We start from the raw sequence: 72089 nt of genomic DNA, 5'->3' as shown, positions 1-72089 counted from the left end.
AATAAGTCCAAATCACATATCTGAGCTATACTTAACATCTAAACCCATAAAGTCATTGACTTGGTGACTTTGAATGCCCCAAACAAACCCAAACTTCAAAGATGGCATTCTACTTCCATAAAATTGACCCTAACTCAAGCATGAACCCATTAAGACCATCAAGATGGCAACTTTCTGCCTTCCCATATTTTCATCAAACTTCATCTTCTTGAAAATGGGTCAAACACCCCAAAAATGGACTCCATAAGCTCAAAATGCCACCGTGGATGATATATAACGATTTCTAGGGTTTAGAGGGGTGGAGGCTGAAGATATTAGGGTTAGGTTATGAGATGAGGAGTTTAAATAGGGTCCAAGACCCTAAAATAGGGTTCAGGTCTAATTAGCACACGCCCAGCGTTCATATGGTACGCCCAGTGTACTCCTAAGAACATTTGTGACCATCCTGGTCAAGACGCCCAGCGTACTGCCTTCTTCACTAGTACGCTTAGCGTACTCGGCTAACCCTGAAACTACTAAACTTCTGAAGGCCATAACTTCTTCGTTGTAAATCCGTTTTTGAGGATGCTTATATCCACGGAAAGGTAACAAGAAGCCATACACTTATATAAACTCATATCTTCCTAAATACCTTCCAAAAAACTCCATTTTCCACAAAAACCCAAACTGCCATTTTACCGAAATACCCTTATGCTCCAAAACACGAACCGAACACCCGGATCACTTCTAATACATCACCCGCACCGAAAAGGGTCTAGATCTTACGTTCCCAAGAGCCATAATCCTTATAATAACCGACCTTCAAGCCACTACCTCATACTAGGAGTCAATTCGGAACAGAGCGTTACATTAGTCCACTCCCTTCTAAAGGAGTCCATCAGCCCAACTCTACAACTATATTTGATTTGCAAAACCAATCCCTATTCTTTCAAACAATTCCTTTAATCCCAAAGTTAATATCAAATTAATTTCTGATTAAATGCGAATTAAATAATATGATTTCCAATTATTATATTATTCTTGTAATATATTAATAAATCATTTATTAATCTCTTTATCCAAAAGTAATCCTATCAAGTTGTTATGGTGAAGGCAACCCAAAAGGACCATGCTACTATCAAATCAAGTACATAACAATTATAGTTATGGGCTTAGACACCTAATTCTACAGTCTCTCACTTAGATAAGTCTAATAACTAAAATTGCAAGTATGACTTCATAATTTGATTAGCAATCGTAGCTTTCAAAAGCTGCTATCGAACTCTGACCAAGTCACTAATGCGTCGTTTAGATAAGGGATCATATAATATATTCTAAAAGATATCATGTGGACAAAGACATGGAACAAAATCATTCTCAATGTCCAACATTTTGTTTCCCGATTTTAGATTTCTTTGACAAAAAACTTAATTGAACACATCAATTCAGTCCTGACCATGCCCGACATATAAGTCAACACAAAATCATTGAGGGGAACAAGATATTGATTTTAACCCTTTGGATAAAAGGAACAGATAAAATTTGACTTATATATTCTTGTACAATTTAATCATCAAATCGTACATAACAATACTGTAACGCCCGTATATCCGAGCTAGTCAATTTAGAGACAATAAGTGTCGAAAATGACTTTTAGGAAAAAGATTATTTATAATAAATAGTCTTAACCAAGTTTCAGAATATGTCTCAAGGTTTCCGTACATATAAAGAACGCTGAAATCCGAGTTATAACGAAGAAATTATGGCTCGTCGAAGTTTTACAACAAAACCGGCACGGCACCGGGAAGCGTAAATAGTGAATTTACGATAGAGTGAGATTTAGCCTTAGAAATCTAAATGAAAGTCGTAGAATATGATAAAATACGAGCATCGATAAAAAGAACACCCAAATCTGACTTCGTATGACGAAGTTATGATTTTTCTAAGATTCGACTTAGCAATGCACGGCCCGAAACTCGAATTTTAATTCGAGCGGTTTTTGGCTTACGTGACCTAAATAAGAGTTGAAGATCTCATTAATAGGAACTCAACGGTAAAAATATAGACGAAAACAGAGTCCGTATGAAGGAGTTATGAATTCTTCGCGGTCATTTAACAGTCTAAACGCCTTCTACTGTTAAATTTAACATCGGTCGAGAATTAGCCGACGGTGTCTAAACGAAAGTTGTAGATCTTGATTTTACCTACGCGTGGAAAAAAAGAACGTTGAAAGCAGAGCTCGTATGCAAAAGTTACGGAGTTTAGAAGTCGGCAAGGTGCTGCTGCAAAAGGGGTGATGTGGCTGAATATGGGCCATGGCTTTCTCCCCAAGAAAAGCCATCAGATGATGACACGTGGCACTGACTCAACCAGTCAGTGAACCGACTCGGTGAGTCCGTCAGAAATTCACCCTATAAATAAGAGTGTCGTGTTTCTCCATTTCCTCACACCTTCAAACCCTTCTTTCTCTCTCTACACACACTCTCTCTCTCTCTCTCTAAGCTCCCTAACCCCCCTAAAAGCCTAGGTAAACCCCCTAGCACCCGAAGGAAGCCCCGAGGATCCCGGAGTCCAGAGAAAAGAGCCTTTCGGCTCAGGAACGCTGCTCCAGTGAAGGCTGGTTTTTGCGAAAAACTCGCTGTAAGTGAGCTACGCCTACGCTATTTTTAATATAGCTTCTAATTAATTATAGTAATGTTATTAGGTCCTTAAAATAATTATTTGGGCTATTATTATGAGTTATATTGAGTGTTATTTAACGCTTAAATAATAATAATAGCTAGACTATTAATTAGTTGCGGTTGACGTTAAACTAAACCCGAGTGGTATTGATACTAGGTTTTATCGATGGAAAATTGTTTTGAGAGTATCGAAGCGTTGTCCGAGTGCTGAGTCACCACCTTTCAAGTGAGTGCTACTTTCATCTTACACATAGATATGAAGTATTTTATATAAATTACATGATATGTGTGCATATTATTTGAGTACTTGTTGTCTATGCTGGATGAACGTTTTTATACATGTTTTAAATGTTTTAAATTGTATACGTATTTTATATCTTCGAATATGTTGGGTATGACATGGGTAGATGAATGATGAGAGATATAGATGATTTGAGTATACATTGGCAGCTATAGACTTAGTGCCTATGTGACAAACACCGGTAGCTATGGACTTAGTACCTGTTAGATGCTGGTAGCTATGGATTTAGTACCTAATAGGAATTGGTAGCTATGGAATTAGTACCTATTAGATAAACGCTGGTAGCTATGGATTTAGTACCTGTTAGGAATTGGTAGCTATGGACTTAGTACCTATTAGATAAACACTGGTAGCTATGGATTTAGTACCTGATGAATAAACTATAGCAGCTATGGAATTAGTTCTTTACGAACGAGAATTGGCAGCTATGGATTTAGTGCCAGTCCTATAACCCTGGAAATAAGGGACTTCGGAATAAACGAATGCAGGATAGATGACTGTTAGGATAAATTCTTAAGAATAAAGAAGATAATGGTGATGGGTAATTGGGTTGATTGTTTGATTGTTTAAACATAATAATTATATTATTGTGGGTTGAAAACCCTATGTACTCACTAGGTTTCCCAACCTAACCCACTCAGTTTATTTATATCACAGTTGTCGATATGAAGTGACATTACACTGACATATTAAAGAGATGTAGATCACTAGTGTAAATAAACGTAAGTTCCGTTTATACTTATGTTCCTGTATTGGCAATGACATCCCAAACGTTTTAAAATGAATAAAATACGTTTCTTCGAAAATGTTTTGATAACGTATTTATCGTATTTTTCTGGGAACAAATTCCACAACATTTTTATGAAAATAAGTACTCTGATTTTTATAAAGCATAAACAAAATCGGTCTTTTCTGGCCATGAAAATGGGGATGTCACAGTTGGTATTAGAGTGTTAGTTTAAGCGAACTAGGAATATGGATTTATTTCTAGACTTAAACTTAGAATGCTAAGCGATGATTGCGAGGTGTGAACACTAGATTATTTTAGGGATTGTGCCTAAAATGCTTTTATGTGCTAAATGCTTGTGCCCAATATGCTGTTATTTGTTCGGATCTATGGTCTATTGTCGACCGGATCTGGAAACCTTATGTGTTTAGGATTCTAAGCGTTTAACTACGATATTAGAAGTAGCATATAAAAATTTCGGGGTGATAAGGATGATTTATATGTCAATCCTAAATAAAGATCTAGATTCACCTTATTCGGTGTATAGATCAAGATGGCAAGAACCCATAGCGGAAACGTGAATGCAAATAGGAATCAAGATCAGCCCCCAGTGATTGAGCAAATACATGTTGTAGTAGCCGCTCCTGAGCCAATCTCGATGGCCGGAGTTCAAGCGTTGATCCAAATGATGTTGGATCATCAAATGGAGGAAACAAGGCGTTTACTTCAACAAACTCTATAGGAACTTACGATGCCTATTGAACAGCCCAAGCTAAATGACGGGCAGTCTGAGGAAGGGAACGACAGCAGGACCGTTGGTTAAGCTGATCCACTGATGATTAGGAGGAACAATCAAGATGAAGGACTTGAGAGGAATGGATGCAAGTCCAAAGATTTTCTAACTTGCAAGCCATCGACTTTCACTGGGAAGGAAGATCCGATCAGATTCATGGATTGGATCTGAGAAATGGATTTAGCCTTCATGACATGTGGTTGCAAAGGCAAGCTACAAACCACGTTTGCAGTACGTCAATTCAGAGGAGGCATTGTTCGTTGGTGGAACACCCTAGGGAAGACTTTAAGCCCCAATGAGCCCCTACAACTAACATGGGCAGAGTTTTTGGTGCAATTCAAAAGAAAGTACTGCTCAGCCCAAAACCTGCTCGAGCTAGAGAACCAATTCCTAACTTTGAAGAAAGGAAGCATGTCCATCGATGAATACACCAACAACTTCACGGAAAAAATGGAGTTTGCTTTTTGTCTTATCCCAGACGAGCTGACAAAAGTTGACAAGTATGCAAAGGGACTTCCCTGGGAGTATGCGGTGCCAGTACGTCAAGCACCTACTCTAGAGGTAGCTATCTGGGCTGCCAAGTCTGTTGAAGATATGATCAAGGGAAGAGCTGCCAACAAAATGGAGGTTGGCGAGAAGATAAAGTTTGAAGGATCTTCAAAGTCCAACAAGGAAAGCAAATTCTCAAAGCTAGGAAGAGGAGAAGGAGGTGAAGCGAGATGGTGTGATAAATGCAAGAAGAAGCATTGTGGGAAGTGCAATGAAGAAGTGACTTATTAAAAGTGTGGAAGGACTGGTCACTATTCAAAAGATTGTACACATAATGACAAAGTATGCTATGGATGTGGAGGCAAGGGGAACCTATCCAGAGACTTCCCGAGGAAAAATAAAGCAGCAAGACCAGAAACGCCACCAAGGCCATGGGCATTCCACACGATCCTCGACGAAGTGGAAAACAACGTGAGGAACCAAGGATAAGGAATATATACCCGAAGATCGAGTTACGAGGTAGCCTAAGAGATAAAACAACATGATGTAGCCTCTTAGAGGCATAGTCTAGGGTGAAGTTGAACACCTATGTAATAGTTTCAAGAAATAATAAAATCTTCGTTTTGTTATCTGGTGTGTTAAACTGTTATGTGATTTTCTTGAATGGTGACTTGGAAAACTGCGATACAATAATTGGGACGAGTATGAGTAGGTGTGAAAGGTAGTAGATGCATATACTACCGGAAGTACAAGAATCATGCTTGGATCAGGGAAAGTCACAAGGTTACCAAGAAACTAGTAATTGATTTCGTTTTATTCAAGTATGGCGTTACCATTGTTTCGGTAATGACTAAGAAAAATTGTTGTTATCCCGACCCTAGTGGTCATATCACATTAAGTCTGACTACGATGAGTAGGTTATGTGGTTCAGAGAACCAAGTTTGATGTACCATCTGACATAAACCAAACAATTGAAATCAAAGAGATCAATAGAAGTATCGCGCTCGTTGTTAAAGAAGTTGGTAGCTAGAAATGCTACATGTTGAAGTGTGATTATATCACATTAAAACATGAAGGAAGGCATAGTCTGTTTTAGAATTTAACTCTAAGAGACCTGAGTCTAAACGTGCATCACATGATGATAGGTCATAACTTGGAGTCTAACCTGAGGTAGAGAGCAGGTGCAGGATTAAGTACTGCTTACAATCAATAAGTCTAAAAGATACACTTGAAGGAATATAGAAGTTATAATTATTACCTAGGATGAAGAGATGACGTATTGAGTCATTATGTGAGCCTTGTTTTGTTGATGATTCTGGGACGTAATCATCCTAAGGGGGAGATAATTGTAACGCCCGTAGATCTGGGCTAGTCAATTTAGAGACAATAAGTGTTGAAAATGACTTTTTGGAAAAAGATTATTTATAATAAATAGTCTTAACCAAATTTTAGAATATGTCACAAGGTTTCTGTGCATAAAAAGAACTCCGAAATCCGAGTTATAACGAAGAAGTTATGGCTCGTCGAAGTTTTACGACAAAACTGGCACGGCACCGGGAACCGTAAATAGTGAATTTACGATAGAGCGAGACCTAGCCTTAGCAATCTAAACAAAAGTCGTAGAATATGTTAAACTAAGAGCATCGATAAAAAGAATGCACAAATCTGACTTAGTATGATGAAGTTATGATTTTTCTAAGATTCGGCTTACCAGTGCACGGCCCGAAACTCAAATTTTAGTTCGAGCGGTTTTTGGCTTATGCGACCTAAATAAGAGTTGAAGATCTCATTAATGGAGTCCGTATGAAGAAGTTACGAATTCTTCGCGGTCATTTAACAGTCTAAACGCCTCCTACTGTTAAATTTAAGATCACTCGAGACTTAGTTGTCAGTGTCTAAACGAAAGTTGTAGTTCTTGATTTTACCTACGCGTGGAAAAAAAAGAACGTTGAAAACAGAGCTCGTATGCGAAAGTTACGAAGTTTAGAAGTCGGCAAGGTGCTGCTGCAAAAGGGGTGATGTGGCTGAATATGGGCCATGGCTTTCTCCCCAAGACAAGCCATCAGATGATGACACGTGGCACTGACTCAACCATTCAGTGAACCGACTCGGTGAGTCCGTCAGGAATTCACCCTATAAATAAGAGTGTCGTGTTTCTCCATTTCCTCACACCTTCAAACCCTTCTTTCTCTTTCTACTCTCTCTCTCTCTCTCTCTCTCTCTCTCTCTCTCTCTCTAAGCTCCCTAACCCCCCCCCCCCCTAAAAGCCTAGGTAAACCCCCTAGCACCCGAAGGAAGCCCCGAGGATCCTGGAGTCCAGAGAAAAGAGCCATTCGGCTCAGGAACACTGCTCCAGCGAAGCCCGGTTTTTGCGAAAAACTCGTTGTAAGTGAGCTACGCCTACGCTATTTTTAATATAGCTTCTAATTAATTATAGTAATGTTATTAGGTCCTTAAAATAATTATTTGGGCTATTATTATGAGTTATATTGAGTGTTATTTAACGCTTAAATAATAATAATAGCTAGACTATTAATTAGTTGCGGTTGACGTTAAACTAAACCCGAGTGGTATTGATACTAGGTTTTATCGATGGAAAATTGTTTTGAGAGTATCGAAGCGTTATCCGAGTGCTGAGTCACCACCTTTCAAGTGAGTGCTACTTTCATCTTACACATAGATATGAAGTATTTTATATAAATTACATGATATGTGTGCATATTATTTGAGTACTTGTTGTCTATGCTGGATGAACGTTTTTATACATGTTTTAAATGTTTTAAATTGTATACGTATTTTATATCTTCGAATATGTTGGGTATGACATGGGTAGATGAATGATGAGAGATATAGATGATTTGAGTATACATTGGCAGCTATAGACTTAGTGCCTATGTGACAAACACCGGTAGCTATGGACTTAGTACCTGTTAGATGCTGGTAGCTATGGATTTAGTACCTAATAGGAATTGGTAGCTATGGAATTAGTACCTATTAGATAAACGCTAGTAGCTATGGATTTAGTACCTGTTAGGAATTGGTAGCTATGGACTTAGTACCTATTAGATAAACACTGGTAGCTATGGATTTAGTACCCGATGAATAAACTATAGCAGCTATGGAATTAGTGCTTTACGAATGAGCATTAGTAGCTATGGATTTAGTGCCAGTCCTATAATCCTGGAAATAAGGGACTTCGGAATAAACGAATGCAAGATAGATGACTCTTAGGATAAATCCTTAAGAGTAAAGAAGATAATGGGGATGGGTAATTGGGTTGATTGTTTGATTGTTTGAACATAATAATTATATTATTGTGGGTTGAAAACCCTATGTACTCACCAGGTTTCCCAACCTAACCCACTCAGTTTATTTGTATCACAGGTGTCAATATGAAGTGACATTACACTGAGAGATTAAAGAGATGTAGATCACTAGTCTAAATAAATGTAAGTTCCGTTTATACTTATGTTCCTGTATTGAAAATGACATCACAAACGTTTTAAAATAAATAAAATACGTTTCTTCGAAAATGTTTTGATAACGTATTTATCGTATTTTTCTGGGAACAAATTCCGCAACATTTTTATGAAAAGAAGTACTCTGATTTTTATAAAGCATAAACAAAATTGGTCTTTTCTGGCCATGAAAATGGGGATGTCACAAATACATTTTACAACATCAAGTTACTGATGCGTTGACGCATTATCAATGCACAACCAACTCGTAAGCAACAACTCGTCTATCTCGGTTTAAAGAATATACGATATTATCGTCTCACAATTACCCGTGATAAATTCCATGAAGTCATCCAAATGAGCATGGGTTTAGTCTCATACTCAAATCCTATTTCGGTAGTACTTATGAACACTGCAACAAACTTTTGCTATGTCTAAAAACTTAGACAATCTACAAGCCAATTCGTGACAGTCTTAATTCACTACTTGCTTCCAAAGTATGATCGACTGTGGATATTTTGAACAATCTAATTATCCAGGAAGTAAAACATGCAAAAGTGAAACACAAAATAAACAACATACAAAAGATAGTAAACTTTACTCATAAATAAATCTTCCATTACTTAATCATCAAATACCAAATACATTTATAATGTTACAAGTTTCTAAAAATCTATATAATCACTAAAACTAGTATCGTCCTTCAGACCGATGTTCCTTGCATGTTGAGCGTGCTTAATCCTACTCAGACTCTTTGTGATGGGATCTACAGGATTCTCTTCTGACGATACCCTCTTGACGATGAGGAGTCCTTCTTCTACCCGATGTCTGATGAAGTGGTATTTTCTGTCGATATATCTGGATCTGCCATGATCCCTTGGTTCCTTGGTTAAGGCAACCGCTCCTTCATTATCGCAAAAAATATCCACGGGGTCCTTTATGGATTGTACAACTCCAAGGTCTCCAATCAAGTTCTTTAACCATATAGCCTCCTTTGACACTTCGCTCACAGCTATATACTCTGACTCGCACGTTGAATCAGCTACGGTCTCCTGCTTGGAACTTTTCCAAGTAACTGCTCATTCATTAAGGGTAAACATCTAGCCTAACAGAGAACAAAAGAAGTCTCAGTCGGTCTAAAAGTTGGCATCACTATACCCTGTCACTCTCAAGTCATCACTGCCAGCAAGTACTAGGACCCAGTCGTTAGTCCTTCACAGATACTTAAAAATGTTCTTAACTGCTATCCAGTGAGCTCTACCTGGGTTCCCTTGATATTGACTTACCATGATCAATGTAAAAGCCACATCAGGGTGACTACATGTCATAGCGTACATGATCGAGCCAATGACGGAATCATATGATACTCGACTCATCTCCGCTATCTCTGCATCAGTACTCGGACTCTGAGCCTTACTCGGTTTGGTATTACGCTGGATAGGTAACTCCCCTTTCTTGGAATTCTCCATGCTAAAACGTTTTATCACTTTATCCAAGTAAGTACTTTGACTAAGTCCAATTAGTCATCTACTCCTATTTCTCAAAATCCTTATCCCTATAATATAAGCAGCTTCTACTAGATCCTTCATAGTGAAACACTTTCCAAGCCAGGACTTAACCACCTGCAAGGTTGGAATGTCATTTCCTATGAGTAGTAGTCATCAACATACAATACTAGAAAGCTAACTATACTCCCACTAGCTTTAACATATACACATGACTCATCCTCACTCCTAGAGAAACCAAACTCTTTGAATTTCTCATCAAATCAAAGATTCCATCTGCAAGAAGTTTGCTTCGATCCATAGATAGATTTCTCAAGATTTCACACTCTACTGGGGTATTTAGCATCCACAAAACCTTCTGGCTGACACATGTAAACATCTTCAGCCAGCTTCCCATTAAAGAAAGCGGTTTCATCTGCCAGATTTCATAATCATGAAACACACCAATGGCTAACATAACCCTAATAGACTTGATTTTGGCCACTGGTGAAAAGGTCGCATCATAGTCAACCCTCGGATTTAAGTAAAGCCCTTCGCAACCAGTCGTGCCTTGAACATGTGCAACTTTCCATCCATATCGGTCTTCTTCTTGAAGATCCTTTTGCACCAAACTGTCTTTCGACCTGGAAAATTGTCAACCAAGTTCCAAACTTAATTATAATACATGGACTGGATCTTGTTGTCCATTCCCTCTTTCCATTTGGCTGACTCAGGGCCCGCCATAGCTTCCTTATAGTTATTAGGTTCATCCAAATATATAGTGTACTATCACTGATTAATGTATCACCCTCTGCAGTTATATGGAGACCATATAATACAGGTGGAACACTAACTCTACTAAAATGTATAAGGGCTAATGACCCATCAACTGGTTCAACATGAATCTCTTCCTCAGGTTGAGCGTTAGTGTTAGAGGTTCCTTCATCGCTTGATTCTTGAATCTCTTCAAGATCAATTGTCCTCCCATTATCCTCTTGGCGTATGAGTTCCCTCTTGCAGAAAACTCCTCACCTTGCTAAGAAGACCACGTTAACACTAGGTCTATATTTTTGTGGGTAACCGATGAAGATACATCACTCACTTCGAGGTTTAAGCTTATCATAAGTATCTTGTCTTACGAAAGCTTTACAACCCGAAACCTTGATGTGTACCAATGAGGGAACCTTCCCTATCCACATCTCGTGAGGTGTTTTGGCAACCTTCTTAGTTGGGACTAGATTAAGGATATGGGTGGCAATCTCTAAGGCATACCCCCAGAATGAGATTGGTAGCGAAGCTCAACTCGTCATGGAACGAACCATGTCCAACAAGATCCGATTATGCCTCTCAGCCACACCATTAACTTGTGGTGCAGTGTCAATTGTGAAACAATTCCACATTCCTTAAGATAGTCGTGGAACTCGATACTAAGATACTCACCACCTCTATCAGATCTGACCATCTTGATCTTCCTACCTAATTTATTCTCCACTTCTTTCTTAAACTATTCGAACTTTTCAAAGGTCTCTGACTTATGCTTGATTAAGTAGATATATCCATATTTTATATAATCATTAGTAAAAGTCACATAGAACCAATTTGCATCCCTTGTGGTGGATCTGAAAGGCCCACAAACATCTATGTGTATGAGATCCCACAATCCCTCGCCTCTTTCACAAGTACCAGTGAAAGGTGATTTAGTCATATTTCCAAGCAAACAAGACTCGCATGTATCATTTGACTTAAAGTCAAATGACTAAAACACTCCATTCTTTTGGAGTTGGGCAATACGCTTCTTGTTAACATATCCAAGACGACAATGCCACAAGAATGCCTTGTCTAAACCATTAGACGAATCAATATGCAACACATTATTTCCTAAGTTATCTACAACCATCACAGTTTCATATATACCATTACAAGGCAATGCTTCAAAATAAAAATAAAAAAATTATAATAAGCATTTACAGAACCAATTTCATTATTAGATGAATATCCAAAGCCTTTTCTGTACAAACCATGAAAAGAAATAATATTCCTCATCAGTTCTGACGAGTACCAAAAATCATTCAAATCTAAACCTAACCCACTACTAAGCACTAAAGAGTAAACTCTGATCTTGGTAACAGGAGATGACTTCTTAATACCCATTATCAAGTTCATCTTCCCATGCTCCACATCCCTACTTCTTCTTAGTCACTGCAAGTCAGAAAAAATGTGAAAACCACATCCTGTATCAAGGACCCAAGAACTAGCATGTGATGAGTTTTTAGACAAAATTGTATAAATACCTGCAAAGGAGGGTTTTATCTTCCCATCCTTGATGTCTTGCAAATACTTCGGGCAACTTCGTTTTCAATGCCCCTTTTCATGGCAGTAGAAGCATGTTGCTTCTTCTGGATCAGAGGAGGGATGGGAAGAACAAGTTTTACCATTGGATCCACTAAAAGAAGATCCATCATGAGACTTTCCCTTCCAGTTCTTTGAGCGAGTTTTCCTCTTTTCTTCCTTTCCATGTCTAATAGCCAGGACTAGGGTAGCAATAGGATTAAATTCAACACCTTTTCCTTTTAATCCACTTTCAGTAGTTCTTAACAAACCTTAAGGTTTTCTCAAGGTGACTTCCTCTTTGCTCAGATGATAAGTCATCTTGAACTGATCATAGCAAGGAGGCAAAGAGTGCAAGACAATGTCTATAGCCAGCTCTTCATCAAAGTTGACATTCAACTTGAGCAAACAATCCACATACCTCTGAACCCTTTGCAGGTGGGTCGTGATGCACTCATCATCCTTTATCTTGGTTGTTATGAATGAGGTGACTATTTCCTATCTCTATTGATGTGCTCTTTGATTTTACTTTTCCATCAAGTCCGTCGTAAGGCCAAAAGTCCTCATAGAATCGTTGCATCTCAAGAGTTATAGTGGCCACCATATTGCATGACACTTTGGTTGCTTCCTTGCATTTGGCCCTCTACTCAGCTATTTCTTCAAAAGTAGCAGTGGCTTCATCTATCTCGACCAGCTCTTTGTCGAGAATATGTTCCTTATCCTCGTATTATAAGGTCATTCTGACGTTTCTGATCCAATCATTGAAATTGAATCCATCAAAAATGACCCTCCCATAAATGTTCAGGAGCGAGAGTGGGTTTGAGGAGTTGTTATTGTTGGAGTTTAATCCAGAAGCGTTGTTTGGGCCAGACATCTAAAAAAGAAGAAAGGCAAGTTTTTGATTAGATAGGAAATCCTTAATATAACACCCAAATGAAATATTAAAGCTAGGATCCAACACAATAATTCATAATTCATAAAAGGGATGTCATAATCCAGTTGTAAATTATTTGAAGGCATGTAAATGATGATTTATCAATTCCACCATGAAAAACGAAATTTCAATAAATTAGGTTTTATTAAATGAAATTCCTAGATCTTTTTGAGATTCATTGAACTATTCAATGACATATTTAATCTCGATTATGTCATTCAAGTTTTTGACTGGGATACCGAGGATCACAAACAAGGTGTTAATAACCATACAAATTTGCTTGGTACTCTCAATGACATTTACCACCTAATCAATGTGTCAGTTAACCACAGAAGCTCCATTGATCAATGATAATTTATGAGCTACCCATTTCCACCCTTTGTTAGTCCATGTTAGTATGCCAGTTAACTACACATGCTCCACTAACGACTTGGAAAAGTTCAATGTGCAATTTCATGGATTAGCATCAAAATCACATTTTCCTAAAGTAACTAAGATTGAGAATTTATAAAAACAAGTAGTTACTTTATATAGATCAATATACTTATTATTGAGAGTTTAATGTCATATCCTACCGGTTCCATTAACGACCCTCCACCAATCAAGGAAGCGGTAGGTGAGAGTGAACACCCATTCAACCACCATTTTATAGGTAGTTTCCTTATACCCCCCCCCCCCCCCTTTCCTCTCTTATAGATCAGTTTTGTGAATGAGGCCTACCAACGATAAGACTGGCTCATCTTATATATATATATATATATATATATATATATATATATATATATATATATATAAATTAAACTTTCAATATTATAACAGTATAAGGATGTATTTTTAAACTTTTAAAACACTAGCGTTTTAGAATTTAATATTTCAAAATTAAACTTTTAATTAAATTTTTAATTCGAAAACTTAAAGCGTGCAATTTGAAACTTTTCAAGATTACTAGATCAAATTTCAAATAACTAAATTAATCAAATAATTTTGTCATTGTCTTAAAATTTGACCAAATTCATCTTATTTAATAAGGAAATCAAATTACCATTCAGAAAATTCAATTTCAGGTGATAAAAACGAATTTTGGTAATTATCCTAATCCAAACATGATCTGAAAATCGAAATCAGCTAACTAACGATTCAATTCGTCAATTTCATCATAGAACTCTTCGAGTTTATCATACAGACAGATCACTATTGCATCAAATATAACTGAAAAACATCCTAAGCTTTGCTATCATTGATGGGTTTAGAGCATATCTACATTCCTATGTGATCATGCAACTCTAACTGCTTTGGATCTAAGTTTTTTACTAGTTATACATTCAAATAGAAATTCCAAAGCAACAACCCTAATACTAGCATACAATTTTGAAATCTATATAAAAACTAGGGTTAGAAGATTACCTTGCTTGCTATCTACTACAAACAAGAATTCCTTGGATGATCTTGACTCTTGAAAGCTTAGTGCTTCAAGTGTTGCATCTCTAATGGAGTCACACACACCAATAGAAAAGGATGAATGAGAGAGGAGGTAAAACACTACGAAAATAGGCTAGGGTTTTCCAAGAAGGCATAGGGCCGCAAATCATATGCTAGGGGATCATTATATAGCTGAGGTTGTTGGGGATTTCAGGTGGAAACCTTAATTTCCTTTCTTAAGCCTTAAACAGTCCATGGACCTCCACAATAGAAGCCTTGGGCGAAATTCTATAGGGCCTCCTATAGATTTCGTCGACTCCCTTCTAAAGGAGTCCATCAGCCCAACTCTACAACTATGATTGATTTGCAAAACTAGTCCCCATTCTTTCAATCATATCCTTTAATCCCAAAATTACTATCAAATTAATTTTTGGTTAAATACTAATTAAATAATATGATTTCTAATTAATATATTATTCTTATAATATATTAATAAATCATTTATTAACCTCTTTCTCCAAAAGTCATCTTGTCAAGTTGGTATTGTGAAGGCAACCCAAAAGGACCATGCTACTATCAAATCAAGTATATACCAATTATAGTTATGGGCTTAAACACCTATTCCAATAGTCTCTCACTTGGATAAGTCTAATAACTAAAATTGCAAGTATGACTTCATAATCTGATTATCAATCGTAGCTTTCAAAAGCTGATGTCGAACTCTGGCCTAGTCATTGATGCATCCTTTAGATAAGGGATCATATAATCCATTCTACAAGATATCACGTGGACAAAGAAATGAAACAGAATCATTCTCAATGTCCAATAGTTTGTTTCCTGATTTCAGATTTGTTTCACAACAAACTTAATTGAACACATCAATTCAGTCCTAACCGAGCCCAACACATAAGTCAACACAAAATCATCGAGGGGCCGAAGATATCGCTTTTACCCCTTTGGATAAAAGGAACACACAAACTTTGACTTATATGCTTATACTATTTACTCATCAAATCGTACACAACAATTCGTTTTATAACATCAAGTTACTGATGTGTTTATGCATTATCAATGCACAATCTTGGTTTAAAGATTATACAATATTATCGTCTCACAATTAGTCGTGATAAATTCTGTGATGTAATTCAAATGAGTGTGGGTTTAATCTAATACTCAGATCCTATTTCAGGAGTACTCATGAACGTTGTTAAAAAACTTTTGCTATGTCTAAGCACTTAGATAATATACAAGCCAATTCATGATAATCTTAATTCACTACTTACTTCCAAAGTATGATCGATTGTGCATAATTTGAACAATCCAATTATTCAGGAAGTAAAACATGAAAAAGCTAGCATATTGATGGTTAAGTATCAACCATGCATGAGTATATGTCCTTTTGGTGAAAGTAGGATGCCAAATCTAAGGTTTGATTCTATTTGAGTCATACAAAGGCACCAAATTAGTGACTTTATGGATTAAGATGTTCCTTATGGTCTGGATCTGAAATATGGACGTTTAGTCTTATGCATTAAGTGCTCAATGGGAAAAATGGCTTAATGGGGACGTACGATGTGTGTACCCATTTGAATCCCCAATCATGATAGCAAGCTAGTACACTAGGCGTACTTGTGGTACACTTAGCATACTCAAGCTGGACTTGGGCTTTTGACTTTTGGGCCGCTAAAAAGCCCGACCTAACCTAGCACCTGCAGCCCCATGGCTGCAGAGGCTACAGTTGCAGTCGTCTGTGCAATGGTTGCGTAGCGATCATCAAAGAACTCCATCATCGCAGTCTTGATAGACCCGAACATCTCCAGAATCTAACCCCAAACAATAGCAAGCACCTCCTCACGGATGATCTCCCTAACACGGTCCTCGGTCAATGTTGGCCCATCCTGACTGCTAGCCCCATGTCCTGACCTGAATCCGGTCTCGAATCGTCTCGTAACCACCATACCAAAAATACACAAAGAAGATATCAGATAATCCACATGCATAACGGGGAACCAACTCCCAACGAAGCCCTAGGGGTTGCGAATTCCTTACTACTCATATGGGTCATGTGCTTTTAGTAGTATAGGCACATACTACCTTCCACACCTACTCGTGTTTATCTCAAGGATCATCACAACATCCTAACAGTACTCATAAGCATAAACAAACGTGCAGCTCTCACTCCTATAGGAAACTAAACATCTCACGACTAGTCGGCTGACCTCACACAACTCAGCCATGAAACTTCCACCAATCATGCAACATTCTTGTATGCTAGTCATACATAACACTGGACCCTATAGACATTCGAATATTTGATCCTACCCTAAGCCCTTCATCAAACAAGAATAGGAAATAAGACCAAACCAAATATTCTCAAGCTATAAGATCTTAGTTATATATAACCGTGATGCATACACTAAGCAACTATAGTAATGACGTCAATTTGATAAAGAAAAGATCATAGGCTATCAGGCATCATATAATCAAGAAATTTTATTATGCAATCCCTAAAGATCCCTAGCCTATCGCTAACATGTTGTTCTAACATATCATACTATCAATTAATAACGTGGTATTTTGGGGTCTACTTACTAGCTCCGACTGATCGTACACATCGCATCCTCCTTTAGTATTTTTGAAAATCTTTTCCTTAGTTGGAGACTGGGTTCACATGAGTGTTCCTCCAATTCACTCAAACCAAGGATCTGATACCAATTTGTAACACTCATAAAAATTCGTGAAAAAATTAAACTTTTAAAACATTCCAAAATCATCATTGTTTACAAACTGTTTTCAAAATAAGATTCATATCATAGAAATCCCAAAATCGTGAAACAAAACATGAGGAGGAGCACGATCATGCCTTCGCCTTTCCGCGATCCTCGGAGTTACCCAAAACATAATCCAACAACTGTAAACCCAAAGCTTAGTGAGTTTCACCAAAATACCACTACACATATAATAAACGCAACATGAACAAATGAACCTTCAACCTAAATGGTCTGCCTCGTATGGCCTGCAACCTATTTGGACTGATCACGAGCCTTCAGCATGACTGGACCACCTCACAAGGCCTATAGCCTATCCGGACCGCTCGTTAGGCCTTCGGCCTAACTGGACCGCCTCGTAGGGCCTTCAGTCTATCCGGAACGCCTTGGGTATGTTGGCCTTTAGCACAAAGCAGGACCGCCTCAACCCGACCACACAACATGCACGTCGACATATACATAACTTATAAACATATAATCAATTAACAGGCAAGCACAGATCATACAGATTGATAAGGATAGAATCATCCTATCTACCAAGATATCGATCTAACATATTACTATCGCAACAAGCATACGAGAAACTAGGATAACAATCTAATAAGGTCGACATTGGTGCCTTTGACCAATAAGTACAGTGAGGAAGACTCACCTCTCAAGTAATGTTGAACCGGTAAAATCTAACTCCAAAACTTAGCTTCGGACTCAACAGCTTACAACCACCATATAACCATTCTATTAAAACCTCCAAATACCCCAAAATGTCCTCAAAGTCAAACTTGGTCAACCATGGCCAAAGTCAAGTCAACGGTCAAGGTCAACAGTCCATGTTGACCCAACTCATCGAGTGCATATGCCAACTCGTCAAGTTTCCTCAGTACTCAGAGAAGCGTGAAAAGTCTGAGCCAACTCACAGAGTCCTACAGGCGACTCGTCAAGTCCCTACAGTTTTCCTGAAAGCGAGAAAACTACGATCCAACTCGTTGAGTTGCCAGAACAACCTGTCGAGTTTTACCAGCTTAACTCATTCAACCCTTTTCATCACTTTTAACGCCCAAAATGTAGGTCTGGTACCCAATAGCTGGAAAACTATGTAAAGTTACTAACTTTACGTCCATGCATGACACCAAGAGGATAAACTACTAAAAATGACTTAACATAGGACTTAGAACATGAATGAAGCCTAGATCTAGGAAAAGCTTGAGACTTTAAGCCCAAAGAGGCCACAAAATGTGTAACGATCCAAATTCTTTCCGTTAGTGAAGTTAGTCTTATGTTGTGTAGGATTATAGGTTTAGGATAAAAGAGAATGAACAAAAGAATATTAATTAGGATTTTTAAAGATTTAATTGAGAATTATAGGATTTTTAAATAATAGTTAAAATGGATAAAACCATTTAATTAATATGTCATTTATTTGGAATAGAATAGAATAAAATAAAATATAGAATAATCAAATTGGGGATTTTAAAAACAAGTAATAACAAAGTCTAGGGGCTGAAGTTGTATGTTAGAGACTTTATTAGAAAGGAATTTAGAATTCAGGGTACAAGGTGCACGAGATCAGAAGCTTAGGGACCAAAGTTATAAAATGTGTTTAATAAACGATCGCGCCTTCTCTTCTATCATTCGTTCTATTACCTCGACGGCTCATGTGCCATCCCTCCACCCTAATAACCTGCCACCTTTCTCCTTGAAGGTGGGCTGCCTATGCGACGCAAGAGAGAGATGTAGGAGAGATCGTGAGAGAGAGAGAGAGAGAGAGAGAGACCGGTACAGCTAGGGTTCAAGTCTGTAATGGTTTTGTGACCTTGGATCGAAGTAGTAAACAAAGACTACTAAGTTTTCATCCTCCTACTCCATATGTAATCGAGTCCCAACAAGCTTTTGTGAATACCTTGCTGCCGTTTTGAACATACACCCTACGCATAGCCTCCATCCTGTTGCTTTTGTTTCATGAACTTGCTGCTGATTCACTCTATGTTATCAAACGATAGATCATAAATGAAGGTAGCCATGAAACCTTGTATCTTCAAATTAAGTTGTCGCTGGTTAGCCATGGAAAAACCCCATAAATTATTCTAATTTTCAGGTCACACTTTATGCTTTTGTTTTTCTGTTCAACCCCGAAGCAGGCCTGATCAAACCTTAATCCTTCGATTTCTCATGGTGTCATAACAGCCATAATTACCTTTCTTAGATGAACAATATTGCAGATTAAACAGACATGAATGCTTTCTTCATGTACAACAATTTTAGTGCTGAAGTATATCTTTTAATAAATAATAATATCAGTAAAGTTCAGTAAATAATTATGATTACCAAGAGTATGGCTTATGTTAAGCTAGTTAAAACCCATTTTGAATGCTTGAAGTCATGCTCACGTATGGGCCATGAAATTTGGCTTTTGGTATTTATTCCAATTACTCTAATCACCACATGTATCAAGTTAATGGACGAGGTATGTATAAAGGCAGATTTAAGGTAACTGACTAATGTACAAAGCATTTCGAGACCATGCTTAATTTATATATTGAAAATATATCCTAAACAAATATATAATCATATTTCTGTTCTTTACGTAAATGTATGTAAAGAATGCTAAGAAAACCAAGAAAAAGGCAAAATATAATAAATTAATATTTATTAAAATTATGATTTTGAACTTGGGATCCACTTAATAATATATTGATATATGTGCTAATAGGTGAGGCTTTGATAACTTCAAGTAAGTTCAAGACTTGGAATAGAAGGAAGATTTCACCAATGCTAAAGGTGAGTTCATAGTTTTAGTAGATGGCGATTTGATTCATTTTAGGATGACCATGTCATCACTTGTGTTTGTTGATGATATGATATTTGTGATGCTGATATATGCTTTGTGCTAATGTCATGTTATGACCTAATTGTTATGTTGCTTACAATTTGATGAACTTGATGTATATAGTATGCTAGCCTAAGTTGCTTGAAATATGATGTATGGTTGTGTTTTTATGTGTTGGTTATGAGTACATTGCATGTTTAATACACACTTATATGGTATCCATTACATGCTTTACTTAATGTATAAATGACATTGCGGGGGGTAATAGTGACGTGGGTAGAACCTTGCAAGTCTAATAGGTTGAAAGAGCTTAAGCGTTATTGGTTGTTAATTGCACGAACTTTCTAGATAGTCGTGTGACACGTGGTTTGTGTACACCTTGGTGTACGGGAACTGGAGTGGCGTTGGCTTTATAGTGTGGCCGGATCAAACATCATGCAGGAATTGGGAGGTGTATCAGTAGAATTGACACCGCTTGTACCGATCATGAACGACACCGCAGGGTACTTGTACTTTGCAAAGTCAGAGTAGCGAAAGTAGAGTCACGTGGTTGATGTTTCGGGTGGAAGTCATGAGCCACTTAGAGCATTTGGCTGACCATGTACACAAGTAGTGAACGGGATGTTTCTCTTAGGTTAGGTAGCACTAAGGGACACTTTTCTATCAATCAGTTGGATAGATATAATAAGAGGTTGAATAAATAACAAAAGGTTGGTTGCATATTAAAAGGTTGAATACATAACAAAATGTTGGTTGTATATTAAAAGGTTGAATATGTAACAAGAGGTTGATTATTAATAATAGGTTGAGCAATTAAAAGTTACCTATATATGAAATGTGATTGTTTACATGCTACTCGGTTGTTTATATGGTATTTAGTTGATCATATATGTTATGTGGTAGAATTGTGGTTGAACACTTATGCATGTATGCAGTGGAATATATCATTGGTTAACAAATTTTATGTGGTTGTTTGCTATCTTTTACTTGTCTATCATTTTTATGCTTCATGTAAAATGACTGATTGACCAATTTGGGGTTTGTATATTTTATCTGCAACTTTATAAACTCACTCAGCAGGGGTTGACACTTGTATCTTTTCTTTTTTGTGCCTTATGATCGGTGCAGGCATTTTAGAAGATTGGCCTTGGTGAGAAGGGTTCTTATAGGTACTAGATTTGTACTAACGATACCACTCTTGGACACGTTTTTTATTATTTACTTTAAAATACTTCTGTTTACATTTTAAATGGTTTGGAATTATGTTTGAATTTTTTAAGTAACTTTGTGGTTTTGAAAATGTTTTGAATTAAAACTAAGTCTTCCGCTAACGTATTCTATTAAATAAATGTTCTAAAAAGAAAAAAAATTATGGTGAAAATCTTGAGGTTACAAAATGCCCAGATCTGAAGTGGCAACTACCAGAAATGATCAAACTCAAGAATGACTCCAAAATGGACCCAAAATGACAATAAATTCCAAGGAGGAGATCTAAGCAATAAATGGTCAAGATTTCGACTTTATACCTCAAAATGGTTGCAACAATAGAGAAGATCCCGAATCTGCAACTTTCCTCTCAATTAAGCTTCTTCAAACTCCTTACAAAAAAACACCAAGAAACACTCCTCAAGCTCACACACACACAAAAAAAATGAGAGAAAATGCACGAACTAGGGTTTCCTGGACAGAGGGGGCGGATAAGAAGGCCATGCAAAGGCCATAAGGCCTTTAAATAAGATGCAACACCTTAAAAATTAGGGTTTCATAATCAGCCGCTAACTCATCGAGTTTTTCTTAACAACTTGTCGAGTTGGTAAGCTTCCAACACGTCAAGTTAAGACCTTCAACTTGACGATTTCAAAAAGAAAAATCACCTTTTAAGCCATAAATCTCATACCTGGGAATCGAGATGTTACACAACTAATCCATTTCATATTAGTCTTATTTCATAATTGCTCCCACGATCATGACCGACTATGAACCTTTAGAATAATAAGATTATTCATGGATTAGACATGTTAATATAGAACACAACAAGTATTAATGTAATGATCATATCCCAGTATATCAAAACATTATTTAATTGTTGTTACAATATTCTAATATTCAAATACTAAATTCAAATCAAAATTCCATTACTAGAATAATAAAACTCTTATTGTTGAAGTGTGACCACTCATACTTAGCTTAAAAGGAAAGACTTTATTAATGGGTCCAACTAAATTTAATTTGTGTGAATTATGTGAATACAATCATCTCCATATTAGACATTACTCTAAGTATAGTTAAATATTTTGGAGAATATAATTGGTGCGCTTATGTGACATAGAGTTTCTTACCTTCATTAAGTACACTCTATTACTCACAAAAGACTTCTAGGTTATCCCTTAATGGAAGGATTCCACCTAGTTTTTCAATAATCTAGTTCATCCAATTATATTTGATTTCAACTTCTGAAAAGTAGTGTATTCTTATTTAGTAAATTGTGCTATTTTGTTTTTCTTGGATCTCATTCCAACTAAACTTACTCTTCATTCCAAAATGAAGTCATAATCCAGTTATAATTCATAATTATCTATATTTATTTAGAAATCAAAATCCCATATAGCTCTTTACAATAAGATGTTATTCTAAACTAATTATCTCATATACATTCTCTTAGCTCTTCTTAAGTACTTTTAGAATGTTCTCACAGTCATCTAGTGACTTAACCATGTATTCAACTTTGTATATCATGATATGACATAAATGATGGATTCATTTGTCAAGCAAATAGAATATAAATCATTTCATCTAGCTCAACCTATGTGCTAGGTCCTTTGAGACAGATTCAAAAGGTGTCATGTAACAATATAAAGAGTCATCCAAAAAATCCTGTATCTTGACCTCTTTCAAGATATTGTCATTTCATGCAAAAAGAAATTTAAAACCTTTAACATTCATCTCTATCTATCTCCTATAGATTTTACATTCCAAGAATGTATCTTGTCATTCTTAAGTCTTTTATTTTAGAAATAATTTTCGAGTCAAGGTGAAAACCACCTTGCATAGCCGGAATGTCATTTCACATGATTAAGTATGTTTCTTTCATACAAGATTAGGAATATCATTAACCTCCCACTAGCTCTTAGTAAACACACACACGTTGTTTTTCATTTTGATATAAAAGCATACCTTGTATCATTATATTAAAATGACTATTCCAACCTTGAGATGTTTGCTTTATATCCACAAGTGGATCTTAATCTTTACACATTTGGTTATGATAACATGGATTAAGAAAACCTATAGGCTAAACTATATATATATATATATATATATATATATATATATATATATATATATATATATATATATATATATATATATATAGATATAGATATCTTCTAGTAGATGTCTATTAAGAAAAGCAGTCTTTCTTGAAATCTATTTGCTATATCTCATATTAAGAATATGAAGTTATAGTAAATAATATCCTTGTTGATCTAATCATAACTACTTGTGAAAAGGTTTGATCATAGTCAATGTCATGAGTATGATAAGGATCATAGTCAATGACATGTATATATATATATATATATATATATATATATTCTTTCTAGAAGAATATTTTACTCCTTCTAGCCTTGTTATAGAGAGAAAGATTAATCAAGCCCATACTTGATTATTAAGCATGGATTACATCTCAATGTTCATGACTCTAAGTCATTTGTCAGATCCAAGATCTGATATAACATTTTGATATTTGATGGTTTAACTAGAAACCATCAAGAACTCATCAATGAGAGATTCCACATTTCTCAAGTTATAGATGCTTTCTACCATTATTGAATAATTTGTGTTTATGAATAGCTATTATTCATGCTTAACAATTTCTTGTTAAAACCAGTGCCAATAATTATCACATACGACTATGGTTCTTGATCTGCTTCAATTTCCACTTGCTTTGTCATTAGAAGTTTGTTTTCTTCTAACTAAGCTTTCAGAGGAATAAATGAACTTATTCTTGGTGGGTTTGTATCTAATAATCTAAAGGGCCTTTTAGAATATTCTACAATTATGTAATTAGTTGGTGTTTATATTCAAGATACAATTAATAGTGATTGAAGTACAATCCCAAAAAGGTTAAAAAGGAGGACATTCCTACCAATTAGAAAGGAAAATATTTCAAGTAAAATTTAATTCACCCATTATCATCGCGAAGGCCTTAGATAGTACTATTGGGTTGTATCTTGTGCTTAATCATAGATATTCATCAGAAAGGAAGTCACACATCAAAGTGTATAGTTCCTTAATAATTATTTTTCTCTACACTTTAGTGAGAATATTATTAGGAATCTTTTCTATATAAATAAGATTCACATATGTCAAATAAACTACATTATTTGTCTTCAAAGATTCATTTCTTGAAGTTGGAATATGTGGATTTCATTCATACAATAAAGATAACAATATTATAGATAAGTTTGATTTAAAACAAGTTTAAGTCAAAAGTTCTTGCATATAGAACTTAATTTTATTTATATAATGTTGATATTTACTTTGTAATTCTATTAAGAGATCTAGTCTCAGAAATAGAAGTCAATCATTTCAGAGTATAAGTATTATCGTTATGAAAAACGATCTAGTAAATAATCAAATATTTAAATAAATAACTGAGACATAAATATTTAGACTTTCTAAATTTAAAACGTACATTGTTCCAAAACATACATTGTTTTATATTACAAGCAATTTATGTTCTAAGCATAAATAAATAATAAACTAAACTTCGAGAGTGTAGTTCCAACTTGCTTGTACTCAACTAGTTACTATTTTGTAAATATTTGCAATCAAGTTACAAAAATTATATTAACATTACGTACCAAGTACTTGAGTGTTACTCGAAAAGTACGAGTTCTATCCAGTAGATACCTGAAGTACTAGTCTCTTCCAGACTTTCTTTCTAGATAAGAGGAGCAATTCCTCTACCAGTATCCAGTTTCTTCACAAAAGAAACAAGATCCATCTATGTGGGCCTTATTGGATTGCTTGGGCTTAAATGTGTTTATTCTATAAAATATAGGCCTTCTAGATTACACAAGGTGACTATATCATCCTTGCACTATTCCAACAAAATATCACTATATTTATTGGAATATTGCTTAACCTGTTATATTATATATATATATATATATATATATATATATATATATATATATATATATATATATATATATATATATATATAAACTATCCAAAACTTCCTAGAAGTCATGAATAATTGTTCCTAGTATGATGTTAGAAGCATCTTGAGCATCACAATGATGCCTTTACTAGGTAACATATTTAGATCTATTGCTCAAAGTAATTTGTTTAGGATTAGAACATTTAAGTGTATATAATTTCACATCTCTCATGAGATTGTCTCTTAAGACATGAACTTATTCATTGTAGTTGTATCTATTGAATGTTATTGTTTCATTAAATCATTTAAAGAGAAATGACATTTCATGGTTATGAGAGTGGATTATATATCTACAAAATTTTAACAAATTCATTTAGTATTTTCAATATTTAATCTTTAATAATTAATACCCTTTTATTTTCTGAAAAAAATTAATTATTAAAGTCTAGGATCCATGTTGCAAAACAAATAAATGGTTATGTATCATTTCTACATTCATCCAAATTCAACCCGGTAGATATCGATTATCAATTATATACTACTATATATAATTCCTAGATTTATGGGATCACTAATAGAAAATTTAATTAGGCATGTTTGATCTCATTTATGCTTCGAAACTCTCTTGCTTAGGTATCCTTTATCCCAAGAGATTTCCGATCAAATCGTCCAATTTGAAAAACTTGTGTAATCGGCCTATAACTTGATTATAGAAATCGCAAAAACACATTGGCCATCAAAAGATAATACCAAGTGGTTAGGTATCATTTATCCTACCAGTGCATACAAAAGACGTGTGAGTGTTCTTTAAAAAGGATTGCATTGATTTGAGGTTTGTAAGATGTTTTTATAATTCTAGTTTTAAAAACATGTTATATCATGGTTATTGCATGCATTCAATAAATCATGGTATACTTTAAAAACTTATTTCATGTTAAAATCACATTTTAACAATGTTCTGTATATAAAACCTGGTTTTATATAACTGACACTATCAAAGTTTTATATTAATAACTAGTATTAAGTTATATCGTTTGAGAGCTTTAGAACATTTGGAAACCTTTTAATAAAACTTTCTTTTATAAAATAAGGTTTGAGGTTTGATAAGTTTATAAATCTCTATTTTAAACTTATACATTTTTAATCCCGAAATTTTACTGGTTACTAGTTTTAACGATAAAGCTTGTTTTATTGTAAAACTATTTTTAGCATTTTATGTTAAAAGGTAAATTTCATTAAAACCAAACTTCTTATGATGTTTATTTATGTTCAAATATTATTTTGCATTTGAAAAACTAATTTATCAACCATAACATAATAATAATAATAACATAAACATAAACAATATAAATATGCATAACAATTATAACATATGTGCATAAACTAAGCCATTAACTAGTAATAATTTTGTGGAGCATCACAAAATTATCAAGTCCATTCCTAAAGGGACATGAATGACATTTATCTTGTAAAAATTTCATGTGTTCCCACTTGCATCAACACCTTGTAGCAAGTTTATAAAAAGAATTTTATAAAGTTTGAGAAACTTTAATAAAATTAACTTTATAAACTTTTGATCTTCAAAATGGTCACCATCTTCATTTTTGTTACATTTTTTATAAAAATAAACTATTTCTAAAACTAATCTATTACTTACAAAAATTAACAAAAGAAAACCATATATTTAATTATTACATACCATATGAATACATAAATAGTTACAACCATTTTAAAAAAATCAACACATATAACAACACAAAGATCAATGGCTAGTTTATGCACATCATACATAATATATAAAACAACTCTTTTTTTTAAGACAACTTTTATGACCAAAAAGATGTATGTAAACTTTTGGTTAAAAAATAGCAATTATAAACATTTTAAATTTGTCATAGAAAACATGTATGAATTTTTCTTTCAAGATGAAAACCATCCATGTTTTCCAAAAACAAAGATTTCATCAACTAAAGAAATAATCTAATTAATCTTGCAAAAATGTCTCTGATACTAATTGTTGGGTTTTTATTCAAAAATCTGGTTTCACAACTAGTAAAAATGACAACGGAAGCTTTAAAAATGTTAAATAAAACTTAAACTATTTTACACACCAATGATCATTTTGCAAGAGTTAGAGAGATTAAAACAACCATAGAAGGGAAAGCATAACAACCTTTGAATACTTTGATCCTCATGGGAGGTTGGAAGTTGATAAAGTGTCGCAAAAAAACTCTAAAGCAAGAGGTCTCTACAAGTATCCACCAAAAAAGAGTAGAACCATCAAAACATGTTAGTATTCACTTGTAATTTGTTGTTCATAATCCTTTGAAATATATATCAAATATATGTTCAAAGTTGAAGCAACAAAGGGGATTTGTCTAGCATCAAAATGCAAGAGAATGGAGGAGGAGAAGAGCTTGTAAAGCTCAAATTGGCAGCGCTATTAAAGAGTATGGAGCTCTCAGATTTGGCTCTAAGAAAAGGAAGAAGAAGACTTGCAAGAAGTGTGTCAAAAACTCTTCTATGCTCTCTCTTATATAATGGCCAAAAAGTGAAAGGAGGCTGATAACGTCTATTTTATGCATATATTTTTGATGTTTTCTTATAATTTTATACTATGTTTTTATGTTATTTATAACTAAAAGATACTTAATATGCTTTGAAATATTCAATTACAGTTGAAATGGGAGCTAGAATGCAAAAGGAAGAGAATTGAGCTGAAAAGATGCAAAAAGGATATTGCAGGCAGATTGACCCCTCTTCAGTGTTTTAGGTATATCTAATGACTCATAAATCCAATTGACGAGATTCAAGATGTTATGAAAACTAGATGAAATTTCCTACGACTTATGTGAGAGGTCCTTTTTGCTTATTCGGCATTTATCATATCCAAAAATCGGCCTTGAAGATGAAGCATAAAAGTTGGACGGAAATTCCCTCCAAGTTACTTATTCCCCAAGCAGCACTTACCTTATTTTATTTGCTTAATCCCTAAGCCACCATTAGTTTCCTTATTCCAATCCAACGCTAATATTCCATATTTATTCCATCTCCATTCAACTATAAATACCCCATATCATTCCATCATTTTCATCATCTATGCTATTCCACTTTGACTTGTGCGACAAGAAAACTTCATAACTGCCGTTTTAAGGGTCTAGAAGGCGGCCGGAAGGCCGTTAAATTGACAGGAGCGAAGATCTGAAGGATTGGAGAGTAGATTCATGTTGGCAATCATGTACTTTGTTAACGTGAACATGTTTAGCATTCCATTATGATTCTATAAGCAATTACTTTCTGATTTGGGTGTTATAACCATTTGCTTTGTGTTTATGATTAGATGAAACCTTGATTTATGGATTAATTTCTATTTGGATTGTTTTATTCGTGTTTAATTTATCTTGTTGAGCTTGTTAAAAGATCCTTATGTGTTAATGATAATTATTTTATGTAATAATCAAGTTTATTGAGTTGTATGAACATCTTCTTAATTGCTTGAATCATATAGTTTTGTGAAAACAAGATTGTATGCCTAGTATTAGTGAACATGAACCTAGGGTTACTTATAAAGTAAGTAAGTTAATGTGTGAGCATGTGTGATGACCAATCATACAAGAGTTAATTAAATTAACAAATTTGATTAACTATTATTACAAGTCTTGCTTGATATGAAATAAACACTAGGAAACTTATTAGTTTAATTTGTTGGCCAATGTTTGAATTGAGTTGTTTGCTAAAGGATTAGTATTAGTGAACATGAACCTAATCATTTTAGAAATCAGTGAACATGAATAAATAAATTTGCGTATGCAATTGTCTATGATTTTAAGATGTAATTTTTCTAAACCAAAGTACCTAAAGAGATTTATCTTCGGTCAGCTTATCGAGATTTGCTATTTATTTGTTTGTTTGAGATTTAATTCCATAAAACCATTCTTTACTACTTTTGTGTGTTTTGTGTAACCTATAATCAAACATTCTAAATTAATTCACTATCGTTCTCCTTGTGATCGACACCATTGCTTATCAAAAATATACTATACTCGATCGGGTTCACTACCGGTAAGGTGTGGTTTAGATGCGATAAACTAGAAATTATAAATAAAAAACTAGTGCATTAAAAATACATATCATAGGCCATAAAGTAAAAGGAGAGACAATTTTATCCCAAGCATAACATGAATTGATTAACCAATTAAAAAAAGAGTCATGTTTTGTCTCTTCATCAATTTTTGAAAAAAGATGTTTCACATGAGACAAAAGTTGTCTCATAGCTAGTTATTATATATATATATATATATATATATATATATATATATATATATATATATATATATATATATATATATATATATATATATAATAACTAGTCATATATAAATATCTTATTTTATTTAAAACTATCTTTTATATAAATTGTAACTAGTTTATTCTTTATAAACTATACTCCCTCCGTCCTAAAATTATTGTCCGCGTTTGATTTTTGAAGTCTTTCCATATGAACTTTGACCATAAATAACTTTATTTGTGTTATATAATTTTTGATGAAACTTATAACAATGAAAATACATTTAAACAACAATCTATTCATATATTTTGCATATATATATATATATATATATATATATATATATATATATATATATATATATATATATATATATATATATATATAACACAAAATATATTATTTGAGGTCAAAGTTGAGAAAAATAAACTTAAAAAGTCAAATGTGGACAATAATTTTTGGATGGAGGGAATATTTTATATAAATTGAACTAGTTTATTAAGATATAAATATAACTTATAAATAATCATACTTTATGATATATTTCATAAGTTGTTATTTCTCCAATAAATATTATTTCCACAAATAATAAATTCCTAATTAGTAAAACATTATTTCTATGAAAGAATAATTTTCCAATTAAATACAAGTGTTGATATATTGATTAATAATCAAATTATACTAATAAATAATCAATTTATGATAACTTGCTATATGGTGTGACCCTCTGGGATCATATATTATTAGCAATATCATTCTATAATGACTTTTGGGTATACTAGATCTTTCAAGAACACATCAAGCAGGAATCAATGATGAGTTGAAGAGAACGTGTCATGTATATACATAACATGCGCCACATAGGAGACTTATAGTTATACGAAGACATTTGCACTTACGCACCGCGTTCTACATTAGCAGAAAAACTATAAATATACCTTTGTCTGTGACCTAAAGAGGATACACACTGATACAACAAAGAGGAGTCATTTTCAAAGTCCAAAAATTGATTTCAAGGCTAAAAGGCTGACTAGAAGTAAGAATCTAAAGGATCAAGAGCATAATCATTATCATTAGGGATGTGTTTGGTTTGTGATATTGTCTATATATATTTAGCATGCTATTATGATTTCCTTATGTTCTTTGTTTCATATTTTGGGCTAATTGCCCTTTCTTTTTGTTTAGATGTAAATAAACCCTCAAATTCATGGTTTTGATTTCTATTTGGATACTATTAGTTGTTCATTTTATTGATTGTTTAATCAAATACCCTTATGTGTTAAAGTTTGTATCTTTATTGTCTATTGTTGAGTTAATATTATATAGACGAGCAATTTGATTGTGTTTGCTTGAATCATAGTTGTTTTATGACTATTAAAACAATTATGACTAGAGATGGATCAAATCCTAAGGTTAGGCTATAAAGTAATTAACTTTAATGTGTGTGAATTTACCATCCTGTGCACCAATTGATTATAATGACCATTAAGATCAATTCAAATTAAATCTTGCATGATACAAACTAAAATTTGATAATAGGGATTAATTAATATCTGGAGCATTGAGTTCATATCCTTACTATCATTAATGTTAGAATCAAACAGCTTAACCACACTAGGAATCGGTGAACAATATCTAATATTTAATTGCACTTTGTAATCAACCATAACCGAATGAGGTTTGAGTCAAATAAAATTACATTTATATATATGTTTGCAAATCAGATGTTCTTGTTTTTTTGTTTTTTGTTTTTAGTTTCTTAGTTAAACAAATTTCCTCTTTTACTTTGATGTTTTTAGTTAACTGATAATTAGAGTTTGTGAACTGAATGATATTAATTCCCCTGGAGTTCGACGGCTCGATCTTACAAAAACTATATTGCCATACGATTAGGTATATTTGTCTAGCTGTGTAATAATCCATAAAATTGGTAGGTCAATATATAAATTTAAAACTAGATTTTACACCGTGTTTCCATATCAAACGCTGGTATTTCCACATCAATTGTCGCTAGAACCACAAATTTTTTATATTGATCCAACAAATTAATAGAATTTAGGTGATGTTGATAATATTACATCTAACCATGATGAAAATATGATATACATCGTAATGAACGTGGTAATGATGATTATATAGAAATTGAAGAGCCAAAAGATGAAATTGCTTTAAACTTATAGACACAAAAACGAATGATGTTGAAGCTGAAATTGAATGGTTGATAGTAATAAACAATTACACACAAAACAAAGACCATATGGCAAATATATCGGCTCCTGACCCGGTATATTTAGCCGGTCCATTGCAATGTCCTCATCGAAAAACAATTCTGAACCCACTACTTCTTTATCATCTAAAAAGGGTACCTATTGTGATTTTAATAAGAAAGCAATTACGATATTTGTTAGCATAGGAAAAGACTTTAAAATTAATAATATAACTATTGAAAAAGCCTAATGGATGTCCAAAGTGGTAAAAGTCAGGCACCTAACACATGAAATGAATAATTTTAGTTGGTTTGTCCACATGTAATAATTGTTTAGAATCCTATGAAATTAATCCGTAAAATGTTGGATACCATCATTAACGAAAATCAATTGTTATACTCGACGGACGATCGGTGATAATACTAGAAGTTTCAAATTCACACAAGAGTGTTCGCGCTGATCTTCCAGGAAACAAAATGAATTTTAGTTTTTATATTGTGTTCTCTAAAGATATATAGCATGAATTTAATATCTTTTTATAATTCTTTACTTTGGATTTATTAATAAATAGAGCAATACACATAAAATTACTACGTTCGAGTTTTTTTTATTTATTACCGTTTAACATTTGTATTTTATTTAGGTCAATAAAAACTATTTATTTTGTTACAAAATTCCACTATACACACTCTGATCACTTATTTACTTATTTAGAATTACCATGATTCTCTATTTACCAAGCATCATACTTTTTCTTTTTCAATATTAACTTTAGTCAATTCAAAATTTATTAAGTGTTCACAATACTTTTACTATATATTTATTAAATTAATATTTAAACATTGACATTTAATTTTCTTTTCTGAATTTTAATTAGTTTAAAATTTACTTCTTTTTTTGTGATTTTTTACTTTGGATTTATTCATATATATGATAATAGACATAAAATCCACTATATTTTTGTGGTTTTATTTGTATATTTTATTTTCGGTCAACTAGAGACAATTCTTTCACAGGTAACATATATATTCTATGACTTTCTAAATTGGTTTTTTATTTGTCATTTTAATAAGGTGAATGAAAAAATATTTTGAGAAAATTAAAATGACATATTAATATTTTAGAAAATACATATATATGCTAATGAAATGTCATTAATTTTGACATATGTTAAATAAAAAATAATAGGCACAACAGTCGCAATAAAATTATAAAAACTCTTTAAAAAATAAATGGTTTTATTAACCAAACTAAAATTTAACGGTTGAATCATAAAAAAGTTGTAGAATATAATGTCTTGTATTTATATTGCGATATATTAAATATTCAATCATTAACATTTAATTAATGTTTATATATAGACTATAGTTGTCAAATAAAACGTTGGAAATACATAATCTACCAGAAAGCAGAACTACCACCATCGTCCTCTTGCCTCTTCTCCCCTTTCTCTCTCCCAGTGTCCACACACCCACAAAGAAATTCTACAGCAGAAGACATTTCTTGATCCAGTTTCATCTCTGTGTTTTTCGTTGTTTCTTTGAGAGACAAAAGCAATTTACTTCTACTTACAAACCGATCTCAAATTCATCCATTAATATGTGTGTGCACGACACAGACAAGGATAATCTAAGCCATTCAGCAGAAGATAGCAGCGCACAGCTTGCTTCCGATCAGATTACTCTTTCAAATTCTTTTCCGGTAACTACTTTATTCCTTTCTTCAACATATTGCCTACAACCCGTTTGATCATATGCTTTTCTTCGATTTTCAACCTTTTGAACCAAATTCCTTTGTGGGTTCTTCGATGTTTTGATAATTCAAACTGGGTTTTGTTTATTTCGAGATTATCGTCAGCTTTTTAAATCTAATTAATGAAAGTGCTGACTTTTCAATTTTGGGCCAACTTGTAGTTGTCCTTGTAGGGCCAACTTTTTCTCGATCTGTCATGAAGTTCCTTCCCAATGTTTCTTTATTAGATCTTACTAATTTCTACAAGTTTGATCCTTTTTTTTTGGAGAAACTTTGAATTTCCATGTGTTCAATTTTGTTTTATCTGAAGTTAATTTGATTCGAATTCTGATTAATTCTAGGGTTTTACATGATTTTGTTCGTTTTCGTCAGATGGATAGCATCGGTGAAAATGCAGTCGTTACATATGAAAAACAGAGTAATTTCATCCCTGTTCTTCGATCTGGAGACTGGTCTGATATCGGAAGTCGTTCATACATGGAGGATACACACATTTGCATTCCAAATCTATCTCAAAACTTCGGCGATAAAGTCTCCCACAAAGAAATTGTCTCATTCTATGGCGTAAGTTCTTACTTTTCACCTATAAATTTAGTTTCTTTTCAAAGAAATTGAAGATCTTCAAGAGTAACAATCGTTTTTTCTTCTTTTTGAGGGAAAAGGTGTTTGATGGGCATGGAGGAAAAGGGGCATCACATTTTGTTCGAGATCAATTACCAAGAATCATAATTGAAGATGCTAATTTTCCATTAGAGCTTGAGAAAGTTATCATGAGATCATTTATGGAAACAGATGCTGAATTCGCAAAGTCATGTTCTATTGAACGCTCTCTATCTTCTGGCACAACTGCTCTTACTGCAATGATCTTCGGGAGGTTAGTTATCATGTGGTTTCCATTTTTTTTCTTATTAGAGAATTATATTTTCAATTTTTCTTATTACAACATTGCACATTACAAAATATACTCATTATAACAATAGGTAACACGTTGATTTGAATTATAATGACATGACAAAAATTAACATGTTTCTACACAATGTCATCGTCCACATAGGACATATACATGTGTGATAAATTGCTGAAATGTGGCAAAAAGTTTATAATTTTTATATCATAACTGTCCATATCAGATCTATATTTTTTTTTACCACATTATAATTATAGCATCAAACGTTAATTTTATTTTTTATTAAAAACATAATTTCTACATATTCACAAAAGATCACAATTTCATGTTTACACAAGTTAAACATGTTTCTTAAAATGAGACAATAATTTCTTATCTAAGAAAAAAAAGATAAGTGTAATGCTAATGAAAGTATGTTGCTATTTCTTGTCAGATCTCTACTTGTGGCCAACGCCGGAGATTGTAGGGCGGTTCTTTCCCGCCACGGATTAGCTTTGGAGATGTCAAGAGACCACCGTCCATGCTGTCACAAAGAAAGGACACGTGTCGAATCCTTAGGTGGCTTCATAGAAGATGGATACTTAAATGGTCAATTAGGTGTGACTCGAGCTATAGGTAACTTTCACATAAAAGGTCTGAAAGGAATTGGTGACAATTGTGGCCCATTAAGTGCTGAACCGGAGGTTAAAATGGTCACTTTGACTCAAGAAGATGAGTTTTTGATAATTGGAAGTGATGGGATTTGGGATGTTTTTAGGAATCAAAATGCCGTGGATTTTGTTAGGAGAAGATTGCAAGAACATAATGATGTGAAGCGGTGTTGTAAGGAGATGGTGGAGGAGGCGTTGAAGAGAGGGGCGGTGGATAATTTGACGGTGGTGGTTGTGTGTTTTCAGGCGGAGGTGCCGCCGCAAGTGGTGGTGGAGAGAGGTAGGGTTAGGAGGAGTATTTCGGCGGAAGGGTTGCTTAATCTTAAATTCCATCTCGACTCTTGAGGGGTAAAATGGTCTTTTTTATTTTTCTCTTTTGTTTTGTGTATTGGGTAGGTTTTGTGAATATATTGATGTAGAGAAGAGAAACAATTTGTAAATGGATAATGATTTTGTTAATTTGAGATGAATAATGTCTTAATCACTTGTGTCTTGTGCAATAGAAGTCGTATTATACATTAATCTATTAGGTCCAAGTAAAATCAATACTATATATGGCTAATAGTTGGTTTTTAAAACGTACTTTTATCTGTTTGTTCAATTATAATAGTATGATACGTTAGTTTGTTCTTACTATTACAACACTGTATTTGGAAAAAAGTTTCATTATAAAAACATTATCTTATTATAAAACACTTTTCACTGCAATATTTGTAGATTTTTCAAGACGCCCTAATTTTATTTTTGAATAATACTATAACTAGTTAAACATTATTGTTTCACATGATATATTTATATCCGACATGATTCATATTACAATAAATGAATTTACACCCGATGAATAAGTTAAGAATCATCTTTCGATCATAAAGAATACACAAATACATATTCAATATCTATACGATGTATTACAATGTGTAGAAACTACTTGATCATATGGAACAACTCAGGAGCTGTCAGAAACATAACAAAGAACAACAAAACTAAGATTCTAGTAGCAGTTTCAGATGTTTGATGTGCTCATCGAACATCTAAAATTGCTCCAAAAAACAAGTTTCAAATCACGAAACCCTTCATCATCATTTATTCGCACTTAACGGAAGCCAATTTCCCTTCATTCATTTTACTCTTTATCTCACTTCCAACCCTCATCAACAACAAAACCGCTATACATGAAGACATTATAAGCATAATAACATACTATTCCACCCTCTAGTCGATATATACCCAGCCAAAAGTGGACCAAGGGATGCACCAATTAAACCTGTCCCAAATTGATTATATCACTTACTGTTGGGGGTCCTATGGTGGATCCAAACTATTACCTTAGTAGTCTAAAGATATCTCGAAGAGATATTAAACACTTGGTCCCATAAAAAAGTGTTAAACTCAACAACGAAACGAATAACAAACTAGGATGTGGAAATACGATCACAATGTCTAACAATGAGAGCAACACATACCATGATATAACAAAAGTAAATGACAAACAAAAAAAATTACAATACATGAGCATTTAACGTGGTTTCACTGTTGGGTTGATGGTGTACATCGACAGGGAGAAATAGATGGCTTATATTATTGATCAATAGTCGAGTTGGGGTTACACATAGTTCACCTTTTGATTATATATACATTGGAAAGCATATAAGGACATCTTAATCTCAATGATCCAATTGTGCATCACTACCGAATCCAAAGTTCTACATTGGTGGTTTACACATGCTAAAATCTTTATAAATGCATTTCCTCTTCATCATTCATATATCCTCCCTTGGTGCACCCTCCATGTGAGGTTCATTCTTCACACTACTATATGATCCACCGTAACTGCCACATCTTGCTTCATTACAATGATGTTCACCATATACTATCCTTGCTTTCCTTGCTTTATTTTAATGTCGAGTCTCTTGCCTTTCAAGAATTTCTTGCATTTTCCCAATCACTTTCTCATCTTGTTTAGCTATCATGTCAACCATGAATGTGTGGATCGTATCCACCAAGGTTGGTTCAAATTCAATTTCCATATTTTTTCCACTTCGTTTTCCTCCACTGTCGGAGCACGACTTCTTGTGTTCACCATTTTGAGTCATTTACATGTTAGCTCTAATATAATAATTGAACATTTATAGTCATATACACATAAACTCTTACTTTCTTTTTCAAAGGTCATCTATCCTTAAATGCCATACATCACTACAGCACTTATAGTTTAAGTCTAAGCACTAATTCTAGTACTTATAGTTCACTTAAACTCATGTACCAATTGAAACATCCCTCGCCAAGGTAGTTTTAAAATAACATTTTCAAAACATTGTTTTTAAGTTTAAAATCATTCAGAGTTAAGTTTAAGGAAAAACAATGATCCCAAATACCAAAGTTAAAGATAGAGTTTTAGAAAGAGTAAGGTTGTAACAATCTAATATCATAATAGAGTGCTAAAGTCTATCAATACACATTGTGTTCTTCTAATTGTCCAAGCTCTCTTTTAATTCCTGTAAGGTTTTCAATCCGAGCACATATCAAAATATAGTTATACAAAGGAATTCCTAGTGAGAATACTCAAGGTTGTCTCATTTAGAGAAATGGTAGAAATCATAGTATCTGAGACGAACCCCGACAATCAGTTAAAAACATGTAAGCATATTACACCAATAATATAGGGTTTTTATGATGCAAAACCAAATATAAAAATGGTATTGTATCCTATGCTCACTAAAAACCAACATTAAGAACAAAGCTAACAATGGTTAGCCAAAATAGAATCCAAGTTTTAAAGCTTATGTGAACAATTTGGGATAATTCAACATCAAACAACAATGATTATTCATTTTGCATCTATCCTTGTTGGAAGATAGTGCCCACATCACAACAATTAATAATATTATTATTAATAGTAGGGTTCTTTAGGGTTACATGCAAGGACAAAAATAAACAACTAATGATACGAGAATATTATTTGGTGTTTAGTTTGTTAAGTAATTAAAGGTTTAATTAGGTAATAAGAAACTTGTAGACTTAAGGTTTTTAAATTGAAATTATTTGAAAGTCAAAGATTTTAGGATAATTACTTAGTGACCAAGTAATTATCCCTAAGAGTTCAAAAAACCATGGGTCAGTGGGTGGATTTGATGACGAGCTTTTCATTAGACAAACCATAAAAATCAACAACCTCTTCTCATTCTCACAACCCAAAAAATTCTTCGAACGAGCGTTGTGTTGGTGTGGCGCGTCCTGTCGACATAATGGTTCCTTCGTTTGGCATTCAAGGTGTTCGCTAATTTGGTTGGTGTCAGATGTTGTTGATGTAATTTTTAAGATTTATCTTCATTTATCTTATACAAATATATTTATTTTTACGAAGAAAAAAAACATGATGTGTTATTATAAAAATACGTTATTATAGAAATAATAGTATATTGGTATTTTATGTTAAATATATATGTGGTTTTGAGTTAAAGATAAAAATATATTTCGGTTTTGATTTTATAATATAAGGACACTAAATTTTATGTTGAACGGAGCTTCGATATACAATTTTAATATTTAATTTTAAAAATTAGTTAGTTTTTATCGATTTTTAAATATATTCTATAATAAGACATAAGCTTTTCAACGAAAAAAAAAAAGTTTGTTAACAAACAAGTATGTTACTACAAATGGTAAGATAATTAACCATATGAATAATATGACATTAATTTCGTTTAATTCATTTTATTTAATAGAAAATAAAAATACTTTATATATTTATATAAAGTGAATTGAACATAATTAATGTCATGGAACTAAATGAAAATAATATAATATTAATTTCATTAAAAAATTATTTTCCATTAAATAAAATGAATTAAACGGAATTTAATTTCATATTATTCATATGGTTAATTAGTTTAGCATGTGTAGCAACGAAGTTAACTATTAGCTAACAAATATTTTTTTTAATTTTGCTTTGAAAAGTTTATGTATTATTAAGGAATATATTCAAAATTTGATAAACTAAATATTTTTTTTAATTAAATATCAAAATTTTATATCGAAGCAATATAGAATTTACTGTACTTATATTATGAACTCACAACCGAAACATATTTTTATCTTTAACTCAAAACCACATATTTATATTTTTAAAATAAAAGAGCAACATACTATTATTTCTATAATAACGTATTTTTTATAATAACATATCATGTTTTTTTCATAAAAATAAATATATTTGTATAAGATAAATAAAGATAAATATTACAAATTATATAATATAAAAATTAAAAAGTAATAAAAAGATGTTTTTACGCTTCAAGTACTTTTAGATAAAAAAATAGAAAACGAAAAAATTTAATTATATATTGTAATTTAAATATTATAGATAAAATCTAGACAACAAAAATTATTTATATATTTAAAAAATATATAAGAAAAAAGTTGTGAAAAAAAGGGGCCGAAATGTTAAAAAGAAAAAATAAGAGACTAAAAGTGTAATATTTTAAATGGTCCCTTTGTAAAATTTGACAAATGGTCCTTCTGCAAGTTTCAATAGTAGAAATAGTTTTTATCCAAAAAAATAATTTAACTTAAGAGATTAATCTAACGGATATTAATGGTAACGACCATTTGTGTGCAAGGTTTGTTCCGTAGGGAACCATCTTATGGAAAAAGTTTTGTAAAGAACATTTCAGAAAAAAAACTGTAAGATTAAAAAATCATTCGTGTAATTTACTCTACTATGTCAAACAATATTTTTTAAAAAAAATTGCTTAGGTTGTATAAAAGATTTTAACTTTGGATGCCTTGATAGGTTTTATGGTCCTTGGGCTGCTCTTTTCTTTTGAACGACACTAACTTTAAAATTAAAATTGGGGCCATATTTCTATGTTTAATGTAGGTGTAGCATGTGTTTACCTTGTTTTGGTAGTTAGGGATAGAACAGTCCATATGTAATTTATCTTTTTCTCCTCACCTATAATGTTGCCAAACTTTTGTTGGTTCTCTTTTTTTTTCTTTTTTCTATGTAGTTATTGACGTTCATAAAAAACCATTAACATTTTTAGCTGGTACAAGTATTCAATTTAAAAGAACATATAATAATAATAAAAATAATGTAATATTGTGAAATAGAAGTATTTTGTACTTAGGATATATATATATATATATATATATATATATATATATATATATATATATATATATATATATATATATATATATATATACTAGCAGTGTACCCGCGTAAAGCGGCGGGGCGTGTAAATTCTTTCGGTGATATGTTTCCTCTATAAAAATGTTATGTTACAAAAGAAAGCACATGTCGAAGACAAAATAATCAAACTATGGTGTTATTTGGGAGATGAAGTCATTTTTTGTTCCTAAACGGTGGGCTTTATAGCAGAGGAGGGAACAAAGAGATATATGCGATTGGAGGGATATTTGAATCAACATGCTAAATTTAAGGATATCTAAAAGGGTTCAAAATTTGAATGAATCCGGGATTTGAGGGAACCATATCAAATTGCTGAGAAATATAAGGAGATTTGATGATAAATATTTGAATTCAAAATTTGGTTAAAATTTAAGATTATTTATTAATGGTTATTTGTACTATCAGCTTCATCATTTGGACGTCTTAAAAAAATATTATTATTATAATCAATATATTTTTAGAAATAGTTAGATTTCTTTTATCAGATAGTAAATATATATATATATATATATATATATATATATATATATATATATATATATATATATATATATATATATATAAAAGCATTAAAACTAGGGGCATAATTAAGTTTGTAAGCCCGGGGAATGAAAAATCTATGGACCTAGCCAACCTACTATAACTCGAGCTATAGGTAAACTTTCACATCAAAGGTCCGAAAGGAAATGGTGAAAAATTTAGCCCATTAGGCCATACGGAATGGTCACGGGTGTTTGGGATGCCACATAGATATTTCACCATTCCACACTCAACCCACCAGGGTATGGAAATGGTGTTTACCGGTGGGCTGGTGGTGAAGGGGGCAAAAAGAAAGAGAGAGAAAGAGGGAAATTGTGAGGGACCAATCATATGCAGCGTCTTCTTCCGTCTTCCCATTCACGTCACATGCAACCCACCGCCTTTGGGGACAGTGTTCACGCTTGGGAGAGGCTGCCACCTCAGCCCAAGACGCGTGAAATGTCTCCCATACCGGGTAGCCTTAATTGCTAAAACCGAGGTTAAAATGGTCACTTTAACTCGAAAAGATAGAGTTTTTATTATTGGAAGTGATGGGATTTGGGATGTTTTTAGGAATCAAAATGCGGTGGATTTTGTAAGGAGAATATTGGAGGAACATAATGATGGGAAGCGATGTTGTAAGGAGATGGTGGAGGAGGTGTTGAAGAGAGGAGTGGTGGATAATTTGACGGTGGTTGTTATATGTTTTCAGAAGGAGGTGCCACCACGGGTGGTGGTGGAGAGAGTTAGGATTAGGAAGAGTATTTACGCGAAAGTGTTGCTTAGTTTTTAAATTCCAACTAGAGAGGTAAAATAGTTTTTTGATTTTTTGTTTTGTTTTGTTTTGTTTTGTTTATTTATTTATTTATTTTTGTATTGTGTAGGTTTTATAAATATATTCATGTAGAAAATAATACCTTAATCACCGGTGTCCTATACAATAGGTATTAGGTTAGTGGCGTAGCCAGAATGAAATGTCAAGGCTAGCACCCATAAATTTTAGGGGTAACACACTGAAAAATTTACACTATAACGGAAAATTTGCTCACAACATTTCCATTTGAGGGTAGCACGGGTTGTCGTGTGCTCCTACATAGATCCGCCTATGTATTAGGTCCAAGTAAAATCAAAACTATATCTCCTAATAATTTGTTTCTAAAAGGTATTTTCTTCCTTTGTTTTTTTTTTTTATTACACCATCTCACTTTAATTTGTTCTAATTACAAGATTGTAATTGAAAAAAAATCTGTCAAATACGTCAATTACGGCAATATCATCTTAACATAAAACAATTTTCATTAGAATAATTTTGTAGAATTTTCAAAATGCCCTAATATATATATATATATATATATATATATATATATTGTATAATATCATAATTAGTAAATTGATACCTCAATACATAGTTGTTTCATATGATACATTTATATCTGACAAGATGTACATTACAATGAATGGATTTACACCCCATGCAAAAGAAAGAATCATCTTTCGCTAATAAAGAATACACAAATACTCATTCGATCTCTATACGGCGTGTTGAAATTACTTGATATATCTCACATGATGCTTCATCCTACATGATGGGTCAGCTCAGGAGTTGTAGGAAGAATAACAGAATGAAGATTCTAATAGCAGTTTCACATGTTCGATGTGATCGAACATTGCTCCAAAAAACAGCTTTCAAATCACAAAACCATTCCTCAACATGCAATCGCACTAAACCAAAGCCATTTCCCTTCATTCACTTTTCCTTTAATCTCACTTCTAACAACCCTAATCAACAACAAACCCGCTATACATAAAGACAATATAAGCATAAAAAATACACTATTCCACCCTCTAGTCGATATATACCCAGCCAAAAGTGGACCAAGGGCTGCACCAATCGAACCAGTCCCATCAATTATCGCACTCACGGTGGCTAAGGCTCGGGAATTCCCGTTAATCGATGTTTGTGTCCCAAGATCGGCTGCAACTGCTGTTGTAATAAGGGCATATGGCCCGTTTACAAGTAACCCAGATAAAAACATCAATGAAATGTTGTTGAACATTGAAATACTTCCATATAATCGATAGAAAATTAGGGTTGGAATTGATAGTGTCAAGAACATGATTGATGTAACTGCACGAGCTTCGATTTGATCGGAAATAAATCCAGCCAAAATCCCGCCGATTACTCCTCCCATATCGAATATTGTTGAGAGGATTCCAGCTGTTTTATGAGATAATTGTTCACCAGCAACAGCTGATGATGGAAAATCGAAAGGTAAGTTTAAGAAGATGAATTCAATAAATCTTGAAATTATGATATTAATGTTGAAAAATCAAAAATCAAAAATGGTGGAATGTAAGGTTACCTGTGTTACGAATGTAAAAGGGTAACCAATATAAGAAGGTGTAAGCAACGAGCTTTGAAAAGAAGAGGCAAAATGCAAATGGTGCTACTCCGGGGAGCTTCCATGCCTCTAAAAAACCAATTGCAGGTGAAGAAGAAACAACGCTATTTGAAGTAGATTCATCGTCATCATCATCGTCTTCTTCTGAGTCTACTTTTTGGAGGTTTACCAATGCCATTCCTTCGGTGCTGATTTCTGTTTCTGCTTCTTCTTCTTCGCTGGGTAATTTGAGACCAATGGTTTCGGGATTTACGACAAGAAACAAGAAGACGATAATGGAGATGATGACGATGAGAATTCCGGGCAACAGAAATGCCCAACCCCAACCGAACCCTAGAACGGATGATGCGATGATGGATCCGATGATATTACCAACGGATGTATGTGAATTCCAGACACCCATGATCAATCCTCTTTTGGATTTACCAAACCAATTCCCCATCACGGCGACCACACACGGCCACCCGATCGACTGAAAACCTCCACAACAAATTTGAATCATGATGAAATAGCTTAACGAATGAACATCAAGCCAAAACCCTAATCCAAAAAGTACAGTGAAAACGCCGCTACCGATCATCCCAATTGTTAAAAAAACCCTAAGGTCAATCCGATCGCCTACGTGACCGGAGAAGTACATACCAATGGCGTAGGCCGATAGGAATGCTAGATCGAGCTCGCCGAGACGGTGGGGGCCGCGGGCGGAGTTGAACGGCGGCCATCCGGTTTGTGGTGAATTGGGGTCAGGACCCAGGACGGATTTGACGATGCTGGGGGGTTTCCGGGAGGCGTGGAAGGCGGCGTAGGCAACGAATGTAATGAGAAGGGTGGAGATTTTGTGGAAAGTTAGGGTCTTTAGTGGTGGGTTGAGGGTAGGAAAAAGGGAAAAGGCCGGCGGTGGTTGTGGTGGTGGTGGATCTAGGGTTAGGGTTTTTGGATCTTTCATGAAATTGATTATACAGTGATTTGGGTTCCGATTGTGTTACAGAGGATTTGAGATGGAGGAATGATGGTGGATGGTAGGTTAGATTTGAAGTTTCAGGTACAGGGGAGGGAAAAGAAAAGAATGTGTTTCAAGATTTTGCAGATTTCTTTAGAATTCAAGATTTACTTTTCTTTTTTGACGAAGTTTGACTTTATTTCAAATTGGTTTTCTTTATTGAAAGGTGAAACCTTTTACTCATTGTCTTGTTTTGGAAATAAAAATATATAAAAACTATGTTTTTTTTGGGTCCGAAATATGACCTTCAAGCACTACTTTTATAGTTTTATCTAAGGCTATCCGGAGTGGATAGAAACTCACGCGTGGAACGCCTACATGGCATCCAAAAGACCCGTGAACACCACCCCAAGAGCTGGTGACTTGGGCGTGGCGTGAGTATCCGTGAGTGCAAAGACGAACCAAAACGACCAATAGGAGATAAGTAGCAGCAGCAACGTCGCTTTCCTCCCTTTACTTTTTGATTGAAGTTACATCTATGGTCCCTGGAAATATTTTTTTATCTCTTATTATACCCTTATACTTCTATTTAAATTAAATTAAACCCTCAGCCCCACACATATATATCACCATATTTTAAATAACAAATTAAGTGTATTGTACTAATAATTAGACAATGGAGGTGTTAAATGAAAATTTTAAGTATATTATACTGAAATTAAAGAATGGATAATTATTATTTGAATTATAACATAGTATGTATATATATATATATATATATATATATATATATATATATATATATATATATATATATATATATATATATATATATATATATATTATTTAACATAATGTTAAGAAAATAAAAAAATAAAAAAGTGAATGATGTTAGTGGTGACCATTTCCATAATGGAGTGGGTTGGTGGTGAAGGTGACGTGGCGCAGAGGTGGCACCACTTTTCCGGTGAGTTTGTAGTGACCACTCCATATAGCCTAATGGTACCACCCGACAACACTACGTGATTTTTTATAGTTTCTTGTTGATTTGGTTTTGATTATATTTCTTGCATTCAAAAGCAAAAACACGGACAATCGTTACTGGGTATCCGTTTTTGCAACAACAACCTGTAAAAAGATAGCAGTTTTTGAACCATCGAAACTTGTTTGGATTCTCCCTATTGATTTTTTGGAATTGATGTCCATATTGCAATATGAGGTGTCTTTTATTTTTTTTAGCCAACCTCTTCGGGCGGAAATATATATGTTATAGTTATTTATGGCCTAATGATATAAAGTTAAGTTTTGCAGGCATGTTCAGTTTACCTTTTTACGTATTTACGATTCATTAAAGTTGAAGCTTCGCAACTATTTTTTCAATTTTACCATTCTCGCAGGTTTATGAAAAATTATGTCAAACTTGAAGGCTTTAAGGAACCTAAAATATGCAACATGGTAAATTTGAAAAAAAAAAAATTGAAAATTTATGACTTTAATGAACCATATATACGCAAAAGTGTAAAACCGAACATTTCTTCCAAACTTAAGGATTTGTATGCTATTATGCCTTTATGTATTGAATTATGCTAACAGGAATTATAATTATAATTTAAACTGTTGTGAAACAACATCTTTTCAAACCCTATAAATATTTGTTTTGAATTAGCTATCTTATGGTTGTATGTTAGAAAAATATGTGAACATTAATCCATTGAAAACTAAAGCAATCGGCATTCATGTAATTGTAACATCCGGAAACCTAGGTATATTAATTATGTGTTTATTTTGAGAGTTATTGGGCGACTCGGCGAGTTGTGAGTCTGACTCGTCGAGTAGAGCCGCGGTTTGCCACGTGGGATTAGTGGTCTACTCGACGAGTCCGAGAGCCGACTCGCCTAGTAGACGCTGAGTGGTGAAACCCTAAATACTCGGGTTTGGGAACTATTTAAGGGCACTTATAGCCCCATATGCGGCTCACCAGTTACCCTTCATCCCTGAGTGAAAACCCTAATCGTCATTGGAGCTAGAGAGTGAGAGAAGAGCTAAATTTGTGGTTGTTAGTGCATTCTTGGAAGGAGAAGTGAAGAGTATTGAAGTTGGGGCAAGAGGAGGCTTTGGATCCTCTGATTCAACAGAGTTGCTTGAGGTAAAAAATGTTGACTTGCTCTTTTTCTATGGAGATCTTGATATGGGAAGTTTTCTAGGGTTTTCTTCCATTGTTTGAGTCATTGAGCTTTCTTGTGTATGATTTGAGGTTGAAACCTCAAATATGAAGTATTGAGGGTCTTGTGAGCCCAAAGACCTGAACTTTATTAATCTAGAGACTAGACTTTGAGCACCAAACCCTTGTAGGACTTTGTATTGGCATTTCTAACAACCCAAAATACGACCCAAAATTTTTTTCTTTAATATTACTAAAATCACATCATCCAATATCATATATAACAAGAACCATGGAATAAGTACTCAAAAGTCATAGTAACGGTGTCAAAACAAAACTGTATCAATCATAACAAAATGTCTAAATAAAACTCCCAGGATAAAACTGAAGCTATGGTGGGTGTGATGCCATCAACCCGAGCTTTTCCCTTTGCTACCACATACCATACAACAACATATAAACACATATTGGGCCTTGCCCACTGCATCGGGCCGAAGTCCTGAAACTGCATCGGACCGGAGTCCGGGACTAACCAGGGCCTTGCCCTCTGCATCGGACCGAAGTCCGGAAACTGACTGAACATAGCATAGCATAATCATAACTACTAGCATAAACACATATACTGCATACTGCATCGGACCCAAGTCCGGAACACATAACACAAGACAAGCTTGAATCACAAAGACATCAAGCACACTGAACTACTGCATCAGACCAAATTCCAGAACTACTGCTAGCTAGACGGGTCGGCATTGTGGCCGTAGACCCATTCCTACTGGAAGGAAACTCACCTCGTAACGCTGGCTGCCGAGATGCTAAATCTGAAACTGCCTGACTGCTGCTCCAGAACTCCCCGGCTACAAATCCCATAAACACTAAATCGAAAGAAGCTACTCGACCCACAATCCTCTCACACTTCTACCTCTCCTCCTTCAATCCCTCGACATCTGCGTCTCTAGTCTGCTCCAAAAATGGAGTAATCATCGTCATCCTCAGACATATATCTCTGATCGGTGCCGTCACCGCCTTGTGGCTCAGGGCGTCGGCTACAACGTTAGCCTTGCTCGGATGATAAAGGATCTCATAATCGTAGTCCTTCACCACATCTAACCATCGACGCTGCCTCATGTTCAAATTCAGCTGGTCCATGAGGTACCTCAGACTCTTGTGATCCGCGTACGTGGTGCAGCGGACCCCATAGAGGTAATGTCTCCAAATTTTGAGGGCAAACACCACTGCCCCCAACTCTAAATCGTGCGTCGGATAGTTAGCCTCGTGAGGCTTCAGCTGTCTAGAGGCATAAGCTATCACATGCCCTCGCTGCATCAACACTACTCCCATCCCTGTGATCGAAGCATCACAATAGACTACAAAATCATCCACTCCCTCTGGCAGGGTGAGAATCGGTGCCTCACACAATCGTTGTCTGAGTGTCTCAAATGTTGCCTGCTGCTCAGACCCCCAGCAAAACACCACCGACTTTCTAGTCATTCGGGTAAGTGGAACTGCTATCTTGGAGAAATCCTGGATGAATCTCCTGTAGTACCCTGCCAACCCTAGGAAGCTCCGAATCTCAGATGGAGACCTTGGGACCTCCCATTGCATCACGACCTCTATCTTGGCTGGATCCACCAATATCCCCTTCTGATTGACGAGGTGTCCAAGGAACTGCACCTCCTGCAACTAGAACTCGCACTTGGATAACTTCGCGAAAAGTCTCTCCTTCCTCAAAGTCTCTAGCACCTCCCTTAGGTGCTCCTCATGCTGCTCCTGAGTCTTGGAATAAACCAAGATATCGTCAATGAACGCTATCACAGACCGATCCAACATCGGCCTGCATACACGGTTCATGAGGTCCATGCACGCGGCTGGAGCATTGGTGAGCCCAAACGGCATCACCACAAACTCATAATGACCATAACGGGTCCTAAAAGCTGTCTTCTAAACATCCTCACCTCTAACCCACATTTGATGATAACCGGAGCACAAATCAATCTTGGAAAACCTAGATGCTCCCTGAAGCTGATCGAACAAATCATCTATCCTCGGGAGTAGGTAACGGTTCTTCACCGTTACCTTGTTCAACTCCCGGTAATCTATACATATACGGTGCGACCCATCCTTCTTCTTCACAAACAGGATCGGGGCTCCCCATGGTGAACTGCTTGGTCTGATGAAACCCTTGTCTAGCAGCTCCTGCAGCTGCGTAGACAACTCCTGCATCTATGGAGGAGCCAACCAATACGGCGCCTTGGCTATCGGAGCCGCACCCGGAACCAGGTCAATCCGAAACTCAACCTGTCTCTCCGGAGGTATCCCAGGCAAATCCACTGGGAATACGTCCGGGTAGTCTCGCATTATCGGTACATCGTCAACAGTCGCCTTGCCCTTCTCCCGGGCATCCAAAACATAGGCGACGTACCCCGCGCAACCCTGCTGGAAGTAGCGTTGAGCTCTTGTTGTCGAGCAAAGAATCGGTCCGCGCTGTTGCCTCTCGCCTTGAATCAATAATTCTCCCCCAACAGGGGTGCAGACCCTCACTAACTGTAGCTCACAATTAATCACTGCCTCATTGGGGCTCAGCCAATCCATACCCACTATAACCTTATTCCCTTGCAGGGGAATAGGAACCAAATCCACTGAAAACTGCTCATCAAATAGCTGCAGCGAACAAGCCCTATGTACTCTCGCGACCCTAACGGTCCTGTCATCAGCTATCTCAACCTCAAGTGGACAATCCAGCTCCTTCGGAGCTCTACTAAACCACTTGCTAAGCGCAAGTGAAACAAATGATCGGGTAGCCCTCGAATCAAACAACACTGTAGCTGATATGTCATTCACTAAGAACGACCCTATATAAAAATATATAACCATAAGAAACAATCAACATTAATAAAGAGATGAAGGGAAGATACATACCCGTCACCACATCAGGATTCGCTCACGCCTCCTCTGCTGTCATCTGAAAAGCTCTACTCTTCGCCACTGGCACCTCACTTCGGCCCTAACGACCGTCTGTAATCCTCAATGTTGCAGGGGCAGGTGCTGCCACCTTCCCTGATGCTGGCAAACTCGGACACTGGGACTTTTTATGTCCCCTCTGATTGCAATGGAAGTAAATCAGATCAGATACCGCGGTAACGGTGGGAGTAGCTGTACAATCTCTGTTTATATGCCCGGTCCGGCCGCACTTGTAGCAACCGGGACTCCCTCCCTTGCATGCCCCATCGTGCAATCTCCCACACTTGCCACACCGACCGTGGCTCTTCTGACCTCTAGATTTGTGATCTGATACCTTGGGCTTTTTTCTCGAACTCCTTGTGCTAGATACCGCCTTTGTCTTCCTCTTCTTCTCCATCTCTAGATCAATCTCCCTCTCACGAGCCCTAGCAATCATGCCATCCAGCATTTTACAGCTGGAACGGCTCACAAACTGGCGGATATCACTCCGCATCATCTCATGGTAACGAGCTTTCTTCATTTCCTCGTCAGCTGCATACTGAGGAACAAGAATAGCTCTCTCCCTAAACTTGGCGGTAATCTCTGCCACTGTCTCCGTAGTCTGGGTAAGATCCTAAAACTCCCTGGCTAACTGCTGCACCTCAATAACCTGTGCAAACTCGACTCTGAACCTGGTAGTAAAATCAGCCCAAGTAAGTCATCGCATCAAGTGTTGTGTCATCCCCGATGACATGCCTGATCTCCTCCCACCAATCTCGTGCCTTGTCCTTTTAGAAGACAGGATGCTAGTCTGACCTTGTCCCCCTCGGGACATCTGCTGGTGTGGAAAGCATTGGCGACATCCGCTAACCACCTGGTACTCGTTATGGGGTCCCGAACCCCATGATAGTCAGGAGCTCCACAGGCTCTGAACTCCCTGAAGGTGAGCATGCGCTACCCCATCATGGTCGCCACCTCAGTACGAAAGGTGCTCAACCTCTCATCCATCAACTTCAAAATACCCTCCTTGATCGAACCAAAGATCACAGGAGTCTGCTCGAGTATGATGCGAGTAATCTCTGAAGAGTGAAACTCCCTTGTCTGATCATCCAAATGCTTGGCTCCCGAGCCTGGTCCTGATCCCTCACCGGCACCTAAACTGCCGACTGCTAGTCTAGGGCGTAAAACCACCATTGTGAAATACTAAAATATCTCGAGGGATCACTATTACTACAAGTTTCTTGGTCTCATCTTGGTCTTCCTTGATTCAAGTACATATCCTCTGCTTTTAGTAGTATGTGAAAGACCCCAACTTTCGTATTTTTGAAAGACCCAAACTTTCATACTTCACAATATTATTACTCCAAAACATGCTACTTGCATATTCATAAAAGCAATATATTATATTGATAAAGAGATTACAAACTACTGGATACAAACCGACTATTACAAAGTGTTATATATTACATAACTACCCAGGATATTGTAATTTACACAAACATAAACTATAGTACAAAAGTACTATTACAAACTATTCTAAATCTTTCAACAATATAAGATCATACTGGTTACTTATCACCTGCAATTGTTAAATATTGATAGGGTAAGCGGTGACTCTTAGTGAGTTCAATAATAGATACAATATAACGTTATGCCATATATATACTTAAATATGGCAGAGGCAAAGAGAAACAAGGAACAACAAAGGCATATGAGAATCATGTGTTAAGCTTTTCATATCATACTATGACTTGATTCAAAGATATACAATCAATGAGACATAACAATTTCCATACTTGATATACATCAATAAAATTTTGGCCCAAATGGCATAGAAGACATACAATTTCTGATTAACATCTTGTTAGATTTCAGGCTTATAATCATGTCTAACCATTTGCCAATGCCATAGAATAGAAGTCATTCTCTTACGGAGACATGCTCTACATGGCCAGAGGCTACGTACCAGTACCAATGTGAATCTAAGTCCTTTCACTGATCACATGGTCAAAGTTATTACATTTGCTATAAAATAGCAAATAAAAATAACACGGGAAAACAACCCGGAATAATAACACTGAAAAGCACATAGCACATATAACACATAACATACAATTGTTCCTATATATTGAACTCACCTTGAATTAACCGGGGGGTCAAAATAGTAATTTGGGCAGCACTTCGGCTTTAAATATGACTTTCTATGTTGAAAACCGGGAGCTTAATTGAAAACCGGGCTCTGCGAAGGTAGGGCTTCAAAACCAAAAAGATAAAATTTCCGGGCTTCTCGGGAGCTTCGGGACGTGTTTCGGGTGCTAAAATTGACATCGGGGCTTCGGGGGATGGCAAAATAGAAAAAAATATGGAATTAGGAGCTAAATGTGCCAAATTTTCAAAGTTAGTCGGCAAGGTTCGCAGTCTCCCTTTATATAGGGCCAAGGCCGAAGTCAGCTGGAAAGGAACCAGGTAGCGAAGCAGCTCGGTGGCATCAGTAGCGAGGGCCACATCGCATCTGCGAGGCTCGGATGCGAGGAGTGATGAGGCAGGCGCGAAGGCTCGGACGCGAGGAGGCGTGGAGGAGCGAGCTTCGGACACCAAGGCGAGGCGCGTTGGAAGTCCCTTGGACCGCACTTCGGTCGAATCAGCATGCGACACACATTGCTTCTCGGAATGGGCCATGACCTCGGTGACGCACGTGCTTCGTGAGAGGTGACGTGGCCTCACCTTATCCATGCGAATTTCTAGAGAAATACACCCAAATCTTCTAAAATCCATAACTTTCGCATAAGAGCTCCGTTTTTGACGTTCTTTATATGCACGCGTAGCTAAAATTATGCTCTACAACTTTCCTTTAGACTTTGCTGGCAAATTTTGACTTTAATTTTAATATTATTATTTTTAACAGACCGGGACAGGAAAATCCGTTAAAAATTCATAACTTCTTCATCCGGCATCCATTTTCGTCATACTTTTTACCGTTGTACTAAAAATGACGAGACCTTCGATTCTCGTTTAGGTTGTGTCGGCTAAAAATCACTCGATCTAAAATTCGAGTTTTTAGCTGTCTACTGCTAAGTTGAAAATTTGAAAAATCATAACTTCCTCATACGAAGTCAGATTTTGGCGTTCTTTTTATCAAATTTCTCGGTTTAACGAATACTACGACTTTCATTTAGATCACTAAGGCTAAAAAGTAGTTTTTCAAAAACTCACTTTTTACGTCATTCAGCGCCGTGTCGGTTTTGTCGCGGATCTTCGGTTGGTCAGAACTTCTTCGTTATAACTCGGATTTCGACGAGGTTTTTGCCTACAAGTTTCTAACGAGATTATTTACAACTTTCAATAATAAAATTTTACTTATTTCAAATTTTATATTTTTGCTAAATTTCACTATTTGGCTTTTAATTGGAATCTCATAATACTTCCCATATTTTCTGAGTGATTCTAAACATAATTTTACTTCATTTCTAGTAAAAACCATCTGTTAGAACTCAAAACTCAATTTCACATAGTATTTCACAATTTTGTTCATTATTAAACACGATTTCAAAACGTGTGTGTTACAAATACCTCCTACTTTTGAGGATTTTGTCCCCAAAATTACATCGATTAAAATAAATGGGGATATTTTGCTTTTATCTCATTCTTATTCTCCCAAGTATAGTTTGGGCCTCGATGGTGTTTCCATTTGACAAGAACCAATTCTACTTTTTTATTGTGTACCTTAGTTGTTCTTTTATTCACGATTTCTTCAGGTTCTTCAACATATCTTAATTTATTATCCAATTTCACCTCGGATAATGGAACTGTCTCATCGTAGATGCTCAAGTATTTGCGCATATAACTCACATGAAACACATCATGAATACCTGCCAAATCTTCAGGCAATTCTAAGCGGTATGCTTGCTTTTCAATTCTCTGGATGATTTTGAAAGGACCAAAAAATCTAGGACTCAACTTTCCTTTCTTCCCAAATCGCATAAGGCCTTTCCATGGGGATACCTTCAGCATCACTAAATCACCCACTTGGAATTCTATAGGTTGTCTTCTCTTTTCTGTATAGGACTTCTGTCGATCTTGGGCTGCTTTCATTCGTTGTCGTACAATTTGAATCTTGTCAGTGGTGTCTTGAATCATTTCAGGGCCTCTAAGGATCTTCTGTCCTACATCACGCCAACATAATGGTGTACGACATTTGCGACCATATAATGCTTTATATGGTGGCATTTTGATTGAAGTGTGGTAACTGTTATTATATGAAAATTCGACAAGAGGCAAGTATTTATCCTAGTTACCACCGAACTCCAAAACACATGCACGAAGCATGTCTTCTACTGTTTGGATTGTTCTCTCTGTCTGACCGTCTGTCTGGGGATGATAAGCTGTGCTGAGGGCAACTCGAGATTCTAATTCACGTTGCATGCTCGCCCAAAAATTAGAAGTGAAACGAGTATCGCGATCAGAAATGATATTTAGTGGCACACCATGTCTTGCGACAATCTCATCCAAGTATACTTGTGCGTATTTCTCCATTGGAGCCGTTTCACGCATGGCGAGAAAATGTGCACTCTTAGTCAGGCGGTCAACGATTACCCAAATGCTATCATGCTGTCTAGCAGTCTTTGGCAATTTGGTAATAAAATCCATGGACAGCTCTTCCCACTTCCATACAGGAACACTAAGGCTTTCTGGAGTTCCGTAAGGCTTTTGGTGCTTTGTTTTGACTTGTAAGCATACTAAGCATTCCTGCACATATCGCCTAATGTCACTCTTTAATCCAGGCCACCAATAATCATCTCTTACATCATAGTACATTTTACTTGTACCAGGATGTATTGACAACTTAGACTTATGAGCTTCATCTAAAATCTTCTGTCTTAATCCACCAATCTTTGGAATCCATAGCCGATTCTTAAATACTTTTAATCCTCGTGGATCATCAAGTAAAACATCAGCATAATGTACCATCCCTTCCTTCTTCACATTTTCTGGCTTTAAGGCCTCAACTTGCCACTTCTCTAGTTCATCAAGAATAGTGAACTTCACCGTAGTGTGAGTAATAGTATAACACGTGCTATTACGATAAACCTTCCTGCTAAGTGCATCTGCAACCACATTAGCCTTTCCAGGATGGTACATGATTTCACAGTCATAGTCTTTGATCAGCTCCATGGCTCATTGTTGTCTCATATTCAGAGTTTGCTGACTGAATATATACTTGAGACTCTTGTGGTTGGTAAACAATTGGCATTTTATACCAAAAAGATAATGTCTCCAGAGTTTTAGGGCAAATACCACAATAGCGAGTTCGAGATCATGGGTGGGATAATTCTTTTCATAATCTTTTAGTTGTGTTGAGGCATAGGCTATCACTTTACCACGTTGCATCAACACACAACCGAGTCCCAATCTTGAAGCATCGCTATACACGGAGAAATCATCATCACCTTCTGGGAGTGATAAGATGGGAGCATGAGTCAAAAGATCTTTTTAAGTCTAGAAAGCTTTTTCTTGGGCTTCACTCCATTCGAATTTTGCTTCCTTTCAAGTTAGACTAGTGAGAGGTACAACTATACTAGAAAAATCTTTAATGAATCTTCGGTAATAACCTGCAAGACCCATGAAACTATGAATTTCGGAAGAATTACGGGGCGGGGGCAATTCCCAATTTTGAATGGCTTCGATTTTGGTAGGATCTACGGATACATTGTCACCAGAAATAACATGGCCGAGAAATTGAACTTGGCGAAGCCAAAATTCACATTCCGAGAATTTAGCATAAAGTTTCTCCTTTCGAAGAAGTTCTAATATTTCACGAATATGAATGGCATGATCAGCTTCAGATGTGGAATAGATTAGAATATCATCAATGAATACGATGACAAACTTATCGAGCATTGGGCGGCATACTCGATTCATCATATCCATGAATACAACAGGAGCATTTGTCAAACCGAATGGCATGACAAGGAATTCGAAATGCCCATAACGAGTACGGAATGCAGTCTTCGGTACATCTTGCTCTTGTACTTTCAACTGATGATAGCCAGATCTCAAATCAATCTTTGAGAAATAGCTAACACCCTGAAGTTGATCAAATAAATCGTCGATGTGAGGTAGTGGGTACTTGTTCTTGATAGTCACCTTATTCAGCTCACGATAATCTATGCACATTCGCATCGATTCGTCTTTCTTCTTGACAAATAGTACTGGAGCACCCCAGGGAGAGGTACTTGGTCGAATAAAGCCTTTGTCAAGTTATTCCTGTAGTTGGATCATCATTTCTTTCATCTCGGCTGACGCAAGACGATAAGGAGTCTTTGCAATCGGAGCAGCACCGGGCACAAGGTCAATTTGGAATTCTACTTGCCTGTCTGGAGGAAGTCCAGGGAGATCATTGGGGAAAACATCAGGATATTCGTTAAGGATGGGAACATCATTTATAGTTTTATTCTCCTTTCTTGAGATGTCAACTGTATAGGCTAGATAGATAGGGCAACCTTTCGATATAAATTTACGAGCTTTGAGGAAAGAGATTATTTTTAAGATCATTTGTTCACCGTAGACATGAATAGAATCTTCCCCTTCAATAGGAATGCGTACCATCTTTTCGTAACATAAGAGTTCTGCATGGTTCTTTGACAACCAATCCATGCCGAGAATAATATCGAAGTTGGGCAAGGAAATAGGGATTAGGTTAGCAAGAAAATTATAGCCTTCAATTTATATGACACAATCCATATAGATTTTATCAGCAAGTAATGATATACTTCCCGCAGTATCTACGTGAAATGGTTGCACGAGTGCATAACAAGCAGTTTGAAAAGAATGCGCAAATTCATAAGATACGAAAGAATTTGAGGCACCAGAATCAAATAAGATGTGAGCAGGTCTAGAGTTGACAAGAAATGTACCCGTCACAACATTCGGGTCCTCGCGTGCTTCCTCTGCGGTAATCTGGAATGCATGACCCTTAACTTTTGGCACCTCCTCCTTTTTAGCTGGAGTATTCTTTGGAACAGTAAGAGTGGCACCACGTATCTCTAAGTCATGCTCACGCCTTCAAGCATACTCAACAACTTTATCAAATGACAGAATATCCTGATTGGCTACAAAATCATGGATTTCATGTCGTAGTCAATCTAAGAATAACTAAATTTTCTCGTCTTCAGTTGGAATGTACTTTGCAGCAAACCGTGCTTTTTGATTGAACTGAGTTTCATACTCATTCACAGTCATTCCTCCTTGTTTGAGCTCGAGGAATTCCTTCTCCAATCTTCTCCTCATATCTAGAGGACAATACTTCTCTAGCACACGAGTTTTGAACAACTCCCAGGATAAGTTCTCCTAGTCACATCCATAGAGCTTCATATGTTGCTTCCCACCAAACCAAGGCTTCTCCGATGAGCATTGCAGATGCATAGATAGCCTTGTCTTCATCATCTACATGAGAAACACGAAATACTTTATCGGTGTTCTGAATCCAAGTTAGAACAACTATAGGATTAAGGACACCAGAAAACTCCGTAACACCACTACTCTTGAAATCTTTGAACGAGGGACACTTCACTTTTCCACTTGAAGATTCTCTAGTGGCTTTCTCTTTTCCTTTATCACCATTCTTTTTGTGCTCTTCGAGAGTCTGTCAAATAACACCAGTAAATTTACCCAAGAGTCGTTCCTCACGAGGAGATACCGGAGTATTCACTTCCTCGGGTTGAGGACCTCCACCAACCTCAGGGGTATGGCTACTTACTTGTTCAGCCATTGATCTGAAATACGGGGTAAGATAGCATTTAAGAATATTAGGGTTTATTATTACCTAATACTTTTACTTATATATTTCCTATGGTTTGTATCCCTAATCTTACAATGATTAAGTTCATATATTGAACTTCCAATAGTTTAAGTCTAAATACCAATTCGTGGAATTTAGTTCGCTTAAACTACTGCTCTGATACCATGATTGAAAGACCCCAACTTTCGTATTTTTGAAAGACCTAAACTTTCATACTTCATAATATTATTACTCCAAAACATGCTACTTGCATATTAATAACAGCAATATATTATATTGATAAAGAGATTACAAACTACTGGATACAAACCGACTATTACAAAGTATTATATATTACATAACTACCCAGGATGTTGTAATTTATACAAACATAAACTATAGTACAAAAGTACTATTACAAACTATTATAAATCTTTCAACAGTATAAGATCATACTGGTTACTTATCACCTGCAATTGTTAAATATTGATAGGGTAAGCGGTGACTCTTAGTGAGTTCAATAATAGATACAATATAACTTTATACCATATATATACTTAACTATGGCAGAAGCAAAGAGAAACAAGGAACAAAAAAGGCATATGAGAATCATGTGTTAAGCTTTTCATATCATACTATGACTTGATTCAAAGATATACAATCAATGAGACATAACAATTTCCATACTTGATATACATCAATAAAACTTTGGCCCAAATGGCATAGAAGACATACAATTTCTGATTAACATCTTGTTAGATTTCAGGCTTATAATCCTGTCTAACCATTTGCCAATGCCATAGAATAGAAGTCATTCTCTTACGGAGACATGCTCTACATGGCCAGAGGCTACGTACCAGTACCAATGTGAATCTAAGTCCTTTCACTGATCACATGGTCAAAGGTATTACATTTGCTATAAAATAGCAAATAAAAATAACACGGGAAAACAACCCGAAATAATAACACTGAAAAGCACATAGCACATATAACACATAACATACAATTGTTCCTATATATTGAACTCACCTTGAATTAACCGGGGGGTCAAAATAGTAATTTGGGCAGCACTTCGGCTTTAAATATGACTTTCTATGTTAAAAACCGAGAGCTTAATTGAAAACCGGGCTCTGCTAAGGTAGGGCTTCAAAACAAAAAAGATAAAATTTTGGGGCTTCTCGGGAGCTTCGGGACATGTTTCGGGTGCTACAATTGATATCGGGGCTTCCGGGGATGGCAAAATAGAGAAAATATGGGATTAGGAGCTAAATGTGGCAAATTTTCAAAGTTAGTCGGCAAGGTTCGCAGCCTCCCTTTATATAGGGTCGAGGCCGAAGTCGAATGGGAAGGAACCAGGCAGCGAAGCAGCTCGGTGGCATCAGCAGCGAGGGCCACGTCGCATCTGCGAGGCTCGGATGCGAGGAGTGACTAGGCAGGCGCGAAGGCTTGGACGCCAGGAGGCGTGGAGGAACGAGCTTCGGACACCAAGGTGAGGCGCGTCGGAAGTCCCTTGGACCGCACTTTGGTCGAATCAGCATGCGACACGCGTTGCTTCTCACAATGGGCCACGACCTCGGTGACGCACCTGCTTCGTGCGAGGTGACGTGGCCTGCTTCGTGCGAGGTGACGTGGCCTCACCTTATCCATGCGAATTTCTCGAGAAATGCACCCAAATCTTCTAAAATCCATAACTTTCGCATAAGAGCTCCGTTTTGACGTTCTTTATATGCACACGTAGCTAAAATTATGCTCTACAACTTTCGTTTAGACTTCGTTGGCAAATTTTGACTTTAATTTTAATATTATTATTTTTAATAGACCGGGACAGGAAAATCCGTTAAAAATTCATAACTTCTTCATCCGGCATCCGTTTTCGTTAGATTTTTTACCGTTGTACTACAAATGATGAGACCTTCGATTCTCGTTTAGGTTGTGTCGGCTAAAAATCACTCGATCTAAAATTCGAGTTTTTAGCTGTCTACTGCTAAGTTGAAACTTCGAAAAATCATAACTTCGTCATACGAAGTCAGATTTTGGCGTTCTTTTTATCGAATTTCTCGGTTTAACGAATAATACAACCTTCATTTAGATCACTAAGGATAAAAAGAAGTTTATCAAAAACTCACTTTTTACGTCATTCAGCACCGTGTCGGTTTTGTCGCGGATCTTCGGTTGGTCATAACTTCTTCGTTATAATTCGGATTTCGACGAGGTTTTTGCCTACAAGTTTCTAACGAGATTATTTACAACTTTCAATAATAAAATTTTACTTATTTCAAATTTTATATTTTCGCTAAATTTCACTATTTGGCTTTTAATTGGAATCTCATAATACTTCCAATATTTTCTGAGTGATTCTAAGTATAGTTTTACTTCATTTCTAGTAAAAACCATCTGTTAGAACTCAACACTCAATTTCACATGGTATTTCACAAATTTATTCATTATTAAACACGATTTCAAAACGTGTATGTTACAGTATGGGCCCCTACTACCTTCCACATCTATCTGTACCTTCCCTAAGAACTGCCTCGACTCCACCAAGTCCCTTCTACTACTACTGTTGATCTCATGCTAATCTCATCCTAGGCTAGCCCTAGGGTGATCACTAACCCACTCTCCGCCGTCAGCTGCATAAGAAGTCCCCACTTTCTTTCCCTAACTAGCTCGAGAATACTATTACATATCACTCAGACTAGATAATTCTTCGAATGAGGGATCCTACCCTATAACGGTTGGACTCAAACAACAGCTGTGAAATAGAGCTAGACCTAACCTTCTGAAATTATTTAGTCCTTGCAATATGTAACACAACATATTCATTTAATACTTAGTGAAAGACAACTAGAACTCTTAAAAGCACAAAGCAAGCAACATTTGGGCATTGAGTACATAATCATGCATATACCACTCTGGCTGTCATTCTGACTAATTTGCACTTGCATACAATGCTAAGCTCATACTATCAGGCATAACCTAACCAGGTTATCCTACTGCTGCCTACTCAATACTAGCATGCAATTCTCATAAAGCTGAAACTCATATAGCAAGCACATAAGGCATCCTCCTAGATCCTTAGTCCTATTCTAGCATGTTGTTCTAATGAAACTGAAACTGATAATCATAGCATAGGCTTGTATGGGTAATTTGGGAGTACTTACTTGAGCTCGGCTGATCGTATGCACCACACCCTTTTTAAGAAAACTCTATTTCTTTCTAAGTTCTTTTCAAAATTTCTTTTCGAAAATGTTTCTCTTTTAAAAATCTTTCGCCATTTTCTTAGTTTGAGTTCAGACGCACTTGGAAGTATGTCCGAGTCCCTCAAACCAAAGCTCTGATACCAACTTGTAACAACCCAAAATACGACCCAAAATTTTTTGCTTTAATATTACTAAAATCACATCATCCAATATAATATATAACAAGAACCATGGAATGAGTACTCAAGAGTCATAGTAACGGTGTCAAAACAAAACTGTATCAATCATAACAAAATATCTGAATAAAACTCCCAAGATAAAACTGAAGCTGTGGTGGGTGTGATGCCATCATCCGAGCTTTTCCCTTTGCTAGAGGAAGTACCTGAAACCAAAAATGAAACTGTAAGCACGAATCTTAGTGAGCTCCCGCAAACTACTACATCCAATACAACAACATATAAACACATATTGGGCCTTGCCCACTGCATCGGGCTGAAGTCCGGAAACTGCATCAGACTGGAGTCCAGAACTAACTAGGGCCTTGCCCTCTGCATCGGACCGAAGTTCAGAAATTGACTGAACATAGCATAACATAATCATAACTACTAGCATCAACACACATACTGCATACTGCATCAGACCCAAGTCCAGAACACATAACACAAGACAAGCTTGAATCACAAAGACATCAAGCACACTGAACTACTGCATCGGACCAAAGTCCGGAACTACTGCTAGCTAGACAGGCCAGCATTATGGCCGTAGAACCGTTCCTACTAGAAGGAAACTCACCTCGTAACGCTGGCTGCCGAGATGCTAAATCTGAAACTGCCTGACCGCTGCTCCGGAACTCCCCGACTACAAATCCCATAAACACTAAATCAAATGCTGATAACTAATCTCAGGGTAAAATGACTATTTACCCCTGGGCAAGTCAAAGTCAACTTCCCGTTAACCGGACTCGCTGAGTTGGGCCGTCAACTCGCCGAGTCCCTATCATCCATTCTAGACCTCTACTCGCTTCTACTCATCGAGTTTGGAAAAGATTCGAAAAGTTCTTCCTTGATGCTAAGATTGAGTCCAACTTCATCCGACTCGCCGAGTTGTATGAACAACTCGTCGAGTTCTCCTTCAGCATATGAACACGTCCAGTCTGTGACTCGTCGAGTCGTATGAACAACTCGTCGAGTCTGAAGAACAACTCGCCGAGTTGAAGAACAACTCGTCATATCCCAAGCATGCTATTACTATACAGTTGATTCTAATCGATTTCAGTGCTTCCAAAACATAGATCTGAGCTTCTAGGACTGGTTTTCCGCATAAAGTTTCCAACTTTACGTGCATGCACAAGGGTATGAGGCTAAAATACCCAAACCCATCAAATACTAAGCACTTAGGGTTTGGAACAAGGCCAAGGTTGCATAAAGGTGGCTATAATGAGCTCCTGGAATTTAAGAGAGGCTAGATCTGAAGTATAACTCGATCATAAGGCTTTATTACAAAGGATTTGGGGTCTTTGAGCTTAATAACAACAATTTGGGGACAAACTAGATCTATAAGATCAATAAGCAAGATGGAGACTTTATTACCAGAAAAAGATGACCACAAAGGAGTGTGTTCCGGATCTACTTCTTCTTCCTTGAACTCTTCAACCTTCTCCTTCTTCTACTTGCTCCAAAATGCACCAAAAGTTCCTTCACAAGTCAACAATCACTCACACACTCTTTAAGGAGGCTAGGGTTTGATAAGAAATGCTCTGAGGGTGACGGAGGAGAGGTTGGGGCGCATAAATGTGTTTAAATAGGGTGCAGGCCCTTAAAATTAGGGCTTCATCCAAACAGGCGGACTCGCCGAGTCCCAGCATATGGACTCGTCGAGTAGCCAGCTCAATTTGCGTGATCATCTCGTCTTTACTCGACGAGTCGGGCTACATACTCGTCGAGTACCCCTTAAGAATTGAAAATACTTATTTAAATACATACCAGAAAATAGGGCGTTACAACATTTTTGATGAATTTATCCCATGCATGAACGTAAAGGTCGAGACTTTATGTGACCTTTGTGTCTTAAAGGACTAGATCTAGGGTTTGGAGTAATGGATCTGAGTTTGGATGTCTGAATGGGAAATTAGATTGAGTAAACTCGCCGAGTCCATGAGCTGACTTGACGAGTCGGTTCGGGTCAGTCCCGGTGTTCACGGCCAGGAGATAACTCGTCGAGTTGGGGGTCAACTCGACCAGCTAAGTGGAACCTTAATGATACTTCTGAGGATATGAGTGGACTCAACGAGTTGCATGAGTGCACTTGACGATTTAGGTCAAACAAGGACTGTTGACTCGAGTCCAACTTCTGTTGACTTTAGGGTTTGGTCAATCGTGAGTAATAGAGACCATGGAGGGGTAAAATGGTCTTTTAACCACTTCTTGAGTAGAGAGAGTGTTAGGCGTGTCAGACCCAACAAATAAAAGGGGTACAATAGACTCCAAATACACTGTTTTAATGCACTAAAAAGTAGTACAAGGCAAGCAGGGTCGAACCACAGAGACACGGGACAAAAGTCTATACCTTTTTGCACAAGGTACTTTGGTCACAAAGAAGGGGTTTGTTTGCAAAAGTAAATAACTAAATAACAATCTACTTTAAAAGCATGCACAAAATGAAATAGATTTGTAAACAAATTGATTGAATGGTTCTAGTTCTAGTTCTCAATGTTGTTGTTCAACTTGATTATGACTTGATGTAATTCAAGATTGCTATTCTATGTTGGTACTGAAAGATATTAACACGCTCTAATAACTCTCGCTTGCCAAATTATCTAACCAAAACACGCTCTTTGATTAGACCTAGCTTTACTAATTCAACCTAAACACGCTCTTAGATTGTATTGAAAAACTGCATTAAGTTTTGTACAAGCTTCCCAACAATGTTCATTTCTTCTCATACGCTCGGAAGTGTGAAAACATGTGATATATGTTTTACAATAAGAAAACTTATTGCTTGTTACCAATTATTAACTCAATAGAACGATTAGGTGCCCTAAAAGTTAATTAACTGCACAAAAATTCAATTCATGAAAGTGGCCAATCAAACACAAATCAAATTCAAGGATTCTAGTTTAAACAAAAACATAATCACTAGAATAGAATCACAAATCAAACATCAAATCATATGCTTCAAGTCAAGCAATCAACATTTTTTGAACAAGAACTAGAAACTAGGGTTTCTTAGCCACACATGGCTAAGAACAAATCAAACAAGAATAAGATGGAATTGGAATGTTTAATCCTTACAAAAGTGAAATCCCAATGTTTGCAATGATTAAGTCTTCTCAAAAGCTCCAAGAATTCTCCCAAAATTGGCCTAGATCGCCAGAAACTACTCCCAAAACCGTTCTCTCCTCAAAAATGACGTCTCCTGCTCTTTTATTAAAGTTCACGTGACATGCCATGAGGCCATGCGTTTTTAGCATGGCCATGCCTTTTGCCCATGTGTTTTTCGTTGGCATGGCCATTTGTCTTGACCATGCGTTTTTGGCATGGCCCATGCTTTTTGCTAAAATTCCAAAACGTCTTCACTGTTGGCTCCATCTTCATGTTCCAAAGCTCTACGTTCCAAGCATCCAAGCATCCATGCATCCATGCATCCAAGCTCCACGTTCCATGCTCCATAATGCCTGCAAAATAAATCAAAAATAGTGAAGTACCAGGCACTCTTAATGAAATATGTAATTGCCCTAATAATCAACTAAATGCAAGAATTATAAAGTAGAATGCTATAAAAAGACGAAAATAAACATGCAAAATAGGTGCATAAAATGCACCTATCAAACCTCCCCAAGCTTAGACCTTTCTTGTCCTCAAGAAAGAACAAAATTGAGAATCAACCTAGAGAAGACGATAGGCGACTAAAAAGAAACTAAGATGAAAAGAATGGAAGGAACGAAAAGGACTAAATGGAATTAAGAATGTGTGCATGCAATAAAAGAAGAAATAAAGAAAATAACATATGTACAAAAAGATATATATATTTTTTTTTTTTTTCAAACATTAATGCAATGAACAAAACAACGAACATGTTCAATCCAATTAACCTCATTATGTCATACAGTCGAAGGTGTAGCTGTCGGGCCTTGAGATAACTTGACATTAACCCCATAAAGATATATAACAAGTAAAACAAGGTTTTTAGCCATTCCCTAACGCAACTCAACAAAATCAAAAGTTACAACACTTGTTCACTTTTACAGGTATTGGGTTAGCACATGGAACATATTATGGTCTTACTCTCGTGAAAACATGTGATGCAAAATATGCTCATTTTCGTTTTTCAAATCATGACAATGACTGACTCCAGCTATTTGTTGACTGACAACAATCTTTTTCTAAAAAATATTTTCTAAGAATTCCCTAATATTTACCCAGATTGGTTACACGTTTCAAACCACTTACACCAGTCAAAGTAGTTTACGGTCAGTCCCAATGTTTACAACCAAACATTTTTCAAACATATTATTCAATTGAACTATAAGCATAAATATATACAAACTATCTAATTATATTTTTCTGCAAATAAAGCTCATGGTTTCCTTTGAAGTCCGTGTAACAGGCTTCCAACCAACACATCCAAATCAGATGACTTTAGTGTGCTAGATTTAAAGAGATCACTCGGGTTTACTTGCCCGAACATCAAAGGCCACAGATTAGCTTTATTTGTTATTATTAAGTTCATGACTTTCTATGGAACCCGTATAGCGAACTTTCAACCCAATAAGTCCCAAACAATTTTGCTTTAGGCAATTAGGTGTAAAACACCCCTCGGAGTTTACTTGTTCGAATCCCAAAGGTCACAGATTAACTTAATAATATTTTTATTTATTTATTTATTTATTTATTTATTTATTTATTTATTTATTTATTTTTTTTTTTTTATTTTTTTTTTATTATTTTTTTTTTATTATTTTTTTTTTTAGACTGATGTAAACGCGCAAAGACCCGTAAGTATAGTCGGAAACAATGTCCCTAAGCAGGGTATTTAGAAGGGAATAGGTAGAAAAGACTTTTTAGAGCGCTGGAGAATTCGAGTCACTGAAATTTTATATTCATTTTATGACTCTTTGAAATTGGAGTTTGGAGATGAATGAGCAATAACTCATAAGACCGATCGTGTGTTCCAAGGGCTAAACTATATCTCTCTTTATGATGCGGTGTTGATAACTTTATCATTTTTTATTTTGCACGAGTAGCTTCGGGAGACGTGTTCGTGTGAAATTGGTTTGCTTCAAGAGTTTTAATGAAAAACGAACAAGTTCTAATCTCAAGCCACGACTAATCTACTACTTCAACTTATTCAAAAGGATTAGGTTTCTTTAGATTGAATTTTTTTTTTTTTTTTTTTTTTTTTTTTTTTTTTTTTTTTTTTACATGCATGCTGAAACTAAAACCTAGTACAAAAACCTAGTACAAAAACCCCTCCCCAAGCTTAAGATCAAGCATCGTCCTCGATGCTCGGAGAGGGTAGGGCAATCTACTAGCTGCGAGGGGCCCAACGCTGCATGAACTGCATGGCTTGTTGTACCGTTTGGGTTAATTGTTGCACGTCAGCGCGAATGTCAGCAACAGCTTGATCAAGGTGGTCAAAACGCCTCATGTATATGTCGTGGGACTGAGCTGCCTGTCGGGTGTAGAAATGACCTGCAGTCTCTACTGGGGCAGCAGAAGTGGACCCCCTTGCAGTGGGAGCAGTGGAGTGAGCGGGAGGAATAGGGGTGCTGTCGCTCGGGATGGGCGCGGGAGCGCGCGGGATGGAATTTGCAGAAGTGTTCTTTGGTAGACACCACCGAGTCTTAGTGATGTCCTGATGGAGTTGGAGAGAGCTGAAATCCCCAGCAGGAACTCGGAGATGTGGCTCACCTTGCACCAACCATGTGATACTACCATCACCTTCTTTACGGAAGAAAGATGAGGCTACAAGGACACTGGATGTGATGGTATTGGTGCCATGCGTGATTTTCTCGAGGTCCGGGCGCTTGCTCTCAAAAAGCTCGGCACAAACAAGGCGGGTGGCAAGATAGGTGATAATCCCGCCACAATGAATAGAGCCCGAATCGCTAGTAGAGACCTTAAGGAGTTTGGAAACAAGGAAGGCGCCAAAATGAGGTCTCTTCAAGCCGGTGACCATGCACCAAAGAATTTCTAACTCCATCTTACCGGCTCTGCTAACGTCCTCTTGGGGGAAGACAAGGTTCGCAATAATTCGGAGAGCCACCCTTAAGACTGGATGGATAATATGAGATGCTTTGGCGGATCGAGCTTCATACACATCAAGTCCCGTGATTTCCTTCCAAAAGGCTTTGGCTTGGGCTTTAAAAAGATTATTCTTCTCTCGCATGCTGCCTAATTTAGGACCATATGTATTGAATTTAGAAATCCCAACAAACCCACTAAGATCGTCTAGACTCAGTTTAAGTTGCATACGCATGAGACGAAAAGAGAGACCTTTTGCATTGTCATTGAATTCCAAAGATTGTAAGAATTCAATGGTGGTGTTTTTATATGATTCCATCGGTGCCAAAGTGAGAAGTCTCTCCCAACCGATGTTGCTAAACAATCTATGGACACCATCATAAACGCCTAGTTCTTGGAGAGTGGGAATATCTACAAACCGTTGTTGAGAAAATTCGCGGCCCTTGAGGTGAAGGAATCGCTCACGTTGCTCAAGAGAGTCGTGGAGGATGGTGGTGACACCATATTGGGATTCCCATTGTTCTTTTGGTTGTGGTTTCTTGCGTTTTGGCATGATGACAACCCGGATATCTGACAAATGGGTGGCGCCCAAAGATGATAACACAACTAGACAAGCACGAATGAACAATTATATGAAGCACAAGAACGGGTTCACAATTATTCCAACCAAACAATTTTAAATTCAAAGCGTAAAACTTGAGATATGGAAGGAATTTACCGTTTAAACGCTTGGATTTGAGGAGTTGGCTTGTATGATTCAGTTCATCTTCAACCTCAAGAAAGCTTGAACTCTTCAATGGTGGAATGTCTAATTGGAGATGAAAGCTTCTAATCTTCCTTCTAAAAGCGCCTCCCCAAGCTTAGTCTTGAACTCTATATAAGAATTTTTGAAACCCAATACAAGAATTAATTCAAATTATACAAATCAAGAACTAAGGTTCATAGGGTTTATGAAGGAAAATTCGATCTTTTACCCTCTAATTGGAGAAATCGATCTATAGAATGAAGATCATGAAGTTAGGAATTGATAGTAACATACCTTTGTGGCTTAATCTTGGATTAATTGAAGGAAAAAATCGAAAAATAGATTCCGATTTTGAAGAGTTCTCGGTTAGACGTGAAGAGGGGGGGAAGACGAACGAATGAACGATCGTGCGAAGAAGGGAAGAAGGAGAAACGGACGCGAGGTAGAATCGATTAGCCCTATGTTCACCGAGTCGCAGGCCAAAGCTTGTTTATGGAGGCTGTGATATGCGATCGCGAGCCGTGCCCTTTTGCAGTGAAGGCTGTGCGTTTTTTTAAAAGAACTTGATCAATTAGCACGGCCATGTGTTTAGGCCGTGCGTTTTTTTGGGAGCCCCATGCGTTTTTTTTCTGTTTGCAACAAACTGCGACGACACGCATGATCTAGAACCTAGGCCGTGCGTTTTGGCCTTTTACCCATGCGTTTTGGAGCCAGCCCGTGCCAAAAAATTTTTTTTTCTTAAAAACCTCGAAGTGGCAGCATGGGCAAAAAATTATGACCATGCGTTTTAGCATAGGACCGTGCGTTTTTGGCTTACCCCGTGCGTTTTCTTTCTGTTAACATGAAATTTACGATTTTTTTTTTTTTTTTTTTTTTTTTTTTTTTTTTTTGTACACATGCATCACTCTCAATCTTGTTGATAGTGGGTTTTTTTTTTTTTTTTTTTTATGCATGGAACTCTAAAAAGACTTAAAAACATTGCAACACAATAAAGTAAATAAAAGAAGAATAGGAAGAAAATACTGCCCGAGTTGCCTCTCGGTAAGCTGCCCTTGTTTCAAGTCTTTGGCTCGACTTGGCCCTTGGAATAACATATTCTTTGAATGTTGGGGCTTTCCAACTCAATGAACTTTTCGCTGCCTCCTTCAATGGAACACGTATCTTGTACTTGACTTTCTTTTTGCGTGGGAACCATGTTGGACTTAGAACCTTAATAACAACAATCGTCCAGCCGACCCCTTTCTTGTACTTGTCCAGTAAGGTGGTCAAATCTTCCTTCTTTGATAAGGTGGTCGATTTGATGACCGGTTGGGTGTCTTCCTTCTCGGGGTACATATCCCTTGAAGGGTCCAACAAATTTATCGTTTTCGGCTCTTGTGGTTGGTCTACCGGTGAAAGGAGTTTCTCATTAGTAGTGGGCGGCTTAGCCTCTTTTATGTCAACCTCCAACTCCTCTACAACTTCCATGTCATCCTTCTCAATTTCTACTTCTTCCTTGACAACCTTCTCCACTTCTACTTCTTCCTCTTCTTCCCCATCTTCAAATTGCAATCTTGGGTCATCAAAAATTTTCCCATTGATCAAGGTGATGGCAGAAACAGTATGCCTTGGGTCCTCTTCAGTCTGTGATGGTAATTTGCCTTGAGTTTCCAATATATTCACAGATTGAGCAAGTTTTGCAATTTGTTCCTCTAAGCTTTTGAGGCTAGCTTTGGTTGTTTCCTGGAAGATTTGGGTGGTAGTGGCAATGCTTTTCACCATGTCTTCCAAGGATATGCTAGAACTTTCAGTTTGTTGAAGAGGTGGACGATATTGTTGTTGGAACTCTGGAGTTGGTAGGTATTGGTCATCTCCCCAATCTTGGTATGGGTTTTGGCATTGGTTGTTTCCCCAAGCTTGTTTGTTTTCCCAACTTTGATCATATTGAGGTTGATTATAACGCCATTGATTTGACCAGTAGTAGCTTCCCCTTTCCTGCATTTCCTCCCATCCCCCTTGTAAATATGGACACATGTTGGTGTGATGTCCATTTTGAGTGCAAAAATCACAAGGAATAGGTGTGGGTTGCATAATTCTATCATTTCCAATCATCATAACTAACTGAGCAAGCTCAGAAAGTTGGTCTTCCATGTAAGGAGTATTCATTTCCAAGCCACACTTTTTTTTTTTTTAAATAGAGATGTACCTGCTCACAAAAATCTTGGCATAAACAATTAGTAACACCGTGTCCCCGGCAACGGCGCCAATTTGTTAGGCGTGTCAGACCCAACAAATAAAAGGGGTACAATAGACTCCAAATACACTGTTTTAATGCACTAAAAAGTAGTACAAGGCAAGCAGGGTCGAACCACAGAGACACGGGACAAAAGTCTATACCTTTTTGCACAAGGTACTTTGGTCACAAAGAAGGGGTTTGTTTGCAAAAGTAAATAACTAAATAACAATCTACTTTAAAAGCATGCACAAAATGAAATAGATTTGTAAACAAATTGATTGAATGGTTCTAGTTCTAGTTCTCAATGTTGTTGTTCAACTTGATTATGACTTGATGTAATTCAAGATTGCTATTCTATGTTGGTACTGAAAGATATTAACACGCTCTAATAACTCTCGCTTGCCAAATTATCTAACCAAAACACGCTCTTTGATTAGACCTAGCTTTACTAATTCAACCTAAACACGCTCTTAGATTGTATTGAAAAACTGCATTAAGTTTTGTACAAGCTTCCCAACAATGTTCATTTCTTCTCATACGCTCGGAAGTGTGAAAACATGTGATATATGTTTTACAATAAGAAAACTTATTGCTTGTTACCAATTATTAACTCAATAGAACGATTAGGTGCCCTAAAAGTTAATTAACTGCACAAAAATTCAATTCATGAAAGTGGCCAATCAAACACAAATCAAATTCAAGGATTCTAGTTTAAACAAAAACATAATCACTAGAATAGAATCACAAATCAAACATCAAATCATATGCTTCAAGTCAAGCAATCAACATTTTTTGAACAAGAACTAGAAACTAGGGTTTCTTAGCCACACATGGCTAAGAACAAATCAAACAAGAATAAGATGGAATTGGAATGTTTAATCCTTACAAAAGTGAAATCCCAATGTTTGCAATGATTAAGTCTTCTCAAAAGCTCCAAGAATTCTCCCAAAATTGGCCTAGATCGCCAGAAACTACTCCCAAAACCGTTCTCTCCTCAAAAATGACGTCTCCTGCTCTTTTATTAAAGTTCACGTGACATGCCATGAGGCCATGCGTTTTTAGCATGGCCATGCCTTTTGCCCATGTGTTTTTCGTTGGCATGGCCATTTGTCTTGACCATGCGTTTTTGGCATGGCCCATGCTTTTTGCTAAAATTCCAAAACGTCTTCACTGTTGGCTCCATCTTCATGTTCCAAAGCTCTACGTTCCAAGCATCCAAGCATCCATGCATCCATGCATCCAAGCTCCACGTTCCATGCTCCATAATGCCTGCAAAATAAATCAAAAATAGTGAAGTACCAGGCACTCTTAATGAAATATGTAATTGCCCTAATAATCAACTAAATGCAAGAATTATAAAGTAGAATGCTATAAAAAGACGAAAATAAACATGCAAAATAGGTGCATAAAATGCACCTATCAGAGAGAAAGAGTAACCTTTGGTTTACTTAGAGTTGAGAATTCGAGTATTTATTTGAGATATTTACCCTATGTGTTAGGCGATGGCTAGTTCGAGATTCAAGTATGAGGATAAAAACTTGCTTGCTTCGAGGTGAGTCTTCTCACTATACTATGAGTAGTGATCTATCTGTGACCAGAGTATCTTATATGCTTATATTGAGTGTGGTGATATCATGCATTATGTCGTTGTGATTTATGCTATATATTATGTTGAGTTTATAGAGTTAGGACCGGAGGGTCCACCCGAGTTATGGGATCGGAGGGTCCTACTGAGACACATTGACCGAAGGGTCTTACAGTAACATAGCCTCGAGTGGCTAGTGAGCTGTGTGTGTGGTATCTTAGGGAACTCACCAAGCTTCATACTTATTGTGTTGCATGTTATGTGTTTCTGGTTTTTCTCAGGATCACGAGAAGGCACCGAATTTATTGTACACACCAGTGATAGAGTTATGTTTTGAGGATTCTGGGTTTTTATCAAACAATTATAGAGTCGTGATTTGTAAATTAAATAAATGAGATTTTGTGAAGTGTGTTATGATAATTATATGATCTTAAATGATAATTTTATTCGAAAATTTACGATGTTATAAGTTGGTATAAAAGCCTTGGTTTGAGGGATTCAGATACACCTTCAGGTATGTATGGACTCAAACTGAGGATTTGAGAAAAGTTTTCAAAAAGAAAAGATTTTTCTAAAACGAGTAAGAGTTTCTAAGAGGAAAATTAGAGGAGCAGTGTGTACAATCAGCCAGAGCCCGAACGGTGATTTCCCAAAATACCTAAAAAATTGTTTACTTTATGAGATATTATTTATGCATGCTAGAGGATAGGCTAGGTATTTCATGTTTAGGGCTAGAGATGCCTAATTTGTGATACCTTGGCCTTGGGATTGTTGCTATCTGTTATGTGATTTTAGTATATTATGAGTAAGAGTATCTAGTGGGAATCTTTAGAGAGGGAGTTCCGAGTCGAGAGATAATCCAGGAGAGAAACCTAGATGAGCATTTGAGGTGTCTACTGAGAAGAGTAATTAGATACCATGAGAGTTGAGACAACCTGAGTTCAGTGATGCCTTTGAGTCGTGAGTAGAGAAAGTGGAGTTGTGTGATCAAGTGGTGTGTTAGTATCAGTGGA

The 72089-nt window shown here is 36.1% G+C and overlaps 2 protein-coding genes and 1 pseudogene across 2 annotated transcripts; 2 read left to right on the top strand and 1 right to left on the bottom strand.

Moving 5' to 3' along the window:
- Positions 1-33227: 33227 nt before the first annotated feature.
- Positions 33228-35640, top strand: LOC144998098 (putative protein phosphatase 2C 27). Its single transcript, XM_078957918.1, has 4 exons — positions 33228-33548; positions 33972-34163; positions 34262-34473; positions 34940-35640. Exons 1-4 carry the CDS (start codon positions 33447-33449, stop codon positions 35499-35501), a joined length of 1068 nt encoding a protein of 355 aa, XP_078814044.1. The 5' UTR covers positions 33228-33446; the 3' UTR covers positions 35502-35640.
- Positions 35641-41140: 5500 nt separating this feature from the next.
- LOC145046046 (putative protein phosphatase 2C 54 pseudogene) lies at positions 41141-41662 on the top strand (annotated as a pseudogene).
- A 589-nt stretch (positions 41663-42251) lies between these two features.
- Positions 42252-44495, bottom strand: G3PP5 (Major facilitator superfamily protein). The gene is made up of 2 exons (XM_078957847.1): positions 43233-44495; positions 42252-43120 (listed from the first exon to the last, which is right to left on the bottom strand). Exons 1-2 carry the CDS (start codon positions 44215-44217, stop codon positions 42576-42578), a joined length of 1530 nt encoding a protein of 509 aa, XP_078813973.1. The 5' UTR covers positions 44218-44495; the 3' UTR covers positions 42252-42575.
- Between the last annotated feature and the right edge of the window lie 27594 nt (positions 44496-72089).

Source organism: Lactuca saligna, chromosome 5 (genome assembly GCF_052625555.1).
Source record: "Lactuca saligna cultivar CGN05327 chromosome 5, ASM5262555v1, whole genome shotgun sequence".
NCBI classification, from domain to species: domain Eukaryota; kingdom Viridiplantae; phylum Streptophyta; class Magnoliopsida; order Asterales; family Asteraceae; genus Lactuca; species Lactuca saligna.
Note: the sequence above shows the minus strand (reverse complement) of the source record. Positions and strands in the feature narration are given on the sequence as shown.

Bases quoted from the DNA above. Each gene is read 5' to 3' on its own strand.
- LOC144998098 (XM_078957918.1), top strand. From the start codon at position 33,447: ATGTGTGTGCACGACACAGACAAGGATAATCTAAGCCATTCAGCAGAA. The intron at 34,164-34,261 runs GTAAGTTCTTAC...TTGAGGGAAAAG, and splicing joins AAATTGTCTCATTCTATGGC to GTGTTTGATGGGCATGGAGG. The intron at 34,474-34,939 runs GTTAGTTATCAT...ATTTCTTGTCAG, and splicing joins ACTGCAATGATCTTCGGGAG to ATCTCTACTTGTGGCCAACG.
- G3PP5 (XM_078957847.1), bottom strand. From the start codon at position 44,217: ATGAAAGATCCAAAAACCCTAACCCTAGATCCACCACCACCACAACCA. The intron at 43,121-43,232 runs GTAACCTTACAT...TTCCATCATCAG, and splicing joins CTTTTACATTCGTAACACAG to CTGTTGCTGGTGAACAATTA.